Source organism: Tachysurus fulvidraco, chromosome 3 (genome assembly GCF_022655615.1).
Source record: "Tachysurus fulvidraco isolate hzauxx_2018 chromosome 3, HZAU_PFXX_2.0, whole genome shotgun sequence".
NCBI lineage: Eukaryota > Metazoa > Chordata > Actinopteri > Siluriformes > Bagridae > Tachysurus > Tachysurus fulvidraco.
The window spans coordinates 11,947,085-12,019,173 of record NC_062520.1 but is presented as its reverse complement, the minus strand read 5'-3'; the positions used below and the strand labels follow the sequence as shown (position 1 = coordinate 12,019,173).

Below are 72,089 nucleotides of genomic sequence, written 5' to 3'. Positions count from 1 at the left end.
ACACACACACACACACACACACACACACACACACACACACACACACACACACACACACACTTCTTTGCTCTTCTGTACCCTGTTTAGTAAATGCATTTGTGAATGTTGTGGGATTCGTCGTAGTCCGCTTAATGAAAACTCCATATTTTTAATTATACTTTAAGGAACACACTTTACATCTTGAAGTAAAGCAAGGTTACTTTTACCAAATGTTTTCTTTCTCTTACTCCACAATAATTTGTTTATAATTTACTTTTTAATTAATGATCAGCAGGCCATGCTTTTTTTATCCATTTAGTGCTACATCAAATAAAAAGCTCTTAGTCCTGAAGCCTTTCCCTAGTCAGAATATTCCAAGAACACAGAACACTTCTCCTTATCAACAAGTACATTCTTAATCAAATTATGTGGACATCTGTCATACAATCACTGGGTGAGATGTTACTATAGAATTACATAAATAAATTAATATAAAACAATTAAACTACTGTAGAACTATTGTAGGAGCTTACCAATTGGTTAAAAGGTGTTTATTAATTTTCTATAACAGCAGCTCTGATTACAATGGAGAATTTAACAGAATTAAGCATTTGAGTAGTATATGTGGGATTTTCTTTCATGTTAAATCCTTAAAAAAAAAACCATACACTCATATTTTACCTCTCAGTAGAAGCCAAGTGAATGGACTTTTTTGAATACTAGAGCAATGATGCATTCTTAAGCCATTGGAGCATTTGATTGTGATGCAGTAGGTCGCAGTGTGAACTATGCTTGGGGCAGTCACTCTCTAAATACACTTCCACACTCAGCTAAATGTCTGAGATTAGCTGACGAGTTCATGAGATAAGTGTAGCTCTTAGATTCTCAGACATCTTTTTGGGAGGTCAGTGAAGATCAGTGCTGACTGCGCAGTGCAATCACTGGGGGAATACGATTAGCACATTTTAGTGTGAATTGAGTTGTCTGGCTGATGGCAGAGGGAGGTGTGATTAGGGATTGATTGTCCAGGGTAGAGAGGCTATGAGATGGAGAATGAGTTGAATGGTGAAATGTTAATGAAAGCAGAGCTGGTGCGTGCCCCCACCCCTTCCAGCACCCTTAATTACCTAAGCCTATCTGCATACCCAACGGCCTCAGCCTGTGTCTTATGAACAGGTGTCTGTGTGTGTGTGTGTGTGTGTGTGTGTGTGTGTGTGTGTGTGTGTGTGTGTGTGTGTGTGTGTGTGTGTGTGTGTGTGTGTGTGTGTGTGTGTGTGTGTGTGTGATTTCTCAAACTGTGATTATAGACATTAGTCTTACACTTTTCTTTCTTTTGTAACCCCCTCACTCCCTCGCTCTCTCCCCCTCTCTCTCTCCCTCTCTCTCCCTCTCTCTCTCTCACTCTCTCTCTCTCTCTCTCTCTCTCTCTCTCTCTCTCTCTCTCACAAAATGATTTGTAGAGATCTGTGAAGCTCTGATAGTGCTACGCAATCCCCTTTACAGTACTAGCATGTGACTGCTTGGACCTCTGGCAGTACTTTCCAGAGTGCTCCTGAGGGACAAGCATTTTTTCTACCTCCATTCAGGAAATGAGCCTTACAGACAGCCACGCTGTATGTGCACAAACCCCGGCTCACTCCCATTTGCACTACTCCTGTGACTCATAAATATTTATCAATTCTCAGTGTGATATGATCTGTGACAGAGCTGAAGACAATAGCTTAATGCACTCTCCTTTCAGACATCCACAGAAATAAAAGGCAATAAATATTGGCAAATGACTTTAAATTTCATTAAGGGGATTTGGCACTTGGATAGAAAGAGGAGCGTGATGGCCCTCTTTTGTAATATATCTTAATTTATTACTGTAATTCTAAACCTTTTTATACACACATTGGCTAGACTAGAAAAATTTGATTTGGTGTGGCTCATCAGGGTGTGACTGACAGACGTCAGGTGTGATTAGATTCATCAGTGTGGATGAAGATGGCTCAGCTTGGTACAGTAAGTACCTCTTAAGTTTAAACTGGCAGCCATGAAATGGAACAGACATCCCAAATGAGACAGCCACAAAAGCTAATATCCTCTTACATGTACAACTCACTTTGGACATGTGGACTTACTCTTGCTGTCAACCAGACTATGGACAACCAGGACAGAAGCAGTGCCCACTACAATAATGGGCAAACCACACACCTCTTTGCTCACACATTTACAAACCCAGACTGATGGTTTTGGATATCTTTCATGCCTTTTCCTATCAAATTCCACTGTATTACATGGTTATGGATATCTACTTCATTTTAGTTTTGTCCAAATATAGTTAAATATCCTTTGATAATCCACTCATAACACTCACACCAGGTGAAGTGAATAACATTCAAAGAGGAAAAATAGCCATATATAAGGATCTGAACAACTTTGACAATAGCAAAATTGTGATGGCTAGATGACATAGTCAGAACAACATATCCTGTTGAGTGTTCCTACAATGCAGTGGCAGATACATACTGTACCAAAAGTAGTCCAAGAAATGACAACTGGTGACAGAACTGGACAATGGATCAAAGAAAGAAGGTCCCTGGTCTGATAAAACATGATTTCTTTCACATCATGTAGATGGTCATGGTTCAAGTGTATCTCTTACCAGGATGGGAAGAAGGTAAGCCAGTGGAGGCTATGTAATGCTCCAATCAGTGTTCTGCTTGAAAAACCTGAAAATGGAATTCGTGTAGATGTTTGAGATGAATCAATCACCTACAGAAAACATTGCTGCAGAGCAAGAACATTCCTTCATGGCAACAGTATTAATGTAGTAGTGTCATTGAGCAGGATAATGTACATTGCTACACATCTGAAATGGTATAAGAAATATGACAACGAGTTCAAGGAGTTGACCAGGCATCCAAATTCTCCATATCTAAATCTGAAACAGCATCTGTTCTGCATCACAAGTCCAATCAATGAAGATGTCACCTCACACCTTACAGGGTTCAAAGAATTTGGCTGCCAACCTCTGACCTTCAGAGGTCTTGTGGAGTCAGGTCTCAGATGGTCAGAGATTTGGTAGCATGATTCACATCTACACAATATCAGGCAGGTGGTTTTAATGTTATGTCTGATTAGGTAGTTCTTCACACTGATATGTTGAATATGTGATAAAAAAAATTGTACATGACTGTTTTTGTCCTAAGGGCTTAATATAAACTCAAGTTTTACATTTACAGTACATTTACGGCATTTGGCAGACCTCCTTATCCAGAGCGACATACAGAAGTGATTTTAAATTTCTATCAATGAATACATAGGTTACAGACTTACTGTAGGATACCATTAACCTAAAACTCTGTTCAGGATTTTTTTTAATATACACACAACAAATGGGGAAAAAGTGCTAGTTCAAGTGTTTCAGGAAGAGATAGGTCACCTGTCGTTTGAAGATAGTCAATGACTCAGCTGTTAGGACATCTAGGGGAAGTTCATTCCACCACCTCTTTACCAGATTTTTTTTTTGCACTGTGCATATTGAATCTGGTGCCGATTTGTCAGTTGATGCTGTACACAGAGACATTTCTAGTGCAATTGCAGTGGCATTTAATAGAACAAAAATATTTAGCCATAATAGGAACACCTCAATCTTAAGTGGATGATACTTGGATGGTCAGATGTTGCTGTAAGTAAGCATTATACTCAAAGTTTTCAAATGTAGCATGTTGCAGTAGTGACTTGGCTCAGCTAGTTAACGATGTACGATATGACAAGCAGGATTGTATTGATGCATTGGGGCCTGATTTTTTGAGTAGAGCAAATACAGTTGAGGAATTCAGAGAACTGAACAGAGTACGGGACTCAAGCACTGCTGCATCAATCTCTTTAGGTAGAGATGAAGCAAGGGCTAAATCTCGCTAACGTCTATATCAGCAGATAGTTGCCATTGTGGGAATAATTCTGAAGACTAATATGCAAGTCATTCAGAGCAAATTATGCTATTAAATGTTATCCTTATTCTATTTTAACCCATGGCTATATCAGCTCTTTGTTTTGCTGTGCTGGAGATGTGCAAGACAGACACAGTACTGTGGATGGATTACGCACTAACGGTCTCTGTTCTAAAGCTGTAATATCCCTGAGACAGGCTCATTCCCTGGCAGAATTGAGACTGTTTGTCTAGCTGACCAAGTCTGTCAGGGCCACAGCTATTTCTCATTCATAACCCAACTGAAACATTGAGCCACACTGCCCATGGCATTGGCCTCACTGTGCAGTTTTCCCTCTCTCTCTCTCTCTCTCTCTCTCTCTCTCTCTCTCTCTCTCTCTCTCTCTCTCTCTCTCTCTCTCTGTGTGTGTGTGTCAGATAATGATTGGTGTTGGGTATTGCTTATTGCTGAATTTTTCAAAATTTCTATTAAAAGTCCCTTTTATCTGAATGTGTGTAAACAGGGAGGGTAAAAAGACAAATGTTCTACTCCGTTCCTTTTAGAGTTAGCACATACCAGTTCTCTGACATTCTCACAACACACACAGACACATCACTTTAATGCAGGCACTCATAAAGTTATATGCCCCATTCACATTGACAGTTATTCACATAATTTTTTCTTTTTTTTTTTTGCAGTCATTTTTTGTAGTGTTTACTTGTACTCACACTTCAGACAGCCAAAGAGAAGGACATGTGTGACTTTTTTTAAAGTAATTTTGAAGAAATTACCATAAAAAAAACCAGCAAGCTAGCCAATATGCCCGTTAACACACATACATGACAAATGTACTATGTTTGTGTGGACCTTTCATTATCTTAATTATGTGGATAAAATTATTCATAGCCCTAAGCACAATTGAACATGACTAACAAAAAAAAACTTTTTCTCTTTTTAAACAACTCTGTTTGTTGCGTTGTTGTGTTGTTGTTTTACCTAAAATATACCTTATATATGTATATGTAATATAATTAAATAGAAAATACATAATACAGATATTACAGAAAATGTCAGTAAATGCAGTAGTGTAGCATTGTAGTACACACTGTAGTGAATAAATGAATCATTTTTTACTTGCAAGTAATGTCAAACAGCCACATCTCAACCTCAGAGCTCAAGTCACTTGTGAATCTCATGAGCTCAGGCACCAAAAGAAACTATTTTTCACATCACCTGACAGCTGCTGCTGAGAACAGAACTGGGAATCTTTTACCAGGGTTTTTATAATGTTTCCTGAGTCACTCAAATGCTCTATAAACAGGTTAAAGGGCTTGAAATAGTATTCATGAATAATTCACAATACACTCTCTGGCCAAATGTATGTTTGTAGACACCTTACCATCACACCCATTTGTTTTATTGAACATCCAACATCATGAGCATTAATATAGATATGGTCCCACCTATAACAGCCTCCACTGTTCTTGAAAGGCTTTTCACTAGATTTTGGATTGTGATGTGTGGGGCATTAGTCAGGTCAGGCACACATATGAGCTTGGGCAGAGTTGGCGTTCCAGTTCACGCCAAAGGTGTTCAGTGGGGCTTAGGTCAGTAGTTTTTCTCACACCAGCTTTTGCAAACCATGTCTTTAAGTTTCTGTCATACAGAACTCTACAGCATAAAAATTGTGTTCCTGGGAGCTATTTTGCAGATGGCCCACACGTACTGTAGGTGTCCACATACATTTATTCATGTAGTGTAACATTATAAAGTATTGGAAATATCAATTCTAAGCAGAAAAGAAGCATATAAATACTCAATTTCCAATCATGTTTTAATCCCGTTCTTAGCGTAAAAAAAGAGCCAGTGCTTTTTTTTTTTTCTTTAATTGAGATGTAGAAAGAGATGTGCAGCATGATAACATAGATTTAAATTACTGATTTGCTGATTGTGCTATTTGATTGTGCTTGTATTGAGTACCGATCATTTATAGACTTTCACATGTGCAGTAGTAAAAAGATATGTTAACAGAAGACATACAAATATTGTATGTAAAGCATTATATGCTATGATCCTCTTTTCCAGTCAGCATGTGGTAATTAATTAAGGAGTTGATTTTGGCTCTTCATGGTAATGAAAGGCAGAAACCCTTTCTATTTATTGACAGGCAACACTGACTCTAGAAATCAAAGTATTCCTTCTCCCTCCCCATCACCCAGTGAGTAGCTGTGAGGAACTTCAAAGCGCATGAAAGGGGCACTTTTTTTAATTTCAGATAAGCCCCCCTAAGCTGAATGTGGACTGCTGGAAAAGTTCACATCTTAATCTACGTGAGCAGGTGAATTGTGAAGTGAAGAACTCATCTACAGGGACCTCACCTCCTACACTCTTTTTCCTCTAATCATATAATCGAAATTTGACTCATAATTCCAACCAGGTTTAAAAAAAATATGCTACCCACATTGCAGATCTTCCGCTGGGAACCTACACAGTTTGTATTGAGACACATTTTTAACTTAAACTAAATGTACTGTCTTCTTCATTGATTTATTTGTGAGAACATTGTTATCGTGTTTGTAGCTTGTAGTTGCATGTGTGCAGGGTACATTTGATCTTGAACAAAGCATTAAATATTATCTTTTCCACTTTCTGCATAATTAATTCATAGCCAAAAACTCCCACGATAACAAAGAATAAGTTGGTGCTATTTTGTACACATTACTCAGAACATCCTGTTTGGCTTTCTCATTCTTTAACGTTAAGAAAACCGCCTCTGCATGTGCCTACACATTTCAGTCTGTTAAGTAATTGAAAGCTGTTGTCTGTAGTTTTAACTTTACCAATAGCGTTGATGAAACAGATTTAAAAAGTATATAGCTTACAGGTATGATATTAAAACTGTTCGGAATTAGCCTTACTGTATAATGCAAAGTCTTTTCAAAGGCATTTTCCAACTCTGCTGATGGGATGGTAATGCAGACCAGAAACAGATGCTCATCAAAAAATGTTTAATTCAAAGGTCTGGTGATTTCATCACATTTTTGGCACCAGAGCACAAAGAACAAAAAGGAAAATTTAAACTAAGATTTTCTCATGTCCTCTCAATGGCTTGACTTATGAATGACTCTCTGAGATTTGACAATTTGTGACCATTTTTATTTCAAGCCACATTTTAGATTGCATTTATTATCATGGAAATAAATAAACGATTTTCAGTTGCATTGATAGAATGAGCAGGTGATCCCATTAAAGTGGCCAGTGAGTGTACAGTAGGTATTGATTGCTCCTGTATGTGTGTCAGAGATTCTATATTTATTACTAGAGATTACTGTCTTTTTTACATGTTAAAAAAATAAATGAATGATGAACACAATGTGATCATAAGAACATTTTAATGTTGCACAGCTACAGTCTGCTGGCGTAAATGGTGGCAGGACACTTACACATGTCTTAAAATAGCAACTGCTCTGTGTGGATCTTGTCCAGGACACAGAGGACACAGAGAAGGGATTAGATAAAACACTTTTCTGTTGAGCACAAAACCCTTTCACTTCCTGGAGGTACTGCAAAATCAGTTCAGAGTCCCTGATCTCCACCATCAATTATTGCTACCTGTTCTCTACTAACTATATCTGTTTATCATTCTTCTTTATCTGTTTTATAGAATGTGCTCGGTATGTGTTCTTTTGTACAAACGACATCACTCTGGACATTTCAGCATATTTGCTGAGTATAACTAGAGATGCTACAGATATAATTGGATTCTTATCTGGAAAAGAGTCTCTGCCAGCAGTTACAAGTCATTTTTAACACCAAATACAATATATTGTAGATGAGACAGTAGATACTGCAAATTAGCCAGGTATATTTTAGTAGGAGTATATTAGAAGGTTATATTACTGTAGTATATTGAAGTACAAGTAGTAGGACTAGTATTAACAATAGTAGTGTACATATTAACTTATTGACCTGTATATTACTGTAGTATATTGAAGTAATAAAATAAAAGTAATAAAAGTGATGTAAAATTTGTACATATTAAAGGGTATATTAGTCTAGTATGTTGAGGCAGTACAAGTAGTTGGACTAGTAGTTGTACATATAGACGTGTATATTACTGTAGTATTTTGAAGTAATAGTAATAAAGTAGTGTAAACGTTGTACATATTGACCTGTATATTACTGTAGTATATTGAGGCAGTAATAGTAGTAGCATTAGTAGTATACATCTAGGTATTAGTAGTAGTGGTAATAACATAATAATATATGTTATTATATAATAATATATATATAATAATATAATATAATAATATATTTTGTATAATAACAAAATAATAAATGTTGTACACATTGTTGTACACATTCTGACTAAATTGTGATTAAATGTGAAATTGTTTAGCCATTGTTTCGATCATAAAAAATGTATATAACATGAAATAAACATTGTGTGCAAACCGAACACAGCAAACTGTCAATGTCCCGATGCTCTTTATTAAAGGCTGTTTAAATGCTATAATATTAACAAAGCATAAAAATAATCAGTAGGACTTTATTTATAGCAGAAAAGACAGAACCCGATATAAACAAAGCTAAATAACATGTTCCATGATGCCCCTGACTGCTACACTAAAAAGGTTGCTTATTTCAATATCAGTATCCTTGTGTGGGGAAAACCAAATCACACATCCCTATTAATTATTGTATTTGGAACAAGACCCTACTCTGATCCTGTAATTTAATAATGACTCTTCTTGTGTTTCATGTCAGGAAGTAAGCAAGAAGTAATTGTTTTCATGGGAATTTCATATGTTTGATTTTGTGTTTCAAATCCATGTGTAATACTGCACAAATCATTTCTTACCATGGATGAGACTGCACAGAGAAAGCTGATAGCAAATATATTACACAATACGTACTACACGCTACAAGATAAACATTAGAGGGACAAAATACAATAAGGACAACACTGGCATTTTGATTCAAAGAAGGTGAAATGAATAAAAAATTCCAAGGCAGTGGCTGGGTATTTATTCACTTTCTGTTTCATTGTGGTGCTTATCAAAAGCAATAAAGTACAACAAGCTGCTGTTTGCCTCCAACTCATTTCCTTTCTGTGCTTCTTGATAAAGCACTGAAGCGAAGAGACATTGTCCTTGTGCAACTGTGAATGTGTAAATGTTTGCATTCAGGGAAAAATGAGTAAACAAATGAAAAAAGTTCTGCCTTAAGAAACTAACGGCCAAAGGATGAACAAATTCTTTTGTCACAAACACTTACACCCATGTTATCTATAATGGAATGTTTTATTCCATTTATAATTGTTTAAAAAATAGTAATAAAAAATATGGCAGTTGAAATTATGGCTTTGTTCTGCCTAAATGAATGTTTTGGGTAGGTTTTACTTTGGATAAAATTCATTCTTGCATTAATTTACCTCACAGCCCAAAGCAGTGTCACTCATTTTGTATTCATTTTATTGCCTGTACCAGTCAGAATATTTCAAATTAGGTGAGTTGAAAAATACACAACGAATTGTTTTGATTTCATTTGGTCCTTCACATCAAATAACTGTTTTAGAAACTGCTTTGTACAAACACAAAAATACGTGTTCAGTAGTTTACTATAACTTGGGCAGAGAGGATAAAATATCAAAATATTATAATATTACAATATATATTATACACTTTTTTACTTAACTATCAATTTATGTCAGTGTGAATTAAAAGGCATCTGTGTGTTTTGTTCTTGATCCATTTATTATCTTGCTACTTAATAGTAACATTAAATAAAGAAAACACAAAAGAGTATGTCAATAAATTGCATAATATCTGTGGTTCAGAGAGGAAATCTTTGTTTTCCCCCTTAGTATTTTTACTTTCAAAGTGTGAGGAAACACGCCAATAGCAGTCAGAACTACAGTAATTCTTTCGTCACCTTTCAGACTTCACACTTCAGAGAAGTTAGATGCTTGAGGCTTCATGTATTGGAAGTCTTCAGTGTTTACAAGCATGAAAATATTGCAATATACAAAGGACCTGAAAATTCTACAATTGACAATATTGTTCAATTTTGTGAATACCCCCCCCCCTTTTTTTAAAGAAAACTATCAGCCAGGTATGAATAACATTTCTGAACCTTGACAATTGTGCAATTTACAGCATTCCCTTATGATTATTTGTTACCGTTATATGTGGCTTGGAATTTTGAACAAAGACATATATCTAGGCTAAAAATTTTAATTCTCAGTTTTTGTTCTCATATTTCCTGTTTCTTTGTATTTATATTCACAGATCTCTTATTTCATTTACTTTGTTTATATCAGAAGTCATTTTAAGTCATTTTACACAGACAATAAGACCCATTCGTTTAATATATCAGAATTGCAGTCAGTCAAGTGTTTACTTAGATCATGCTCAATGTGTCTTTAAACAACGTAGAAGATTCCAGAAGTTAATGAAATGATTTTTAGAAGCATCTGATTGGCAAACTGTTATAATTAGGAGTTAATTATGAGTGCACCTGTGGCTGCATACAAATGAAGAAATTAATGAACCTTTCAAAATCCTTTTCCTCAAGGAATAAATATTAACATTGAGAGTTGTGATTTATCCTGGTTCTACTTTCACTAGAAGACTATACAGCAGTAACAGCAAAACATATTACATACCAGAATCTTAATTACAATGTGTTAAATGATTTTTTTTTGGTCGCATTAAAAGAGTAATATGAATTATGAAGAATATGGGTTCTTAAATGGTCCATTTGTTTGTTTCCGTAATACCCGAAAAGCAATTAGGATTATATCCTCTGTTGACTAAGATTTTGTCTTGAATTTGTCACTTGCAATTAATAATGGCACAACAGGAGAATGAAAACTCCGTGTTTGTGATTTTTTAGGCAACTGAAAGATCCTTGTCATAGTCCATAGCAGGGGTCAAATTGCAGGCACACAAAATAGATATTGAGCAACAAATTTGCAAACATGGAAACATGGAATACAAAAAAAGGAGCACTATAGAAACAAGGGGTAATGAGACAAAAAGCACAATAAGATTATGTCATGAAACAAAGGGTATAAATAGACAAATTCATCAAAGGCTTAACACAGAAAAGGTGAACACAAATGGACAGGGTCAGAGAAAAAAATATATAACTAAAACGAAAGCATAACAAAACAAACAAAAGTCTAATAATTGAACTCAGACCAAACACCACAAGCAGCAGTCATTTTTCTGGGAAATGTGAGGGGAATTTGTGGCAGACTGTACATTATAACATACACTTACATGATTTATGAAGTTAGAACACAGTAACACTAAAGAAATTGGGTTAAAATGTTAATATTATAATGTTATCTAGCTTGTAATTTCCACTATAAAACTATTAGTGCTGATGAAGTAAACATAATAGCATTATGAAACGACATAATAGCATATGTAGGCATAATAATGATGTGTGACAAACTATTATGCAAAACACTTATTAACAGGCTTTCTTTCATGTTATTTTTATAAGTCTGTAATGCTCTGTTGGGCCCCTGCAAATGGCACAATGAAACCATGGGAAATTAATTCTTGGCTGTAGTTTCAAGTTAAAAGTCATTTCAAAACTTCATCACAAAACATAGTCATATCTGTAATTTCTATATTGACTGAACAGTTTGTACTATGTACCTTTAATTATTCCAGCAAAGACTTTTGGAAAATGGATGATCAAATAAGAATCAGGTATTTTTTGTATTTTTGTACTGTATTTCACATGGCCCTGATCACTGCTGATGTGTTTTGAATGTGAGAAAACATGACTCTAAGTAAAATGCTATACAAATCTACAGTCTAGAAGGAACTCGGGCCTTCATTGAAGCTATATACCGTTGTAATCAGCTTCAGATGATTAACAGTAAATAAGCTGATCTGAAAGCAAAAACTGAAACAAATTTTGATGCTTTTTCTGTGAAAAAGATTTGTCCCTGCACAGTTTATTTACACCAGTCATCCCAGCTAGTATGCAATCAATCTATTCTTTACCCTACATCGGACCAATGTTTTTGTTTTGTTGTTAATTTATATGGGGGAATATGATAGTTAGTGGTTAAGGTGTTGGACTACTGGTCAGAAGGTTGTGAGGTCCAATCCCAGGACCACCAAGCTGCCACAGATGGGCCCCTGAGAAAGCCCCTCAACTCTTAGTTATAAAAAATTTGATTAAATGAGATTAAATTAGATTAAATAACTAGACAACGATGACCTTACAGATGAACATTTTAAGACATACTCTAACGGCAAATAAAAATATTTAAGGCTTTGCTGTCTTGTCATATAGTATGGCTATATGACTATATAATTGTGAAATTTCTTTCACAATTTCCCACAAGCAATTTATATGATGTATTACTAAGATATCCAAAAATGCTCTGTGGCAACCAAGTAAACACATTAATACTACAAAACCCCAAGATACTTTTCTAGTAGAAGAAAGCAGTTTCTTTGTAAGTGAGCCAGTATATGTAATGAAATATTGATCAGGGCACAAATAATTCATTAATTTTAGTGCCAGATAGAACTAATACTAGTATATAGGATCTTTTACACACATACACACATACACACATACGAACTTCTTGGACCTTTACAGAAGTTGCCTGTCTGTTGCTTGCTATAAGCATTTGTCATTGTCAGTTGACGATGCTTTTTTGCCTTGTTCCTTCTGCTGTGTATGTCTCACTTCAGTAACTCAAAGGCTATAAAAATGGAGCAGCTGCTCTGATTGATGACTAGACTCTCACAAAATGTAAATTAAAGATGAGAATAATTGGCTCTTAAGTGTGTGGACTTCAGACTGCCACAATGAGAAGGGTGGGCATTGGTCTGTCACACAGCCTGCATTCCTGACTCATTTCCTGCTAGTAAATACAAGAACTGAGTGAAAGCTTCTCTTATGGGTTTACATGTGACAAAGTGAATATTAAATATAAAGGCACTTTAGAGTTTAGCATCTGTATTGGGAAAAAACTTTGACATTTCTCTCGTGCTTTTAGAAATATGTCATTTCAGCCAGGAGTGGTCCAATTTCCAAGATCTACAAGCAGTTTTAGTCTGTAAAACCACCTTTTTAAAAGAATATATAATGTTTAATAGATTTTCGCTAAAATTATATGCTGAATACTTTCATTTGAAGATGTTAAATGCACGGTGTGTCTCTGCATGATCCACCTTTCACCTGAAAACGTCCAACCATTGTACTGTCTCATCTAACACATGACTATAATATCCTGTTTTACTCTGTAGAGACTACTCTGCAGCCACAACCAAATGTCCCACACAATTGTTACAATTCGTTATGGCTTCACCCTGAGTCTAGAGGATTGGGCCATCTGTTCACATTCATTTATTCTTTGCATCCAGGTTGGCCTTTATAGTGGAACCTGCTGTGGAGCACTAAATCTGTATCATTTTAATGAACATCCCCACTCTCAAAATCTCCCTCCTCCTTATGCATCATGAAGTGCAAGTTCCAGGGAATGTTTTCATTAAGGCAATGTGTGTGACCATGGCAGACCACCCAGATTTAGTGGAACTCATAAATAGAATCTGAACTTGAGCGAAGCTGCAGTGAATGGAACAGGTGCAGTAAATGAAATCATTGGGGAAAGAAGTTGGTAATAAGGCAAATTTTGTTTGCACTTTGTTCTATTCTTTAAGCAATACTCTAGTTATTGGTTATGCTTTGGTGATGTTTTATTTACAGTAGATCTCTTTAGATCTCTTTTTTCTTTAGAACAAGGTCTGTGTTATACAAGGGAATGTCTTATAATAGACTTTGTTGTCAAAGAAGATGCACAAGGATGCTTTATGAAGGACATTATAATGATCAAGAAAAACAAACCTAATTTAATTACTGTCATGACGTGGACAGTACTTCTAAGCAGTGTGGTTTTACTTAAACAAGGCAAATGGTCACATGTTCAACAATAAGCATAAACTAGAAAAGAATCAGAATCAGTAAACATAAATCAGGTTATGGTCAAAACAATCAAAACTGACAAATTATGAAGGTTAGGAATTGACTCAGACACAGTGCTAGAATGAGACTTTGCAAAGTAACACAGTATATATTCATTCATTCATTCATTTTCTACCGCATATTCGAACTTCTTGGGTCATGGAGAGACTCATCTCCGGCGTCATCGGGCATCAAGGCAGGATACACCCTGGACGGAGTGCCAGTCCTTTGCAGGTCACATACACACTCTCATTCACTCACGCAGTCCCACACTACGGACAATTTTCCAGAGATGCCAGTCATCCTACCATACACGTCTTTGGACCGGGGGAAGAAACCGGAGTACCCAGAGGAAACCCCCGAGGCACGGGGAGAACATGCAAACTCCACACACACAAGGCGGAGGCAGGAATCAAACCCCCAACTCTGGAGGTGTGAGGCAAACGTGCTAACCACATGCCCCCCACAGTATATATGTGTTATTTAATTTGCAATCAGTAGACATTAGTTTTAGATTAGGTTCTTAATAGTTTATATCATGGTTAAATGAGGAACAACTACCGGTTGCCCATCTGTTTCTTTCTGTGGGTGGGTGTTAAATGAGATTTATGCTTTCAAATAATTCTAAGCTATAGTTCCTTGGGTGTAAAATGTCTCCCACCGCATCTTCAGATATAATGAAATGCTGTTTAGGCTTTTTTAGATCAGGAATTGAACCAAATCCTTTGTTGTTGTTGTTGTTGTTGTTGTTGTTGTTGTTGTATTTACAGTAGAAGCCTGATCTACTTCTATTATCCAGAGTATTTTATTTGATCCACCCATAAGGAGTGTTGTGAGAAGAACTGAATAAGGATGAAGTTTTGAAGTAAGTTGAGTTGAGGATAGTGAAGAAAGTTTGTGAAACACAGTGGCATTTACAGCAGGTATTTAGCAGGTATTGCTACAGAGCTGAGATTGTATGATAGGCTGTCTTCCATTCACCATTGTTTTAGATTCAAGCTAGGTTATAAGCTTTTCAAAAACTGAGCTTACCTCTTAGTTCAAATCAGAGAAAATAGGCTTAGAATAGTCACAGACCAAATGAAGGCATGAGACTTTGTAAAGTAACACATAGAGTCTGGAGTATTTAAAGAAAGCAGTTTTCTTCTAAACATTTGACCTCGATTAGTCAGGTGTCTTTAATAAGGTACCACATTAATCAGGTGTCTCAGAGTGGATATAGGTGCTTAACTCTTTATGTGATAGACATCTGAGGAACAGCTCTGTTGCTGACATTGTAATTTTATTTCATGGGTTGGTGTTTCTTTGAGAAATATGCTATGGGATACATTTTATCTAGAGTTAAGATGTCTCCAACTCTGTGTCTGAGGACATTAACGAGTTCATATTATAAGGTATTCATAGAGATTGTCTTCCATTCATCACCCTCTCAGATTCGAATGAGGTTGTAAGTACTTTTAAAGTTTGAGCTTGAAGAAAATTGTGGTAGTTTGATGTATGATCTGTGATTCACACTTCAGGGACATTGCAGGGCACATTATGTATAAATACACTTAAGCTGTTCTCACTGGCATGTACACTGCCTATCCTCACCTGGCCTTAAACGATTTTCAATTGCCATTACTTTATATATATATCAACACAGTCCTAGTCAAAAAACTGTAACTTTTGGCCAGGAAATGTCATTTTGGTAAGCTTAGATTCCTGCAAAGGTATTGTTGGGGAAAAAATAGAATGGCAGTAGTGTTAAACAGGGAAATGTCAACACCAAATAAATGTCAAGGTTTATAACAGAATGAAGAGCCACACTTTTCTTTTATTCAGGTCCAGTAATACACATAATACATCAATCTTTTTTTTTTTTTTTTTTGCTTGGGAAAGCCTATTAATCATTCCTTTTTCATGTCATTAAGTATGTAAGTGCTAAGTGCTAATGTAAAAAAAAATGCTGATAATAACGTTTACGTCTGTCTTACATTTGTAAGGCTACGCGGTCAATTCCAGAAAGCCCTACCTTCCTTCAGAAAAGTAATTGCTCTCCTTCCCAGGATTTGGTATATTCCCACACCTTGATTTTCCAACATCTAAACCATCACACTGATGAACATTTTCAGATCTTGATACTCTTTTAATATGTAAGTTAATTATAGTTGTTTTAATGAGATATAATTTAAGCTTTTAAATGCATAGTGTGCTTCTGAATAGCAATTCTATCAAAAACATTCTCCATCTATATATCAACCCTCTACAAATCCTCCTTTCTTTCAATATTATTTATGCGTATTGAAGCTTTAATAATAGGTTTCAGATAACCAGGTGTGTTCCTACATTATATCAGAGAAGGCTTTTCTAGAACTTCGATAATGGGATCCTAACTCACAAAACAGTCACTGCGAAACTTATATTTAGTAACTTAAATATGTTACACTAAGAGACAATGGAGATTAAGGACCTCTCAAGGTACACAATATCCAATGTAGAATGTGATGCATATAAATAGGACCTTTTAAGAGATAGTAGAGAGAAATATATCTAATTTGACACAGTGTAAGTTCTAGTACATTCATAATTTGTTGACGCTTGCACTGTAAGCTGCCTCTAAGGTGCATATTACCAGTCTCTTGAGAATGTTTTTTATGAGGAGAGTAAATTGACCACAATAAAATCTGTACATTATTTTATTGGCCTGGAGCCCATACGACCTTGGTTTTTGTTGAGGAGCTGAGTAAGAAATGAAGGATGAAGAGAAATGTCTGTATCACAGGGCTGTACTTTGTTCCTTTTGTTCAGAATCAAAATGGATAAAACATTAATATCATTTTATTTTCAAGTGCTTGTAGGGTCTTAAAGAACACTATACAGATACATCACAGCACATGTGAAGCTGGTTATAGCAATAAAATCTATTACAATAAAGGAAAATGACAAAAAAATTACATAATAAATTAGTAAAAGTAATATTTCTTCACTAATATTAATTATAAACTATTAAATCTACATCTAACAACAGCAATAATAATGACTGGTTGGCATAATAATAATAATAATAATAATAATAATAATAATAATAATAATAATAATAATAATAATAATAATAATAAGCTAGAATTTGAAAAATATTTTATATTTATGTATCTATGCAAAAAATAGGTAAGAAAACTAAAACGAAAAGGACATAGCAAAACAGATGCATATGGAGTCATTATGCTAGTAGATAAGATTTTAAGAGTTATTAGTCACGATAAAAGTAGAGATGGAAAATGTGACCACAGAAAAGAAGAGTTCACATTGTTTTGGGCCAGCCACACATCTCATCTGGCGTGTGAAGCTGAGGAGAAAAGAAACAGCAGATGGGAATCAGAAGAACAGAGCGTGTGTGCAAGCAGGTATGAATGCAGAGAGCTAGAAAAGTAAGTAGGGGCCAGAACATGCAGCACTTAGAAACCAAAATAAGTGTTTTGTACTTTATTTGGGAACAAACAGGCAGTCAGTAAAACTTTTTTTAAGTGTAAACGTGGCATATTTATGGGCTGTGTGAGTAAGAATGCTAGCAGCTGAGTTTTATCAGTCTCTGGCACATACAGGAACTGTTATGAAAGGTAAAGTCTGGCAATGTTGATTAAGTGAAATAAACAGTCGTTTCAACGTGTTTTTAGTGTTTTAACGTAAAAATAAAATGGAATGTGGAGTCTAAAGTGATGCCAGGTCTATTAACTTGAGTTGAAGATGATGTAATAAAGTCAGCAAATAATCAGTGAGTGGTGCTTTAGGGTGGCTGGGGATGCAATTAGTATGGCTTCAGATTAGTTATTATTGCACTTCAGAAGGTTTGCACATATTCAGGACTTTAGGTCAGTCAGGCAGTCAACCACTACAGAAGAAGGTTGTGTGTGCGATAGTAGGAGTGTGTGTAAATCTGAATATCATCAGCATAATAATAGAACTCCAGAATTTGCTGCCTGATGATATTGCCAAGGGGAAGCATGTATAAATTGAATAACAGCAGACCAAGGAGTGAGCACTGGGAAACTCCATGAGAAAGGTGAGACAAATCTGACCTTAACCTATCATAAAACCCACTGTGTGTTAGAGGTACAGGTATGACTAAAATAATGATGGAACCAGAGTATGTTGTAAAATGCTATGTCAGCAGTCAGGTCCAGCAAAACACATACAGTATGGTCAGCTGCAACCAACCAGTCAGTTGTAATCCTGACAAGTTGTAGATATACTGCTATGGTTCTGTCCTAAACCCAGCCTAAAATTCCCCAAACGGGTCATTGGAGGCGAAATTCCTCAAACAGGTCATCAAGTGTTCTTTGAGCTGAGCTGCTACCACATGCTTGAGTAGCTTAACCAGAAAACGCAGGTTAGAATTGGGTCTGTAATTACTGAGCTCTTCAGGGTCAAGCTCTGGCTTTTGTAAGAACTAGAGTGACTGCAGCCAGTTTGAAGTTGGGGGGAATCAGAGCCAAGACTATAAGAGACATTGTTAGCATTTGTTTATAAAAGAGTATAGTATAGATATACACATTTTGGCTAAAGAAGAAGACACAGAATCTTGGTGGCATGTGGTAGCTTTAGGATGCTCCTCTATAGGTATTAAAGTAAGTATAAAAGACAACTGCCCTGCAATAGGAAGGATGAGGTGTGCTGGGAAGAAAAACTTCTGACTGTGTCAACTGATAGTTTCTAGGTATATTTACATTTACTTTTATAGATGCCCTTATCCAGAGTGACGTACAAAAGTACTTTGAAGACTTCATAAATGAATACATCAGTACTGGTTCACTAGGATGCAAACTCTCTGCTCCAAAATCTCTGCTGGAGGAAACATAGCATATATATATATATATATATATATATATATATATATATATATATATATATATATATATATATATATATATATATGAAAAAATAAGTAAGCGGTCATTTAAATATTTCAGGAAGAGGTAGCTCTTCACCCATAGTATGAAGACAGTAAGTGACTCAGCTGTTTGTACAGTATGTCTAGGGGAAGTTCTTTCTCCACCTACAGTAGGTGCCAAAACAGAGAAGAGACTTGATGAGTGTCTTCCTTGTATCGTAAGAGATGGTGGGACCAGTCAAGCAGTGCTGGTAGATCTGAGGGTGCAGTGCAGTGCAAGGACTGACAAGAGCAAAAGGTAAGAGAAAACTGTTCCATTTTTTCCTTTGTAGGCAAGCATCAATGTTTTGAATCGATGCATGCCGGAAGTGAGTTGAGAGGAGAACATAGGCAAGTTGAAAGCAAGTCACACAACTGCAAATTGATTCATTTGCAGAGGTCAAATTACATTCAGAGGTAGACCTGTCAGCAGAGAGTTGCAGTAGTTAGTGGAACTTAAACAAGCACCTGAGAGACCTGTGTGGATAAAAATGACTGAATACTTTCGATGTTGTAACGAATAAACTGACATGACTTTGTCAAACGGCAATATGTTTTAGAAAGCATCAGACAGCAAAGTTCTGGTGGATGATTAAGGATACAACTCTTACAAGTCATAACGATTCATACGTAGTTTATAATGTCACTTTATTAAATTTATTTTAATTTATTTTCAGTAACCACCTTATCAACGTCCAGGAAACATTTGATTAGGAGTAGAGGACCACGAATCTGGAAACACTGCGTGTCATGTAGGAATGCACCCTGAATATCATTGAACAAAAAAAAACCTAATCTTTACTAAATAAGCTTCCTGAATAGAAAATAATTTGATCAGTTTAATCATTTTCATCAGTGCTTTAACATAAAGCTGTTCCTTTATTTTTCTTGCCACAGTGAGGTCTTTTCAGAGAGGGCTTTCTGCTCTACCGTTTATTTTGTGAGAAGAGTTAAAAAAAAAAAAAGCGAAATCCCGATGAGAAAATAATCATGTTTTCTTGATGTTCCATAACTTTAAATGTAAAGAAGTAATACATAAACAAAATAAGGTTGTGTGTTATTTAATCTTTTTTTTTTTTTAAACTTGCTTTATGTAGAAAAGGAATAAAACATATTATTCAACTCCATACTGAAAAATCATGCATCATACTACACATAATTCTTTGTCATGTTTTATTCCTTATTTTGGTGAAACATTTTGAGGTAGGAATGCATCACTGTCGTCAGAAGGTAATCACCACATTCTGAAAAATGTCCTCAGGTTGTGAAATACTGTACCTGTAATTCTCAGTGCTAAATACAACAACTCAGTTTGAGGTGTATCTTTGTCTTCATTTGAGCATTATTATTTGGAGTTTTTGTTTGTTATAGTGTTGGATTGTGTACATATTATATGTTATCATAAAGTCACCTTATTATAGCAATGAACTGATTACTCCAACCCTCATCCCTTATAAAACTTATTTCATAACTGCCTTCCAGAGTGCTGTTTGTCTTTGTCCTCCTTTTCTTCTTTGTTTTTTTTCTTGTTGTTGGTTTATTTGCATAATTTATTTCAAGGTCACCTCTGCCTGAAGGCTAAATAATACGGGTAATTGGCAGAGAAGGAACAAAGTATAGTGAATTTGTTTTGAATTTGTTTTTCTTCCACACCCTCCAAAAAGCCCCCAGCCCCACCCTCACATGCTTGCAAGTTTCCATATCATACCTGTTTCCATATCATATCTTTTATTTTTACCTTTCTTTTACTTAAAAAGTCCTCATCTATGGCATTTGTATAACCTGCATCCTGCACACATCCTTTCTATGACTGTTCAAAATGAATTCAAGATCAAAGTTTGTTGTTTCTGTGACAAACAAGTTGTATCTCATGTCGGTTAGTACAATCAGATACTTTGCAAATAGCTATCTAATATTAAAACATATGAGGAAAATGTTGAAACAGATGTGGGTGGATGAAAACAACAAATCTTGATGGTATTTAAGGATCATTAGATGTTCAGAGCCTGATTGATCTGATCTCTTATCCGTTTCCATGCTTTGTGTAGATATGAAATGTCTTTAGATATTTGAATGTTTAGGGATTTAAAGTATTCATGTGCAAATTATATTTAATTACGTACCTAAAACTTTTTTCTGTCCATCCTTTGAGCTAGTCATACACAATATACGCAACTAATGCTACACAGTTTGGCAATTAATTACAAATAATATACTTTATACAAAATAGGCAGTTAATATTAGCAATTTATTGAAATCTTAATAACATGTTCACAGCAAATCGACAACACTTCTTTAGAAATGTTTGCTATATTGATGAACTTCATTGGGTGCTTAAAGCTGAAATGTTTATTAAATATGTAGAGCACATTCACATGATGTATAGTGTACAGTCATGGGTCCAAAGAGTTAAGAAGAGACAGTCAAGATTTGACAAATGTGTACTTAAGAGCTTGAAATAAAAATGTACGTTTAATTAAGGATTTTCTTTTCTGGTAAGAGTAGATATAATTCATATAAAGAATATTTAATAACATATCAATACCCCAAAATAACAGTTGTGTATTGTGACATTAATTGCAATTAGCCAAGTACTTTCCACCCCTGTTATGCAAATAAAATTAAACTGATTTGGAAAAAAAGCCCCAGTGAGCTAGCCAACTTTTATGCTTCACTAGATTTTTTTGGAAACAAAAATAAAAATGCTCAGTAATGTATTACTAGTAATCAACAACAAAGAAACTATTTAAATAATCTTTGAACTCTGGTCCAGTAATAAGCCCTGTCAACTACATAATAAACACAGCCCATAAAAAATGCATTGCCAATAGTAGTGCCAATACCAATCTGCTATTTCCTGCACTAGCTTGACCTTACATATAACCTCATTACAAGTTGTAATATAATCTAGATCCAGACTGACTTGCTTTATGCCAGAGGCCAATGTACATGAGCTGACAGCAGTTCACAGAATAAATAACTGCTATGTTTCCACTGATCTACTGAGTGAACACTGAGCATACTGCATACATCTGTATGACCAGCATGATCAGCCGATGAAGATATGCAATATGTTTAATTTGGTTTTAGGTTTAGGAAGTGAGGATGCATTAACCCAGCCACCTTCAGTCGTTATGCTCCACAAAATAGGAGTGAAGTCTCATTCCCGGAAAAATTGCCAAACTCTTTACTTAAAGCATCGTTTACATACACCTGCTAATTTGTGTCCAAAATGAAAAACAAGTGAGAGTGATTATGAGATTATATGGCATTGCCTTAGAGTTGAAGCAAGAAACCGACCAATCAGAACTAAAGAATTTGATGCAGATTACATTAGCCACTATGAGAATTTCAACCTTGCTTGAAAATAGCATAGAAAGTCTTCTTTGTGTTCTTTCTGGTCCTGTAGTACCACATTTGCTTAATATTTTAATGTTTTTCTTATGGCCATGAAGGGGGAGGAGAAAACATTACAATGTGAAAGAGAGGGGTTCCTTCAGGACCTGGGTTAAGAAGCAAAAACTAACACTAATGAAAAAGTAACACAAACATCACATGTAAATAATCACATGATTCAGGTGAAATTTAGAAATGTGTTTTATGACTTTTCACATATTTTATTACACTTTCTTCACATTTCACATTTTTATCCACATTTTATAGTTGATTTTTTTTTTTTTATTTAAACATTATTACTTTTTTTAATGAAGATCTGTCAGGGACAAAAGAAGAATTCATATGCAATATGAATGCTTAAATGAAATGCTTAAGAGACGGAGGTAGATGAGGGATGCTACCAAAATAGACAGAGAGCAAATATTTCATTAACAAACAAACAAACAAACAAACAAACATAAATAAATAGATAGATAGATAAATAAATAAATAAAGCACCTTCTAAACTGTAATCAAACTGTTTGGCCTTAAGAATATTGAAAGTCCATGTGTTTTAAAAGTACAAGAAATGAACATGATAACCAAAGAAGAATTTGAAAATTCCCTTTGGCTGTCTGGAAGGGGAAAGTCCAGCCTGATATTACAGTTAATTTCACACATTAATTTCTCACATATTTTTCACAAGATATCACTTGCAATTTTAAGGAGCAACATGTTGAAATGCACTTTCACTCTGTTATTCACATTTAATTACACGTTGGATTTGGATAGGAAATTCTTGCATAAAAGAAAACAGTGAAGCCTATAGTACATTTGTATCACAATTTCTTTGGTACTTTAGATTTTGATAAGATATCACACTTTTTGAATTCCTAACAAATTTCACTGAAACTCACAGTGTGTCACAGTCGAAGGTTAAGTCAGATCCAGGGTCTGCTTGCACACGTTTTCAGCATAGTCATTCACAAGAATAATGTACAAATGTAAAGTAAGTTGCACTTCGGCATGTACATACTCCACTCTTTATGGGTACCTGCCACTTTTATTTCATGTAATAAAGTTTCTCTTAGAGCAAAATGAAAATGACAGGCACATTAAGGACCTCTGCTCTAGTCATCAACACAAAGTGCCCAGAAAGCCCCAGTATTTAATTAGCCTTTAAAGTGCCTTCCAATTTAAAGTGCCCTTACTTGTGGAGAGAAAGCGAGTATGGATGATATCATTTCAGCACCTCACCTAACTTCCTCATCTAAGGCACCAAGAAAACCCTTTAAAATGTATGAAATGTAAAGCAACAGTACAGTTCTTATATTTTACCATAATTCTTGTTTATTTTATGAATAGTTGTCTGTTTCTGTGGACCAGATATATGATATTCTACAATTAATTCTAAAATATTAAGGACTTGTTATTTCATGTTCATTCATGTTCAAGTGGTAAATTTAGTCTGTATCTGCAATTCTTTGGAGTGTGACTATGCTTTGCAAGCCATTAAGACTTCCATTTCATTAGTGAGCTTGGGTCCATAAATCCGTTCAGTATGATCCAGCTAAAATGTTCTCACTTAAAACTAATGAATTTGTCCTTTTTGTTAGATTTAATATAGTATAAAGATAACATCAGTGAGGGCAGAATCAGAGAAAACAGAAGTGAGGTCACTTGTAGTGCAATGTAGTGATTAGTGTCCTATTTCTTCCTTCAATCATTTTTAATAGAGCTTTATGAGAGCATCATCTTCTCATCCATCTATCTATCTATCTATCTATCTATCTATCTATCTATCTATCTATCTATCTATCTATCTATCTATCTATCTATCTATCTCACAGTATTTGTTTGTTCACTTTTTCAAAAAACAATAGAACTTCAAGTTCATAAGATGTTTATGAATTGATAAACTATAATGCGTGTAAATTGTCAATTAATGCAGGTATATTTCCATTCATTCATCTTTAGTAACAGCTACATATTCGTTCCATGGACAAAAGCTTGAGGAAATTTTAGCAATCCACCAGCCATTATGTTTTTTGAATGTAGGAGAAAATCTGAGGACCGAGAGGTAACTGAGGTGTAGACAGGTAGAACATGTCGGTCAGGTGTTCTCAAATCAAGTCAAGTCAAGTCAAGTCAAGTCAAGTCAAGAAGCTTTTACCTTCCAAGAAAACTTCTTTTTATTACTAGGAACACTGTAGGAGTAGTGAGAACCCAGACAAGATAACATTAATTAACTAAATTAATTTAATTAAATTTATAGCATCTGGATTTTTGTTTTTGGTAAGTGTTAAAAATAATTATTATTATTTTCATTATTGTAGATCCAGTTCAAATAACAATGGCATGTGTTATGCCTATTAATTAAATTCAGCATTTAAGCTATACAATTTATAAGCTTTTATTTCCTTTGTTGGCCATTTTAACTTTGTGAAAGGCGTTTCAGCTGACCTTTACTTTAAACTTCAGAGAAACTTTATATCAAAGACTTCTGTGTGTTTTTTTGAATTGTGGCTTAGCTTTTTGAGAATGATCAGGGAACTCACCAAACTATGGTCTCCAGCCATGCAGGACATAGTAGATTAATGCAATAAGCCACTCGGGGCATGAGTTATATTGATTTTGTAGTGGATAAGGGTTTTCAAACTCACAATAATAAACAGAATGGCTTATTCTTTTTATAAAATGCTCAGAAAAACAGTATGATAAAATCCAATGTTCAATAATATTTGAATTTCATTATTTTAATCATTTAATTTTTACATTATATATAGACACAATTCTTCCCTCATGAAATGCAGTTTTGCTAGTAAGCCTTTATCTGGAAAGCAACATAGCATGCAGAATTGTGTTTTATATATAAATAAAAATCTCTGCATAAAATTCCCTAGGGCTTAGGAAAGATGAGCTAACAGCATGTGACACTGTAGCACTGTTTGCATATGCCAGCAAAATTAAAGAAACTACAAAGCAGTGGTGATGGAGCTTTAACCATGCCAAGACAACGTAAGCTCTGAGATGAGGAAATAAATAAATAATGACTGCAAAATCAAGCTGAATAATTTGACATAAAATTTTTGCAAATGAAATGCTAATGCCTGCCTGTGTTTCTGTCTCTCCCGTTCCACCTTCCCCCGCCTCAGTGTCTAGCTGTTTGCAGCACAGGGATCATTTAAAAGTCTAATTCATTTTGTAATGAAGTAGCAAGGCTTTGATATGATGTTGAGAGTTGGAATGAGCTGACAGCAGAGAGAAAAGCCATGTTCATGTGTTTAGAGAATCGACGTGCAGGGACTGAACAGATGCTCTTTCTCTTGCCCTCAGTACATGTCCCTATGCACTAGAGCATGAGAAAAGAGGAATGGGAGCTGGATATTTTATTCATTACAAAAAAATTAGTACTACGTACATAAGGCGATAATATGACATGATCCACAGAGTATCCACAATTAGATTTGGTTATATGCAAATGATGTATAATAAAAATGTGGTTCAGTCTGTCACTAATCATTGCTGTGTTGTGCAGTTTAACAGCTGCAGTGCCTCCAGCAGTAGCAGTTCTGCTGGGATTTAACCCTTGTGCAGCCCTCTGGTCAAATTGAACCGTTAATCATTTTTAATATATTGTCGAAGAAAATATAGAGTAACTTATATTTGTCTACCTGAAACTGCCTTATTTATATGCAGAATATTTACACAATATGAAATTTAAACAGATCCGACACTCAACACCTACACGTTTATATCCCTTGGTTCAAACTGACCCAAGAGTAATACATGACTGAAAAAAGGATTTGAAATCCGACAGGTCCTAATAAAGGCAAATCTAAAACATGAGTTCTTGAGCTTAAAGACACAAGGTAAGGCACTTCTGACTCCTCATATCCAGAGATGAGCACAAGTCCCAAGGTCCTGAGCATCTGCAATCAGCAGCTGAAGGATTCAGGATTTTCTTGGTGTTTGGTCAGTTTTTTCAGCATGGTACACTCAGCAAAGTTTATAATACGTAACTCAATGAACATCCTAATATTAAAATACAGCACATTTAGCATAAAAATTGTAGATGCAGTTGTAATTTTGTATATATTAATAATATACATCAGAAATCATTAAAAAGAAGTGCAGTGATATAAAGCAATGACAATATGTAATAAATATACTTATATTGAATATTCATAGTAGTAGTAATAATAATACAATAAAGTAGTAGTAGTAGTAGTAGTAGTAGTAGTAGTAATAATAATACAATAAAGTAGTAGTAGTAGTAGTAGTAGTAGTAGTAGTAGTAGTAGTAGTAGTAGTAGTAGTAAGAAGAAGAAGAACAATAGTAGTAGCAGTAGTATAATTTCCAACCAGTTATAGAAGAAACACACGATTTAATGTGCTAATTATGTGGATTGTTTGATTATATCTTAAAAGCGGATGACTTTCATTGTTAAAAAATGATCTAGCCCTTACACATACCCCTCATCAGCTTGAGAAGCAAACTAGCAACATGGCCAACATTACACAGCATGATGCCAACAGTTCCACCATGTACTGTAGGCTGCTTTTTTAAAGAGGGCTATATTCTTTATTTGGGTGAGGTATCATGGCAGCATCTCATGCAGTGACTACAGAGCAAAAGCCCTTTTTAAAAATTTTATAACAATAATAATAATAATAATAATAATAATAATAATAATAATAATAATAATAATAATAATAATAATAATAATAAAATGTATACATTAATTAAATGTATGATTTACTTTGTATGACCCTGCCAACCCATGAACTCAGTAAAATGGCATGAAAAGGAATGAAGAAAACATGACTTGAGCAATATGTTTTATTTGTAAAGCACTTTTACCCATGGACATTTTCTCAATGTAGCTTTACAGGACATACAATGTTTATGGAAATGTATTTGAATTTATAACTATTTGAGCAAATGACCATTTGATATTTGTCCATAATGAGCAACCCTGCATCATTGTGGTGAGGAAAAAGTCCCTTAGATGATATGAAGAACCCTTGAGAGGAACACCCTCATTTGGGTGACACCAGAGAGTGTATGTATAAATGATTACAAACACTAGAGAGTATGATTATAAATTATGCTAAACACTATAGAGTGTGATTATAAATTATTATAAACACAGGAGAGTGTGATTATAAACAATGTCCTTTCTACAGTCATATACTGTATAGTAAATTTGGAGTTGTGTAACCAGGAGCTCATCATCTAAGTTCATTAAAAATTCAACACCATCTCCTCCATGCTGAAGCCTTCAAATGCTCAATGAAGGAGATATATAGCATATGCAGAATGTTATTTTGTCTATTGATCAAGAGGTTGTTCTCCTCAAAGTCCTCATGGGGTTAGCAACTTCTCTTCAAATGTCCAAAATCATCATGAAGCGGAATCTAACCGGAGTTGGTACATCTCTAGATGCTTCAGAATCCGCATGGGGTTGGCCTCTTCTCTTTGAGGTCCGAAATTTTCACAAATTGGAACACAACTGGAGCTGGCACAATCTCTGCATGCTTCAGGATGGGCAGAAAAAGATAAGCAAGAGGAGAGGAATTAGACTAGCTGCTGTTCATAATAATGGCAAGCATTTGATGATAATGTGCATGTGATCAGATGTACTAGAGCACAAGGTTATAGGATGTATTATGTGTATGCCTGGCTAAAGAGATATGTATTTAATCTACATTAACTGAGCCCTGAACACTTTTAGGAAGGCTATTTCAAATTTTAGGAACTAAATATAAAAACTCTCTACTGCCTTTAGCAGACTTTAATATTCTGGGAACTACCAGAGTTTTGTGATCTTAAAGAACGTGACGAATTGTAGCGAGTTATAAAACTGGTTAGGTACATGGAACCTAAACCTTTTGAGCCTTATACATAAGTAGCACCAGTTTGTATTCAATTCTAAACGATTATATTAGATCATATTAGAGGAGGATTTACTCTCACTTCTTGGAAGAAGATTGACGTTTCAACAAGACAACAATTCCAAACATAGAGCCAAAATAATTAAAGAAGTGGTCTAGCCAATCTCCTGATTTGAATCCTACTTAGGATTTATGAAGCATTTTCATATTTGGAGTTCATCATATGGACCCTCGTAACCTTGTGAGAATTAAAGATGATTTGCCAAGAGGAATGTGCCAAAATTTAACCACAATTCTGCAAAAACCTAATTACTTAGCATAAATATCTCGAGGCAGAAATTGCCAACAACAGCTCAGCCAAACAGTGTTAATGTTGTTCATTTTTGGTGTCTAGTTTTCCAGTTTCATTTTTAAGTACATCTTTGTTATTCAAATATGTACTTGTTATGATATATATATCATAACACTATATATATATATATATATATATATATATATATATATATATATATATATATATATACGTATATATATACGTATATATACGTATATATATACGTATATATATATATACGTATATATATACGTATATATACGTATATATATACGTATATATATACGTATATATAGAGCAAAATATATATATACACAGCAAAATTTTCAAATATATATATATATATATATATATATATATATATATATATATATATATATATATATATATATATATTTGAAAATTTTGCTGTGAACCTTTGACATATGAACCTTTATTTAAAATGTTAGACAAATATCTCATTGATTGATTATATATTTATCATACCCAGTTTCATTTTAAAAATGTTTTTCATTCATGAAATTGATGTTGCAGTGTCAAAGCCTCTTTGTATTTATTAAGCAGATATTTGTCTGCCTTTTACTGTTTAACTTCAAAGCAAGCCTTTTTATTTACTTGTCAGAGGTTTCATTTCAACTTGCAAGTAATTGCCTTTTATATCAAAGATATAATTCAAACTTGGTCTAGCATACCAATACTTTAATCTACTCAAAATGTTCATCATACATAGTGTTCATTATTCTTTGGGCACTCATGCAAATTTTTAAAGTAGAATTGAGTGCTACAAAAATAACATAATTAGACAAGTTCATTATCCCAAAAACAAAAAGAAAAAAGTAAAGCTTAAGTAACAATGGAGTCAATTAAGTGAGTAGACAGTGTGGGTCAGGGGATATAAAGGTACTGTAACTGACTGCAAAGGTGCATGGGCTGCTGAAGTCTAGAGACTCTGCTTTCAGAACAGGGGACAAGACAGCAAGGGCTAAACCACTTCTTAGACAGCAGAGATACCTGGCGCATGTGGCAGGGCATCCACACAATAACAAACTACAGGACGATATCCCCTGCCTGTGACAGTGATGCCTCCCTACCAGATGCGCTAAACTACATCTACGCTACATTACAACCATCCCTCCCCCCAAGGACCAGGTACTCTGTCTAACCACGGCGGCTATGAGGAGAACTCTAAGTAGAGTTAACCCACGGAAATCTGCTGGACCAGACAACATCCCTGGTAGAGTGTAAACTACAACAATCGCTCACTCGGTTGCTGTTTTTGCACACCACATTGCTCTAATTGCACAATGTAATTTATAATACAGTATGCAGACTGGTCAGTGTTATTTTGTGTATTTTGTGTATTTGTCTTGTAGAGTTTTGTATTTCTGTCTTTTTGTTGCACTATATGTGGCTAGGACTTAAGTCCCTAGCTCTGTGTCATTTTATGTAGCACCATGGTCATGGAGAAACATTGATTTATTTCACTGTGTAACTGCACAGCTATATATGGTTGAAATGACAATAAAAGCTTCATGACTCTTCTAACTACACCAGATAACATAGGAGTGACCACCATTTTACCACCAGAGCATAGATTGAAGTCTCTGTGTTATTGTGACTGTAGTTGGTCAAGCAACTAAATGTGAACCTGGCCTTCAACAGGATCTTTTAAACAAGATGATAAGATAAGGACTTAAGAATTAAAATGTTTATTAGAATTAACATGAATAATGTGTTTCTGTGATTTGTGCTGTTTTAAGTGGTATAATAATGATATCTTGTGGAGCCAGTGAATATGTATGAATATGAACATGTGTTGGGTATCACAACTATCGGTATGAAAATCTATAGTTTTTGAAGACCAACAGCAGAGTGCATCCACTAGAAAATTTCTACAAAAAGAGAAATGAAGAAATGCTATCATTGCTGTAGTGTTTAGTCAATATTGTCATTTCAACAACATCAACAAGTGATAATATTAATAGAAATAAAGTTTTGGAATAAATAGATAAGCTCTGCCACAAATATGAGCTGGTATATCTTTGTATGCTTCCTGCGTTGTGAATCCATCCTCTTCAGGTTAGCACTCTATCCAGGAACTGTTTGTCTGGCACAGCAAGCATCTGAGTAGATGCCACAGTTGAGGCAGAATCAATTCCATCAATAACTCTCTCAACCGAAGACAGTAGAGTAGATTCCTCCCTTTTCTGACATTCTTGTGGCTACTCAAAAGCTTACTTTTGTTCCCTTTCTTTTTCTGTCTGGCTCACATGGAACTCTCCTCCCCTTCAACTGCATTTCCAACCATGTCCACTAACTGACAGCCTGTCTCTCTGATCATTTACTTTTTCATCGTCATTTCCACACTGTCTATTCCATCTCTCACTTCCTATCTTCTATGTCTTTATTCCCTCATACTTTCTTAGTCCATTTCTGTTACCATTGTTCTTCATCTGTCCTCCTTCCATTCATTTGTCTTCGTTCCTCCTTCATATTTCCAGTCATGGTCAGTGTGATGTGATAAAGGGAATAAGAAAATACATAATATGATAAAATCACTATTCCTAGTTATTGTGTGACAGCTGATCCACCTTTTTCCTTTCCCTTATATATATACCTTTTCAATATTTTTAAAATAACAGCATTTCTCATAGAATTCTATGTTTTCACACACTATTTCTACCTTTTTATATAACATTTAATGTTGTGGAACATCCATAAGACAAATGAGTTGTTATCATTTACATTATATATATATATATATATATATATATATATATATATATATATATATATATATATATATATATATATATATATATATATATATATTTAAGTCTATATATGTATATATATATATATACATATATATATATAAAATTAACTTAAAAAAATCTTGACTTAAAAAAATCAGTTTCTTTGAAATATGAAAAGCAGCATATTCGTTGAAATTTCCCGCACGTTTATTCTGACCAATCGAGAAGCAGTTTAGGAAATACGTTCAAAGACATGTGGCCAATGAGTGATGTGGATGTTATCACATGACTGCATTTTGGTTCATTTCAACTGGTGCGGAACAGAACGATCAGTGTGGTGTGAAAAGGAACCAAAACTGCTAAAAAGCTACAATGTATCATTTTTTGCTTCTGGTCCGGACCAAATGAACCGAACTATAGGTGTGTAAGCACCCTCGGTTTTATTCCACAAGCCATCAGACTAAATACATCCCACGAAACATCATAATTTTCTTATTTATGTTCTTGTATGCTTCCATATATTATATACTGTAGTGCTGGATGCTCTGACTAATGTCAGCCACTCGCCTATGTTCCTCCAGGACTGCTGACATTATTTTATGAAGAATAAAATATAAACAGAATAGGACAGCCACTTGGGGGATGGATTTTGTCTACTGTATAGTGAAGTTTTGTGAAGTTGAAGGGCAGTACAAGACAGTGAGACCAGCTGTGCTGTATGGGTTCGAGACTGTAGCAGTGAGGAAAAGACATGAGGCAGAGATGGAGGTAGCAGAGATGAGGATGTTGAGGTTCTCTTTAGGAGTGATGAGGATGGACAGGATTAGGAATAAGCAGATCAGCGGGACAGCTCAGGTTGGCTGTTTTGGGGACAAAGTCGGAGAGGTTATATTGAGATGGTTTGGACATGTACAGAGGAGGGAGATGGTTATATTGGTAGAAGGATGCTGGAGATGGAGCTGCCAGGTAAGAGGTCAAGAGGAAGGCCAAAAAGGAGATATATGGATTTGTTAAATGAGGACATGAAGTTTGGTGCGAGAGTGGGCGATGCTGAGGATAGAGTGTGGAAACAGATGATTAGCTTTTGAGACCCCTGACAGGAAAAGCCGAAAGTGGAAGAAGAAGAAGAAGTGAGAAATGGAAGGGCATTTGATCTAATAGTTGCTGCTAAATGTGTTTTGCTGTGAAACAAATATCATTTTGTTAGACTTTTTTAAGGACGTAGCCTAATGGACTTCCAATACCAAATTCAAATTCTTTCAGTTTAGTCTGGTTGGTTTAAACAGTGGTTTGGGTGGATGTTTAGGATTGAAGTCAAATAGTGGACAAGAAGTAAAATGGACTTTAGGAAGTGATCAAAGTGTACTTCTGTCTGAGCACGTTCTGTTTCAGTCCATGACTAACCTTGCTGTAAATGCTTTTTAATGTATTTATTGTAATTTTTAGTAATTTTTTTGTAAGTATGCAAATTAGAGATATTAGAGATATTTTTTTAAATAAAAAAGATAATATTTGAAATAACAAATTCAACTAAATATGTCTTAGCCACAATTGTTTATATTGTATTAACTGAAAAGAAAAGAAAGTACACAAACAGGACAAAAAGAGAAGAAAAACCTCACAGTTAACACCACATCCTGTAGTAGTGAGAAAATACATGTGGAGGGAACGTGACTGTTTGACTAATGTACAGTCCATGCTAGCACATCCAACAGATCTTGCAGGGCACACAGACAGATCCTAAAGCGCTCATTTAACAGTCTTTTCTACTAACCTGCCAAATCACTCAGGTAAGACACACAAAACATCTATGCACAATAGTCTGCTATTACATGCTAATTTTCATAATTTATTGAATTCAATTTAGTTCTTCGATGTAAAACGTCAACAGTGTTTGAAGACAGCTAATGACATGCAAGTACTGTAGCTTAATATCACAGAGACACTAGTTAATTACATTAGTTTAATGTGCCAGCAATGTGCCAACATTTAAATATCATACTTGTATAAAACTGGTATATATGTTAGAAGAAAATATATTCCTTATACTTGAAGCTAGTTAGTTTCAAATCTGAGGTTTTTAATGTAATTTGTTATTTATATGTTATTTCTTTCTAAATAGACTGACATGATGGCACATTGTAACTTCTTTGGATATGTCCTGTTAATGGCAGCAGTGATTTTTTCCTCCCTGAGAACATTAAACTCTGTGGAGGAGCTGCATCAGACAGGTTTTGGTACACCACCTCCAAGACATGGACTCGCACTGCTTGTGTGGTATGTTCAAAACTGTATTGACAACAACATGGTGTCTCTCTGCAACCCCATGGAAGGTGATTACGGTTTCCATGAGTTCAAGAATGCTGGACCGTTTTTTCTCCTACCCAAGCTGAAGGATAAGAAGACATATGGCTACTTCACCATAGGAAACCTTAATTACAAACATGCCAAAGATCTACCCTATGAAGTCAGAAAATATTATAATCCACATGACCTAAAGAGCAATATGGACAGAGTCATTGTGAAGTATAATAAAAACAAGAACAAAATCGAGGAGATATTCATTTCAGAGCACTATAAGAAGGTAAAGACATATATTGTCGGTTTGCCTCTTATCACTGAGTTAAGACAACAGTGTTAGTCACAAAGAAATGGGCATAATAAAAATTGCTGGAATGTTTCATACAAAATATATTTTAAAAACTGTTTTATTTGCTTGTCTGTATAGTATCTTAAAAAAAAATTAATAAACCTACCTTTTTTTAATCTGAATCTTTATCTTCTATCATTCTGATCATTTTGGCAATTTTTCTAGAAAAAATATTTCATTCAAAATCAAATCAAGTCTGATTAAGTCTTAGAAAGATTATTTTAATTCACCATAATTAATCATTAATTGTGTTTCAAAGTCTGACATGTAAGCTGTTGGTTTCTATTTATAAGTATTATGAGTGAGACAACTTTCAGTTCTCAATATAACATCTGTTTCTCTATATTTAGTCACTTCTCATTTTCACTCCCACTATCATTCAGCACAAACTACAGTACAAACAATACCTGAATACATGTAGAACAAAATCTTAAAACTTCCCAGTAAAGCTCCAGAGAAGATCCAGGAGGAACTGCAGCTAATAATGGTGATGGGTTGTACATTGTACAAGCTAGACTGACTTACAAACATATAATTGAAGATGATACAGATAAATACATATGAAGTACTGTACTGTAAAGGAATAATGATAACTAACTGGACAACGATATCCTATGTTTAAATCCTTTGTTTAAATGTTACGCTTTAAAACATTGAATCTTGTTTATGTAGTATTAGTTCAATAGGTAGTTTGATTTGCCATTTAAATGAGGTTGTTATTACTAGATTATTACTATTTCTTTTACTACTAAAACATGTTTGCAGTAAATTCTAAAGTGCTTCATCTGTGTAATTATGTCTATTACAACCTGAAAATGTTATCAGTAATTAAAACAGTTCATACTTGTTCTAAGAATGTAATGATATAATCTCAGTGAAATAAGAATTTCCAGCACATGTAAGCAAAATAAAACTGTAATGTAGGAAAAAGGGATTACCGAAAGCAGATACTGCTCAAGCACCGACAAACATAATTCACATAATTCAAAACAGTTAGCAGTATACAGAAAGCCTTGGTGTATTGTGTAAACACCAGTACAAGCCTTAGATACAACTAACAGTGTCACAAAGAGGTATAAGAACAATAAAACACACCCTATGGGGATCCCAGGTAGTGCAACAAAAAAGATTTTCCCCAATCGCTGATAAATTGAGAGTTCATTTACAGACAGCCTTCTGTAACCCGGAACCTGGGGAGCATAATAGGCCATACTGTCTGGGTGGGAGGGATGATATTCTCTCTCACCTCTCAATCACTATATCATTAGGCAATTGTTGGTGTGTCCGCTCATGTACGTGGAAGAGAACAGAAGCATGTGTTAGTCTTCTCCCTCCCTGGGTGGTTGATGCTGTATGATGTGCAGAGCTGGTTTCTGGATGGAAATCAGCATATGACCAAAATGAAGGTGGGGGGTGGAAATAAAATAACAATAAAACACAATTTGGTATAAAAAAAATGGCAACACTATTTTTAAAAGGATATATTAAGTGCACATTAAAATATGAGTGGGGATTATATGGGGAGAATTTGAATAATACCAGTACATACGGAAATAGGATCATTATTCCACTGATTAATATTACTCTTGTATGACAATGACAATGACAATGACAATGGCAATGAATATTAGTATAGTATTTTCCTGTCACATTGCAATAGCTGGCTTTTCAGTACCTGTGTTTTATTTGTGTTGTCTCTAGCTGATGACAGTCACTTTCTTTTCTTTACTCACCTTTTTTCTCCTTGCATGGAGCTACACAGGCAAGTCAAGAGAGCTTTGACAGAGCTGTAAAGCAGCATATGAACAGATGTCTCTGGATGATTAATGTGCTTCTCTTCCTCTCGTCTAAAGAGAAGTGTGCCAGCAGCCCTCCTCCTCCTTTTCCTAAACCTCCTCTTCTCTCTTCTTCAGAGTTACTGTGCAGACCTGGAGTCTCCCTCCTCCTGTGAACATGTAGCCCCCTAGTCTGCTCATGCTGTCTGTCTCTGAGCTGTGATAGGAAGTCTGCAACTAGAATATCTGTCGAGCAATGTACTAGTGCCCCCTTGTGGTGAAAACTATTAGCTGTAGTAAATAAAACGTACAGTAATAAGTAGAATGCATATATTCTGTGTCTGGCATCATTTAACTATCCAAATCCAAAATAAATTCTGAATAAATTAGCATAACCCTAAATATGTAGTGATATTTATATTATATTATATTATATTATATTATATTATATTATTTATAATTATTATATTATAATTATTATTATCATGTATTTATATCACAAGATCTGACATATGACAGTGATATTATGTGTTCATCATCTCAGCCAGCTGGGATTTATAACTTCTTAATAATTAAAGCACAAGGAAGGATAAAGCATCTTCATAGCCATTTAGATCAACTTAAAAGATACTGAGGATTAATTTGTCCTCTCTAGGTTTCAAGTAGTGTGTTTTATCTAATAACACTAATTTGCCACCATATGAACCATCACTAATAGGTCAGAGGTCTGAAATATAATTGCCAATGCCATTTTTAATGTATAGCTTTGCAGAGATTCGTGTGGTCTGTTTCAGGACACATTCAGCTCTCAGCTCAGATTTAAAAGCAATGTTCACTTTCCACTTCGGTTTGCTCACTTACCAGCACAAAAACTGTAGATTTATATCACATGGCATTGATGGAGAGTGATTCAGTGGGAGGCTGTAAGTTTATAGAATAGATTTTGCCCTCCATACTATCTGTGGTGTGGTACTAGATAAAAGTCCATTACAATCTGTGCTGTATGCTAATAAATATCTGTCTGCATTAAAGGGCTTGTATTAAATATTTATATTATTTTAATATTTTATGTAGCTAATTTGTATTCAAATTGGATTAATACTTTACACAAAGTTCTAAGTGAAGTCTAATGCTCTTGGACATTAATTCAAGCTGAGGCCTTAGGTTCATTACGTTATTCTGACCCTGCGCACTCCCTCTGGATTTTAATAATAGGCCTCTAATACTGCTAAGTAGTTACATTAAATTGTGTGTTAGCAGATCAGGACTGTTAGGCGATCAGAGTTAATTCATATATTCACATAATCGTGATTGATCTAACCCAAATTTTGTTTTCTATTTAAAGAATACTTCTCTCCTTATCTCGCCTGAAATGTTATAGTTTCCTGGCTCCACAACATTATTAATGACCTCAATGCACCCAAATAAAAAAACAGATAACTCGAGCATGATCATTATGATCATGTAAAATCCAAACTGGGGAGATTAGAGACTGAATAGACACAGAAGGTTTTGTTCCTGGCTCATTATCATTTCCTTTCTTTGAGAGCTTCATTTCCTTTGCTTTCATTGCGCAGCCAGCTTTACTTTTAATAGTGACAGAGGGTTAGGTTTAGATAGGGTCAGATCTATTCATTTAAGACCAATATAATAAAGGTGAACATTTACTGTTGTAAAAATAATAATCATAATCAGATTGTTTTGAAAATAGAAACACAAATTATTTTACATGTATAAGGATCCTACTAATAGCAGGTAAATGCTCAGGTGAGTTACATTAGATAGGGAGAGTAGACGGGCATCTCAGTCAGCTCTATAGTTCAGTATTCAGTGCAGGAAGTCTGAGATTTTAAGGGCTGTCTCAATTGCTAAATCCTTCTAGTGCACTTGGACAATGCACCACAAAACCAGAGCGCATTAATGCTCACTATCTTCCCTATATTTTCTTAGCTAAAAAAACTACTGGCAGACACACTCTCAGTCAACCAGTCAAATGCTTATTTTTGCTATCATTGCTTTTCTATATAGTCCAATATATTTTAATTGTAGCAACTCTTTAAATGCATTAACTTGCCTACGATGCTGGTTGAAAGTAAGCATGTAAAATATAGTGAACATGTTCCCGTTATGTTCATTAAATGTTATTATATTTGCTACCATCTTTTAGCATAGTCAGTTACAAGGCAACCAGAATATAGCACTGGGTAACAACACTGGAGCATTTACTTGCCTAGTGGGCTAGCTACAGAATTTATTATTTGCTCACTCTGTCCAGATTTATAAACAACAACCAATGGTCTTTAATTTACTTTTAAGACTCAAATGTGAAATCGACCTATGAGTGAACTATAATTTATGCAATATATTTTCCTATTTCGTTTAAATAAAAAAAATTAGCTTTACTGTACAAATACAATTTTATGTGGACAACAAAATTTGTGTAGACTAATATCACATGGCAGGGACACTAACGTGCAAGTACTACAGGTGCATGTGATTTATCTTTGTAAAGTGAGAGATAGGCATACCAGAGTGGCTTACAGATGGGTTTTCTTCTCATAAATAGCCCCGTCTGGTCCTCAGTGTGTCAGTGGCAGGCCTGTGGCAACAAGCCCAGGGAGAAGGTGATGGATGGGGCTTTTAGTGTCATCTACCAAAGCATTTCAGCACAGAGGTAACTGATCAGAAGAGTGTGAGTAAAAGTGAAGACTTCCAGAATCATAGCCAGACACTGTCTGCTAGATCTCATTTCTTCTCACATTTGTCACTTCGTTTTTCATCTTAATATGTCTCTAGCCTGAGCAAAATGTATTCATTCAACTCAATTAATAATGGGTTATATTGACGAATATGCTAACATGATATGGATTTATCATCATAAGCTATACTCGTGGATCCCAGTATCCTATCATATATATATATATATATATATATATATATATATATATATATATATATATATATATATATATATATATATATATATATATATATATACAGTATATATAGCCCATATTGTGCCATGCTATTATGACTAATATATAATTTCACTGAAACTGGTCTCATCCAAAACAGTCAACATTCAGATCTTCAGGGTAAAGATAGTGACATTTATTTGGCATAAACATTTCGCTTATGGTCATTAAGCAAACATACATTTTGTCATTTTGCATCCAAAAATATAATTTGATAATATGATGGTTACAGGCAATAACATCTACACATAAACCCAATCAATGCTGAGGCACAATGCTAGAGATTCAGTAGATAAAACTATAGTTAAAGGATGTTATTCTGAGGCAGCCATCCATTTCATAACACCGGCCAAGTTATCAAACCACAAAGTTCAGTGTGCTGTGTCTGGTGTATTAAAATAGATCCTCATGAAATGTAATCACCCCATGAGGGCTTTAAATCTAAATTATGCAGCTTAGAACAGAAAGCTCTTTGGCAGTGCAGTGTAAGCACATATAGCTTTAATAGAAGTAACCTATTGCCTCTAATAATATCACCCCCACACATGAAGGGAAAAAAATATGAACAGGGACGTGCACAAATATGATTCCAAAGGGACACAGGGTCACACAGGGTCACATGAAGCTGTCACACTATCACTGGCAACACCCAGCATCCCAAAGTTAAGACAATCAAAGAGGACGTGCTTTATTGGGTAGAAAGGAAGGGAGAACCATATCCTTATTCCACCTGAAATTACGGAACTATTTATTTTGTGTAGAGTCGGATGGAACAACGAAATGTCTAATATCATTGTTGGAAGGACCAGAGACATGAGATAAGCATAACTGGCTATAAAAGCATATCAGGATATTAACCCTCCATCCAACACATACAACATTCTCCTGTATTGTACCGCTAACCTCTACATCCAATTTCCTGTTTACGTACCCAGTCCGTGTATATAAACTCATTCAGTACTACCTTAAAAAGCCATGCAAATTCTCGAGCTGCATATGTTTTGTTTGTTTGTCCATGATTCTGAATATCTTATATCTTATCGATTGTCTTTTGGTTCTGTTGTTTGATAATTGCCTGCTCTTGTTTTAAATGTGTTTTGTACTGCCAGTAAAGCATTCCAGCATGTAGATGATAAATCTGAAGCTAAACCTAGTGTATTAAACATATATTGTGATATTTTCCCAGGTTATGATATAATGATCAAACTAATGTGATGAACATTAAGACAGAGTTAGACGCTCTTCCTTTTGGTTTCCTTGCAGCTGCAAACCTTTTCAGTTCATGTGCTGACACTAACAGCTATGTAAGATATTGTATTTGGGGATGTGGTTGCCTAGTAGTTAAGGTGTTGGATTACCAAACAAATGCTTGTGTGTTTGATTCACAATTCAACTAAGCTACCAGTGTTGGGCCCCTGAGCCAGGCCCTTAACCATCAGTTATATGATAAAAATGTAAGTCACTCTGGATGAGGGTGTCTTCCAAATGCTGCAAATGGAATAAACACAAACCAATAAAATTTTTGCTTTTACCAAATGCTATGTGATCCACATCTTCTACTTCTTTTTAAGGCTACTTGCTGTTCGTACTTGGCAAGAAAATAAGAAAAAAGGCATTTGAGGCAAATATTACAAGGCATTTATGTTATAAACAGCAATTTCCACAAGATGAAAGCCCTAAAAATATATATTTAAAATATATTAAATTAATAAATGTTAATCCTTTTTTAAATTATTTAATATAGCTGTGTCAGTAGATCTTCCTGACAGACAGACCACAAGCTGTACGGGTGGACAAACACACATCATCCACCCTCACACTCAGCACTGGAGTCCCCCAGGGTTGTGTTCTGAGCCCCCTACTGTACTCACTGTACACTTATGGCCACTTCCAACTCCACCACCATCATCAAGTTTGCTGATGACACTGTTGTGGTGGGCCTGATCTCCAACAACGACGAGATGGCCTACCTAAAGGAGACTAAAATCCTGGAGAGATGGTGTCAGGAGAACAATCTTCTCCTGAACATCAGCAAGACTAAAGAGTTGATAGTGAACTTCAGCACAAAGCAGGAGCGGTCATACCAACCTCTAACCATCCGCAGGACCCCAGTAGAGAGAGTGGACAGTTTCCGGTACCTAGGTTTTTACGTACCTACTGTAAATAAACCTAATAACAAATGTAAAGGCAAGCAAGGAGATCAACTCAAAAACTATGGAGAACTGTCATGGTAATTTGCATATTATTTGGTTGTATCTTCTTTGCCATCTCAGTAATTTCTACATGAAGCCTTTTTGAGTGGAAAACACAGTGTTCTGTATAGACTGAAAAAGGAAGGTCCAAGGAGGAAGTTTAGGAAAAACAGCTCGCTAGAAGGATGACATAATGGCTGTCTTTAGATGTGACTTTTGTTTCTCAGCAAAATTATTAATAAATTATTAATTTAAGTTATATATAAATTATATATTTACATTCATTGTCAATCGGTTAAAGATAAAAATCTGCAGGGTTGTTGTTGTTGTTTGATTGATTGTTTGTTTGTTTTGCCTGTTGCATATATCTATTTGAAGCTGTTTGCCTGGGCGATAAGTACTCTAAGCATGTGGAGTTGACAGAGTAAACAGAAGACTGTGCTGTGAGAACATGCTTTCATGTTGGAAAATTACCGCCATAGAGCCTGTAATTAGCCATACTGTTTAATGACTGTACTGAGCCTTGTATACCAAACAATCTGGCTATTTGCACTAATCCCTCTGAATATAATGAGAAAGACAGACGTGGTAGTTTTTCAGAATGTAACGAACCTCTAAACATTGATAGAATCTATTCCAGTAAGTGTAGCAAATGTAAAGAAACTCCTAAGAGATATATTTGCATGAGTAATTGTCTTTGATTTAGCTCAGTATAGTTTAGAAGACAATGCTGCTTTATTTAACAATTTTGATGGTTCACTCATGAGGACAAACAGCAAAACTGCTACACTTACAGAGGCATCTGTCACTTCAGCTGCAACAGTGAAGAACATACAGTATCAGAAGGATCAAAATGGTTTTGGAATGAAATAGCAAATTTACAGCTTGCTAAACCATTACAATATTTAAAACGCAGACAGTGTTTGAAAATCCCAAACCACAAATATTACATCTATCATCTACAAATACTTTCCTGGCAGTGTTTAACAGTTTAGCTTATTGTGAATGAATATGAATATGGTGTTTTCTTGTACCACTTTCCTCTGACAGATGAAAAAGTGCAAAAATATAACCAGAATCATGAGTACAGTATATTGTAAGGGCTGTTATATTACAGCCTGGTGTAATGCTACAAAGCTTTAATTTAGAGATTTGTGTGGAAGACCTCTCTGTCACAAAACTTTTGTACTGCTTATACAAAATGCATTGGCTAAAGGAAGGTGTAATTTTGAGCAAGCTCAAAGTGTTGTAAATTTTGTCAAACTTCAACAAATTCTGTCAAATCTGTACAAATGGAAAAAAGATCTGTTGTTGTTGTTGTTGTTGTTGTTGTTGTTGTTGTTGTTTTGGTTTGTTTTTGTGGCTGCCCAAGTTCCATAAATGCTATAAAAATAACTGAAGCAGACCACAAACATGAGGTTAAATCCAGCTTGTCTGTCAATCACATTGCTTGTCTGTTCAAAATAAACTGGGGGCTTATTATCAATTATTATATTATTTATTCAGATATTAAAAAACACCCACGTATTGTTGTTGTTAATTTCCCACTTTAGTTTTATTATTTATTTATTTATTTATTTGCTTGCTTGCTTGCTTACTTACTTATTTATTTATACTTCTGTTTGCTTACTCATTAAAATACTATGTGCGTTAGTCCCATCAGAGGCTTGACCGCTAATGACACAGACGGCCGCTAGGTGGCGACGTGCGACTGAGTTTGCAGAGAAGCAGAAAAGAAGAAGAACCAACGAGCTTAAAAGTGATTACGCGGTTACTGTAACAACACAACAAAAGCAATAATGTGTTAAACCTGCAGTCACATGTGTGTATTGTGGAGCGTTTGGTTTTAACAAGCGATAATAACGTGATAGTTAAAAAGCGCGCGGTTTGAGCGTCCTGTTTGTTGTATGAGGAGGTAACTATGTCTAACATCCTAACTGACAGCTGCTAGTGTGTGTGTGTGTGTGTGAGAGAGAGAGAGAGAGAGAGAGAGAGAGAGAGTGTGTGTGTGAGAGAGAGAGAGTGTGTGTGTGTGTGTGTGTGTGTGAGAGAGAGAGAGAGAGAGTGTGTGTGTGAGAGAGAGAGAGAGTGTGTGTGTGTGAGAGAGAGAGAGAGTGTGTGTGTGTGAGAGAGAGAGAGAGAGAGTGTGTGTGTGTGTGAGAGAGAGAGAGAGAGTGTGTGTGTGTGAGAGAGAGAGAGAGAGAGTGTGTGTGTGTGAGAGAGAGAGAGAGAGAGTGTGTGTGTGTGAGAGAGAGAGAGAGTGTGTGTGTGTGTGAGAGAGCGAGTCGATAGCGCGCTGTTGTGGTGTAGCTGCGTGATTTGTGTTGTGTTATAGAGATAGAGAGGAGATAGTGTGTTGTGTGTGTTATCTATTTTGATAGTGTTTTTTATTTTTTTTGTTTGTTATATATATCTCGCGCTATATAGATAGATTTTTGTGTTTTTGTGATTCTTCTCTCTCTATCTCTCCTCTTATTTTTTTATCATATATATTGTTGTTTTATATATATTTTTGTTTTTTTTTTTTTTTAATATATTTTTTTTTTGTTTATCTCTCTTTTTTTTTTTTTTTATATCTTTTTTTTTTTTTTTATATATTTTTTTTTTTTTTTTTTTTTTTTTTCTATATCTTTTTTTGTTTTTTTTTTTCCTATATCTCTTTTTTTTTTTTTTCTCTCTCTTTCTTTCTTTTTTTTTTTTTTTCTCTCTATCTTTCTTTTTTTTTGTTTTCTCTCTCTCTCTCTCTTTCTTTTTTGTTTTTTTTTTTATTTATCTCTATCTTTCTTTTTTTGTTTTTTCTCTCTCTTTCTTTTTTTTTTTTTTTTTCTCTCTCTCTTTCTTTTTTTTTTGTGAGAGAAGAGAGGAGTGTTTTTGTGTGGAGAGAGCGAGAGTGAGTGTGTGGTGTGGTGTGAGAGAGAGAGGATTGTGTGTTTGTGTGAGAGAGAGAGAGAGAGTGTGTGTTGTGTGTGTGTGAGAGAGAAGTGTGTGTTGAGAGAGAGAGAAGAGAGCGAGAGGTGTGTGTGTGTGTGTGGGTGTGAGAAGCGAGAGAAGAGAGTGGTGTGTGTGTGTTTTGGAGAGAAGAGAGAGTTGAGTTTTTTTGTTTGTGGAAAGTGGTGTGTATAGATAGAGTGAGTTTTTTTTTGTGTTATAGACGATCTATTTGTTTTTTTTTTGAGAGAGAGACAATATATTTATTTTTTTTTTTTTTTTTTTTTGAGATAGAGATCTATATTTTTTGTGTCGTGTGTGTGGTGTCTGCGCAGCGCTCGCGCGCCGCCGCGCGTGTGTGGGTGCGCGCGCGCGCGCGCGTGGGTGTCGTGTGCGCGCGCGCGCGTGGGTGTGGTGGTGTGTGCGCGCGCTCGCGCGCGTGTGTGTGGGTGCGCGGCGCGCGCGCGCGCGCGCGTGCCGTGTGTGTGTGTGTGCTCGCGCGTGTGTGTGCGCCGCTCTCGCGCGCTCGCGGGCGTTCTTGCTTTCCGTTTTTGTGTGTGTGTGCGCTCGTTCGTTTCTTTTGTGTGTTGTTTCGCTCTTTGCGTGCGTGTTTTTTTTTGTTTTCTCTCTCTCTCTTTGTTTTTTTTTCTCTCTCGCTCGTTGTTGTGTTTTCGCTCGCTCGCGAGATCGTGTGTTTTTTTTGCTCGCGCTCTCCTCGCGCTAGCTTTTTTTTTCTCTCTCTCTCTCTTGTTTTTTTTTTTTCTCTCTCTACGTTTTTTCTCCTCTCTCTCTTTTTTTTTTTCTCTTTCTTTCCTTGTTTTTTTTTTTTTTTTGTTTGTTTTTTTGGTTTCTCTCTTTCTTTCATTTTTATTTTTTTTTTTTTGTGTTTTTTTTTTGTTTTTTTTTGTTTTTTTTTTTTTTTTTTTTTTTTTTGTTTCTCTCTATTTCTTTCTTGTTTTTCTCTCTTTCTTTGAGTGTGTGTGTGTGTGTGAGTGAGTCAGCTTTCTGGGCTGCATGTACATCATATTTCATCTTGTAAGAATGTTTAATTTAAATTATTACTAACTCACTACCAGACAGTTTGTTATGAGCAACAGGCGACTGTCATATACACCTGTCTGCACTGTTTATGCTAGTTGTTACTATGTTAACTAGCGCTTCTGCTCAGGGAGGGAATGTTATCAGCCTGATCTACAAATGGCTTATCGACTCACACAGGAGGAGCTGGATCAACAGTTTGAACAGTTCTTGAAAGAGGTAAGGTGTGTGAGACTGCGTGTGTGTGTGAGACTGCGTGTGTGTGTGTGAGACTGCGTGTGTGTGTGTGAGACTGCGTGTGTGTGTGTGAGACTGCGTGTGTGTGTGTGAGACTGCGTGTGTGTGTGTGAGACTGCGTGTGTGTGTGTGAGACTGCGTGTGTGTGTGTGAGACTGCGTGTGTGTGTGTGAGACTGCGTGTGTGTGTGAGACTGCGTGTGTGTGTGTGAGACTGCGTGTGTGTGTGTGAGACTGCGTGTGTGTGTGTGAGACTGCGTGTGTGTGTGTGAGACTGCGTGTGTGTGTGTGAGACTGCGTGTGTGTGTGTGAGACTGCGTGTGTGTGTGTGAGACTGCGTGTGTGTGTGTGAGACTGCGTGTGTGTGTGTGAGACTGCGTGTGTGTGTGTGAGACTGCGTGTGTGTGTGTGAGACTGCGTGTGTGTGTGTGAGACTGCGTGTGTGTGTGTGAGACTGCGTGTGTGTGTGTGAGACTGCGTGTGTGTGTGAGACTGAGTGTGTGTGTGAGAGAGAGAGTGTGTGTGTGAGTGAGAGACAGCGTGTGTGAGAGTGTGTGAGACTGCGTGTGTGTGTGTGTGTGAGACTGCGTGTGTGTGTGTGTGTGAGACTGCGTGTGTGTGTGTGTGAGAGACTGCGTGTGTGTGTGTGTGAGAGACTGCGTGTGTGTGTGTGTGAGAGACTGCGTGTGTGTGTGTGTGAGAGACTGCGCGTGTGTGAGAGAGAGAGAGACTGTGTGTGTGTGACTGTGCAGGCGAGTGTGTGTGCACAAGTGTGAGACAGAGAGAGAGAATACTTGACTTTTTTAATGAACACAACTAACCAACTATTATGGGAATATTATTTTATTTTGAACATGTATGATGTCTCTTGCTTCTGTTTCTATCAACAATAAAAAAAACAATTAGGAAGTTATATCATTTTTCAAGCTTGTTTCTCATTTCGTGATTTTATCCCATTTCCATTAAAACATGCCGTGTCTGCTTCTGCATACTGTATAATTTAATTTATAGAAAACTGCATTTTAAAGAATGAAAGGTTTTAATGGTAAATGAGTTCTCACTGTGATGCACATGGCACCGTCTAATACAGACACACTGACCAAACAGCGATAGTGTATATATTCATAGTTGTTGTTGTTTTTTTAATATTTATGTTCTGTTGTCTTTACAGTCAGTGTCTGATGACTCGGTTGATTTGGGCAGCAGCTCCAAGTGTCCCAGCGTTTTGGATAACCTTGGTAAGGCATCTCATCAGCATCAGGAGAAGCAAAGACAGACTTCAGTGCCTTGGTGGCAGGAAGACGAAGACAGTGAGACTCAGGGAAAAGGTAGGTTCAGCAATGTTGTCTAGATATAAATCAGACTGGAGATCTAAACATCCAATCTGAAATTTCTATTGTAATAAATGTCAAGCTTGATTGGCATTAAACTCACATACTGAGGCACATGTAGGCTGCTAACTGATTTTATTTATTTTCAGCATTCAGTAGTTGTCAGAAATTAAGCAAGGAATCCAAATAAAAATAGGGGTAGGTAGCAAAAAGCTATAGTTTTTAACATTTTACTGTTGAGATGAAATTGATATAGCGCACGATATAACCTTAGACCCATGACCATTCTATAATGCTTAAAGACATGTAGAAATGTTTGTGGTTAGAATCTCTGACAAAAATGGATAAGAAGAAGAATTTGCTGACTGGTACATGCCATAAACCCAGGCCGTAGAGTTTTTACAGTCATCGAAAGACAAACACCAAATTGTTTAAGTGCTTAGAGCCTCGCTTTATAAATTCCCATGAGCATTTTTATAAATCAATACAAATAGATTGTATAAAGCTTTTTTTTTGTTTGTTTGTTTGTTTGTTTTTATAAATCCATGGAATTTATTTGTCGATTGACTGTAAAGGCTAGGACAGGATTTTTTATTTATTTTTATTTTTTATTTTTTTTAAAGGCATTTAAAAAGATATTAAAGCAGATTTCCTAAATTGCTCCCTAGTTCAGTTTTGTAGTCATAACAAAACCACACATTAATTAGAGGTGATCTGGAAATGAAACACTGAAATACTTTATTAGAATTCATTCTGATTAGCAAACACATTATATCGATGTTTGCAACAAGAGCGTGTTTGGCGGTTGCATGTCATTTGTATACAACACGTGCCAGAGTTTCCTCACATGCGTGTCTAATAGAATCTTATATTCTCACTCACTCACTCATTTTCTACCGCTTATCCGAACTACCTCGGGTCACGGGGAGCCTGTGCATATCTCAGGCGTCATCGGGCATCAAGGCAGGATACACCCTGGATGGAGTGCCAACCCATCGCAGGGCACACACACACACTCTCATTCACTATCTTATGTTGCATATGAATAATAGAAATAACAAAGACTAGATCTGTTTTACTATACATGCACTCACTCGCTATCTAATTATCTGATCACTGACCTCTTGGTACAGTTAATAAGTAACATGTATTTACAGTATATGTGTATTCTATTTATAGTTAATGGGACTATTGTCAACATGTGTGAATCACTGCATCTCCTTTAAAGCCCAGCCAACTTGATATGCTTTGTAATTGCTGCCAGTTAGTTCACAGGTCATCTCTGAAAAAGGAAGATGTATTTGCCCATTGTCCAAATTATTTGGAACAAAACCTAGATATACTTGAATTTTGAGAAGACTTTTCCAAAACTGGATAAAAGGGAATTCTCAACGAACCAGAAGCATGAAATGACGACTAAACGTTGAAAGTTAAAGAATTTTTTCAGAGTCAAAGGTGAAAAGTATTTTGTCTCACCTCTATCCTTTTAAAAATCGTATCAGTGCAATGGCAGATGAAAGGGAATTCAGAGCCAAATTACAGGAAAGGTGAATTAGGTATGAATTACGGTGAGGTGAAAAGATGGAGGAGAGAAAATATGATGTTTGTAGAAATCACAGTGCTTGTCCTTGTCTCTGTGACTTTCAGCAAAAAGTCTCTTGGGCTTCTTGTGCAGCGATGCAAATCCAGTTTGTCCCCAAAATTTCATCCTGGGGGGGCAACATCATCCCAACATTTGATATATTTACATATTTAAATTTTAAGCAGCATCTGCCTTTTAAAATTGTGTAACTGTCTGTTGTAGTAATTCGTGCCAGGTTTTTTATTTGAAGACGATCAATGGAAGTTCACATACGTACATAGAAAGTTCACAGAAATAAGTATACACATGCCTATGATCTCTCAATAAGACACTTTTTTTTCTAAACATAGCGAATGTTCCTATGAACGGTTTATAGATGAATTATTTCACATCCAGTCTGAAAAATGATAATGCTTCATTTTATGCTTCCCTCTGCTCCTGTGATTCTAGGGAACCGGGTTCAGTTGTATTTGCATCAAATATGTCATTTTTCATTATTTTATCATTATTATTTCAGGACATCATCTATGAAATCATTTTCCCTACCTTTTGTGTCTTTGGTGTTTGCTAACAGATCAGTTTGTTATTCACTTTTTTCAGTGAACTTTGGTTTTTTTTAGCAAATTTCTTGTGATTTCTCATGTCTCCTATTTGCTAACCCATGTGAAGGTGGTAAGTCTAAATATATCAAGAATAAAAACACCCACATTGTGGACACTCATGCCATGGACAGCAGAGAGAGATCTTTTCATGGTACAAGATTTTTTTTTATTTGTTATTAACCCTCAGTATTTCACTTAAGCATCACCTGGAACTCCCCTTGCTGCATAGGTTTCCTCATAAATATACCTCTATTGTTAGATGTTTGCTTCCTGGCTTTGTTCCCTGCAGCTTCCCTGTAAAATAACATCATCCCCTTTATAAAATTCTTGACATTTCATTTTGCTCTGTAACTTTTGTTATTTCCTGTCCTGTGTCTTGACCATTAGTCCCCTCTAAGCCCATCCCTAAACCCCGCAGCAAGACACTCGACAACGTTAGACATCAATGCAAGCTCCATCTGCCTAATCAAGAGCCTTCTCATAGCACCGATAGGCTGCAAAGCTCTGAACACATTTCATCAAAGTCAAAGCCTCAGTCGTCCAAAATATCCAGTGCTTCAGAAGGAAGAAGTGCTTCAGATGATGAGGCTCTCACTGGGTCAAGTGGTACAAAACCAGATCTGGCTGAAAATTCCCACAGTTCTGCTGAGACTGCCTCTGAAAATACTCCTATAGAGAACACGGAGAGTGATGCATGGAACAGCAGCAACGGTAATATCAGAGATAGGACTCCAAGGATTCAAAGGAGTTATTTGTCCCATGTAAAGGGTACAATGTGTAGTGAAATGCAGAGATGGTGGCACTAGGACCGTACAGATCAGGAAGCATCAAGTTATAAAAAGTATCAAATAAAATAGCCGTAGACAGAAGGTGAAAAAAGTAGAGAAAATGTAAAGAATGCAATAAATAAGGAAAGTCATAGAATGTGATGAGGCTGTAACACTAAGAGAGGAAGGATCATGTGAATATCATGTGAAAATAGAAGCAATGATGTGATGTGCATTGACCCGAGTGTATAAATAGGCTTTTGCAGTTTAATGGAGTTTAGCATTCAGGCGTTTCTTCCATCATTCATTATGTTACAGGTGTTGTATTATGTCAGCTTCTCAACAGTATAGATTTCTCTTGTGCAGTTTGACTCGATCATATATTCTCTTAATCATGAAGGTTTCAGCTCTAAACGGATTGCTCTAATTGTTGCTGCCAGGTCAAACAAAATAATTACATGTTGTCTGATTTCATGTGGATGGAACAACCTATAATACAACCAGAGCCATTTGATCTCAGGAAAATTATAGATAATAAGATCATGCTACCATGTAGATGACCTGTACAGGTAGAACAGTTCTGAGCAGAGGATAACCTGCAGTGGCATTTGGTTTCAATCTATGTTCGTTTTGTTTTGTTTTTGGTTTTTTACACATTACTCTTGCTGAAAAAAAATGAAATTCTAGTATGTTTAACTTTGGTTATGGTTTTTATAATGTGGTATAAGCAAACAGGGGTGAATACTATTTTAGTCATAATCTGACTAAAATTGAGCCTCTCTACAATTGTCTCTTCGTGGTGAATAATAAAACGTGTCTGCATAAACTTTTTCATTAAAATGTAAGGAAAATGTGTGTTTTTTTTAATCATGTCCTTAAAGTAATTCTCATACCCACTTTAAGTAGAGAAAACAAAATAGAAATGTTGCTTTCATTTTTAATGCCTGTAATTACAGTATTTGATTTAATTGTTTTTTTCTATCTAAAGAATATATATTTAATAATTACTTGCTAATGCACCAGGTGGTTCTGTAAACACTGGCTCTAATTAAACATGGCTGAGTAATACCATGTATGAGGAGGCACTGAATGACTCGAATGTAAGTGTGCTTTTGCAAGGCAAATGTAAAATGCAGTGCTGGAGTGCAGCTAATGAACCTATTCATGTTCCAGTCTTCATTTTCAATGAGGGTTCTTTCAGTTTGTTTCTTTATGTTCCTTTATGATCCTGTTGGAAATGTTAGCTCTTGGGAAGACCTTCCGCAAATCCTTAAGGAAGTCCCAAACCATCCAAGAGGTTGATGAAGATCAGGCAAAAGTGCGATGCTTTCATGATGAGCACAGAGGAGAGGCGGACATGTTCAGCCGAGACAGTCTAGAGCCAGAGGGTTGGTCATTCACTTTTAATCACTGTTCTATTGGAAGCATTGGATCATTTGCTCATTTTTTTCATTTTTTGTCCTTTTTTTGTCCTTTTTTTATGCAGATTCACTAAAGATATATGGCTCTGCACAGAGTGCTGCTGCTTTGGGCTTGCAAACTCTGAATGAGGAAATGGAGCAAGCAATTGTTTTAGCTAGCGAGTCTGTACCTGATGAGTCAAGACTGAACAAAGACCAGGATGTCTCTTTGACAAAGCGGAATCAAAGTGTAGACGAAGAAAGAGATTTGGGTTCTGTGAAAGACACTTCAGGTGAGGATAAGCTGCACAAGATATTATTTTATAACAATATGGAGATTTTTTTTTTCCCCCCAGAGCATCCAGCATCTTGGAGAAATTTTACCCCATCACATATACGCATACATGCATCTTACAAATAATGCTGCTTTCTTAGAGCAAAGTTATGTACACGCACCTTGATACTGCCTTCATTAAATAGCCATGTTGACTTTGCACACCCTGAGGAATGCAAGTGTATTTTTAATGCAAAACAAATCAAATCAGGCTTGTTGTGATTAGTGGCCCTTTACTGGAAGAATACTCCCCCACTAAATACTGGAAGGTATACTGTATTTTAAGTCTCCATTAAATGTAAATGCTCAGTTTTGTGTTTCCACACCAGCATCCCTTGCTTACAGCGATGATTTTGAAGATGAGGCAAGTGATAAGGAACCTGAAGAGAAGGTAGGGACATCATTTAGTGTTCACACCTTTACATATTGTTATGGAACTACCACTTTTGCACATTGACTTTTTGCTAGTTTTTTCCCTTAGATGCTGTAAATAAGACACTTCTGCTTAATTCTATTATATATATGTGTGTGTGTGTGTGTGTGTGTGTGTATTTATATACGTATGTAATGGAATTTTATTGTTTTTTTTCCTCCTGTTGCAGAAGCCAGAAAGACGTGGGATGCTGGCAAAAGGTGATTAAATGCATTGCTTTCAAATGATTGTAATTACCTATGGCTAATCACATTCATTTTATAGCTAAAGACTGTCTGTCTGTGGATCTATTCATCTGTCCACTTTAACCTCGCTGCTGTGGTAGTTGTTCTGTGTCATTCGGTGAACTGTTATTTCTTTCAATTTCTAGCAATTCACTGTGACAATAACAGACTGTACATGCTGCAGAGCACGTAGTCAAAAGCCAGCTGTGTGGAAGCTGCAATAAATTCCTTGGATTATCTGTACAATATGTTCAAAAATCAATGAAATGGTTGCCACATGGCTCAGCATTGTGATGCTTCTGTTTTTTTTCTACGGACCACAGCCTGTAAATCATGTTTATTGGTTTCAGCAATATAATGTGCTTTTACATCAGGGTAATTAAGGTTACTCACCAACATCCAGTAAGCTTTTAAAGGGTTATAGCTTGTTCCATCATTCAGTCAGGAGAAGAAATTAATCTAGGTTGGACTGCAGACTGCAAAAATGAGTGGTGTTTATATTATTTACCTGATAACTTTGGCAGCCCTAATACATGGTGTGTGTGTCTGTGTGTGTCACATTTAAACCTCTTGTTTGCTAGTGTCCCTGCACGATTCTCTGAACTCCACGGATGGCGCTCTAGTGCCTCTATTGTGCAACGATGCAGGAGAGAAAACCGAATACCCTGACTCCAGAATGGCACAGGCATCAGGACCAGGCACCACAGGTCTGTTTACATTTCTACTGGGTAGGAAAATATGCCCTCTTGCAAGCGTGACAAGCTAATGCTAGTCATTTTAATTAGCTGCCTATTTTGCTTTCTTTTTGTTCTTTTCATGGTTTTTTTTATGTTTTTGGTGTTTTTTTTTGCTGTCACTTTCTGTAGGACTGTCATATGGTCAAAGTGGAGCGAGTGACATGGAGGCTCTGCAGGAGGCCTACATGCAGATCACTCACTCAGCGGGCAAGTGTGAGGAGCAGGAGGCGGAGCGTAGTAGGAGTCCCTCCTCTCTCTCCAATCCAGAATGTTTGAAAAGAACCACACAGCATGGGTCCACTACAGAATCAGGTCAGTAAGAGTGTCTGCAGGGATCTGAGCATTATAATGAGCATGTGAGTGAAAGAGTCATGTTTATACTGGGAACTGAAGTGCTTTAACTGCCTGTCACTTCGATTACTCGGGTTATTGAGGTTTGAAATTGGCTTCCTTGGGAGAGTGTGATGCTGGCTGAATTTTGAACGGTGGTCTTTTGGTTCAGCAGTTTGCATAGTAGCAGTATAAATTACGATACACATTGATTGTCTGATCTCTATAAGTGAACATAAGTTCACAAAAATTGCAAAAGGCTTTCACATAAATAAGGCATCACACACAAAGAATTTGTTTTGTTTTTTTTATTAAAACTTCAAAGAAACAAACAGGAGAATAAATTCACAAAAAAATGTGAGAAATTCAAGAGAAATAGCAATTTCTGCACATTTTAACAAAATAATAATCGCTCCAAACCGAATATTCTCAGGCCTGCTGTTTCTCTGCATCTTTTCTGTAATGTGGAATTGAGAAATGCAAAGCTGATAAATTAAATTTGTGCTAGATACATTTAATGGATAATTATTTAACGATTTCACACTTAAAAAAGGATGTGTGCTCAAAATCATGGTAATTGTAGCCAGACTCTACATTTCTCTATCCATATTTTCCTGCGACTTTGTCATGCAAAACTTACTACAAATGGTTTGGAGAAATATCTACCAGCTAGGAAATGTTTACTGTTTGCTTACTTCTACCATTAATCCGGCCACCACTAGGCTTCTCTAACATGGTCACTTATAGTCGTGTTTGTGTTGAAGATTTACCCACTGCTGAAGAACTGATGCGTGCTATTGGACCAGATTCAGGAATCACTATCGGCTTGTGTTTTGATGCCCTAAGGTAAGCTCTCTGGAGCGTTTCACCTTTCTGTGGTGTCGGAGAGTATTAGGAATAGATAGGTTGACTCTGTTTTTCTGTTTTAGAGAATCAGCTGTAGACAAGAAGGATGAAAGTTTGGATTCAGGCAGCCACATTACAAGAGCTAATGCTAAGCACGCTCCTCTGGCTCTCAGAGAAGCAGATAATGAGGACCCTGAAGCAATGGAGCCATATCAAACATCATCCCATCACAGACACTGGAGCATTACAGAGCAGGTGAAAAGGCTCATGCAGGAGCAGGATTACTTCCCTGAGGTCCCTCCTGTTGCCTCTGGCAGAGCCAAGAAGTCTCAGGTGAGGCCACAGGCTGTCTGTCTGTAAACATTTATAACGAATATAGTCTCAGCACCATGGCTTAATAGTGTTGATTATCATTAATGCAAATAAGATTCCCTCTGTTTACCTCTTCATATTTTAAAATATACCCGTGATTGCAATAATTATGATCATTATGGCTGCTTTTTTATAAACTTTTCATGCAGGTTCCATGCAGGTCCATTCCCACAGCCTCTGGAAAAGCTTCAGTCCCATCTGTGAAAAATAAGAAAGCTGACATCAAGCCATTACTCAAAGCCTCTACACCAACCAGACCCAACAGTTTAGCTAAACCTCCATCTCCACTGACTCAAAGAAAGCATCAAAACCAGACCTCAAAAAAGATGTCTTCTCTTAGTCAAACACATATTGTCAAAGGTATTAAATCCTCTGCTCAATATGCAAATCATTTATCTACAGATTATTTACTTTATTATTTACCTACAGTTCTCTCCAAATGTATTGTATGGCATTGCAAATGTATATAATATGTATAATATTACGTTATACATTTTTTTGAGGGGCTAATCACATTTGAGTTACATTTATATGTAGATGTTTAAAACCACACAGACCACTCACACAATTTTTTTAGGTCAGCTAACATAGTAAAATGAATTAAAGTAGCTAACATACAGTAGCAATACTATTTGGTGGTTACATATCCTTTGCTTGCAATAACTGCATCAAACTGATGACCTACGGTAGTATTTTGTTTTTCTAGGCTTGTAGCTTCTTTAAGGTGGTGTTTGTTTTAGGAGGTTTCTTCATTCAGTCTTCTCTGTGGGCCGCGAAATGCTGCTCAGTTGGCTTACGGTCTGTTGATTGACTTGGCCAATTTAAAACCTTCCACTTTTTCTCCTGATGAAGTCTTTTGGCTTTATTTTGGGTCATTTTCTGCCTCATTTCTTTGTAAATTGGCAGGCAGAATGTTTCTGTAAATTTCTGGACACATTCTGCTGCTACTATCATGAGTTACATAATCAATAATGTTTGTCTGTTCCAGAAGCAGCCATTCAATCCCAAGTCATGACACTGCCTCCACAGTACTTTACCAATAATCTCATGTTTTGGATTATGAGCAGGTCCTTTCTATTACTTTGGTAGACATTAATTTTGGTTCTAGAACTCTTGAGGCAAATCTTTTTGAATTCCTGGCATCCTGATTCTTGTCATTGATTAGTGGTTTGCATCTTGTTCCAATCTATATTTCTGCTCTCAAAAGCTTCAGCAAGAAGTGGATTGTGATAACTTCACTCCTGCCCTTTGGAGGTTGCTCATGTCATCAAGTGTTGTTTTTGATTTTCTCCACAGGTCTCTCCATGTTTCTGTCATTAACTGTTGTTGTTTTCCTGGGCAAACCTGTGGGAGTTGTAACTGCTGGTATATCCATGAGTGGTTACTTTTTCTTTTCTTTTTTTCTGCCGGAAATTGACATTCCAGTCTGTGGTGTTGATCATTATGGCACTGTTGATCCATTTTCTCTTCTCAAATTGGCCTGCTTTTCCTCTATAGACAGCTCTCTGGTTTGGTCTATAGGAGTAAAGCATGGGCCTAATAAACTCTAACATGTACAGTATGTTACAGCTCCTCAGTCTCCCACCTGTTGTCTTTGCTCTCAGGGTTGTTGGTTTTCCCCCTCAACATTTTCTACCTTGTGTTATTGCATTTGGATTTATGTATATTATATATGCACGTCCCTTTGGAGTTCTTTATTGTGTCAGCATGTAAATGTCAAAATGTCAATTTCTGTTCTTGTACCTGTAGATGCAATTGCTTGTAAACAACACCAAAAAAATCACTTTTCAAAAATATATTTATTCTACTAAGGACACCCTGTGTCCTAAAAGCTAGTATTTCCCCCTTTGGCTGAAATAATCTTAAGAAATTTCTTGTAGCTGTCTACCAGTTTCTCACATCAACTGGAAGAATTGATGTGAGAAACACATTGCTCTTCAATGCAGTATTTGTTCAGCTGTATGATGATTGAGGGGTTTCTTGCATGCACAGTCCATTTTAAATCACCCCACAGGATCTGGGCTTTGACTTGGTTATTTCAGGGTTTTTTTTACTTTCTGCCAGTACTTGGTGGATCTTCTGGTATGTTTTAGGTCATTGGCATGTTTCAAGGTCCAGTTCCACTACAGGTTAAATCTTTTGACAGATGTTCTCACATGTTTCTCAAGAACCTTCTGATACTATGTAGAATTCATGGTAGATTCTGAGATGATGATCTGGCCAGGTCCTGCTGCACCAAAGCATCCCCAAACCATAACACTTCCACCTCCTTTCACAGATGGTATGAGGTTCTTTTGCTGTAATGCTGTATTTGGTTTACATCGAACATGCCCTGTTATAGCCTCCAAATATTTAAGTTTTAGACTCCTCTGTCCAAAGCACATTATTCCAGAAGTCTTGGCCTTTGTCTCTGTGTTCTTTGGCAAACTTCAATCTTGCCCTAATGATTTTCTTAGACAGCATAAATTTCCTCCTTAAACACCTCCCATGATCATTAAAGTTGTGCTTAAAGTCTCTTTCTGACTGTAGATTCATGCACTCTGACATCAACAGAAGCAAAGGTCTTGTGATGATATTTTAGAGCTTTTGGAGACTTTATTAAGCATATTGCAGTCTTCTCTTTTCTGTCTGTCTGTGTCTATCTGTCCGTGTGAGAGAAGTCTTGTAAACGTCTTCAGATTGTGCAAATTGTTCAAAATGAGCCAGAGCCAAATTGATAAATTAGAGAAAACCCTATTTTGCTCTTATGCAGTTTTTTAAACATACTCTTTATGTCTCTGTGTAGGTCCAGAATCCAGTTTTAAGGTAAGCAATGAACTTGTTGCTTCAATACAGTCCATTGCCACCTTTTTACAACACAGAATAGAAGCAGATAGTCCCAACTCTGGCTGTACGGAGCAGTCAATACAACAGGCAAAACAGAGCAAAGTGAGTAAATGTTTGCTGTATTACTCTGCTTTTGTATCTTTTTATCAAATCTTTGTTCCATCAGTGTGCTTATTTCTTCTTCTGTCTGTTTTCCCCTTTCTATCACTCATGCTATAGAGGGAGATGGAGGAAGGAGGAGCTGAAGCCAGAGGCCATGGCCTTCCATTGGAGTACTCCTCATTGGAGCGTATACATCTGCAGCTGGCTGAGAAAGAGAGCGAATTTCTCCTCAGAGAGAAGCAGCTCCAGCAGATTCACAGCGAGGAGATCAGTGCTCTCAAACAGGAGAATTACATGTTGCAGAGCAAGGTTAATGATTCTTTTATGGATATTGTGTTCTCAGTTCGAATCAGTTATTTACAGGCAACTAGTAAAATATTTTCAGACATGTCTTGATTGTACATTATGCTTTTGTCTGCATATAAAAGAGATAATAACTGTTATGTCTGTACACTGGAGAAACACTCTGTTACTTTTTCTTACTTTTGTCATTTTAGCTGTCACAGGCAAAAAAAATCCTCTAGAGATCGATTGTAAAAGAAAAGCAAAAAATTCAATTCCTTTTTTTTCCTAAATACAGTATAAACGGCCATTACGTCCAGTCCCATATTAATCAGCAGGAATTACATATACTATGTTTAGCAAAAACAGAAAGAATAGTGAAGTAACATCAACTTGGAGTAGATCAAATATGGTCTCACTCTTTACACAGTTTCAGAAGACCTTTTTCTTTTCTCTGATGAATTTGCTTTAAAAGTCACAATAAGAGCGGGATTTGAGGTTGCCATGGTGCTTGTTTTAATCACTGGGGGTTGTAATTCTGAGTGAATAAGCTGTCTTCTCTTTATGAGTGGGTTTTCAAAAATGGCCATCCATAATGAACACAAGGCTTTTAGTGGGTATGTTCATCTAGATCACAACCTCTCTACAACACAGCCTCAGCTGCAGCATATGATTGGGTGACAAAGCCCAGAAGAATTTCTTTTTTTATTAACCCTCAGGTTTCATTACTCAGCTCTTCCTTTTTCAATTTTCAAAACGTGTTCCTGTCACTTAGGTTTTAACAGCTATAAACATTTGTTCACTCTTTAGCCTATTCTCTTTAAGTTAATGAGCTTGTCAATGCTTCAGACACATTGCAAATGTCTGGAAAGTCTCATGTGCTACAAAGAAATACATCTTTCCATAAATGGCTTGTAAATGTCACTTCACAGGAACCTTCGCTATAATGATTTTATATATATATAATATAAAATACTGTGTGTGTGTGTGTGTGTGTATGTATATAGCCATTTATAAGCTTAGATTATTTGCCGTGTCTGGTTTAGTCCTTGTGAATTAGTTGTTACAATACAAACAATAACATACCAAAACAGACACATTATTATAAACCTGTGAATTGCCTTGCCATGTTGTTGAAAACAATACCCTATAACCAGACAGACTCAAGAATTCAATAGTGCTACAATTCGATAGATAACTTTGGAGGTTGGGGTCAGTGCGCAGCCATGATGCAGCCCCCCTAAAGCACAGAGGGTTAAGGGCCTTGCTCAAGGGCCTGGCAGTTTGCAATTGGCCCAACATGTGTATTAGGGCCCTGTCCCTCAACCCAGAGCCCTAACTGCATGAGCCATAACTGTGTTTTGTAAGTATTAGTGGTTTAAGCACCGATGTTTATAACTGTCCCTGTTTCTAAAACCCAAGAGAAGTTATATACTTACAGTAATAAAAATAAGTTAGTATTCGCATGTGGCACCTGAAACAGAAATGAATTTTCTTTCAAGTAAAAGGATGCATCTGTGGAGCGTGTTGTGAAATTTTACAAAAGGGTTGTTTTTAAAGATTGTTTTATAAGTACAGTATGTCTCATAAAATGTTTGCCCTTCAGTTGCACAGTGCAGAAGAGACAATCAAGAAGCAGCGATGGAGTTTTGTCGAGGCCTCAGACTCGGGTAAAGATGAGAAACTGAGACTGATTGAGAGAGAGTTGAAGGAGCAGGAGACTCTAATTCAAGGCTACCATGTGGTAAGCTTATCTCTCTGCCAGGACTCATAATATTTTTGCTGTACATATTTAGCTGTTAAAATAATAGATAAAGAATATTGGGGTTTTTTTTGTTTGTTTTTTGTTTTTTTTGGGGGGTGCAATTTAATTCACTTTTGAATTTTAACTTGCAGGAGAATGAAAAATTGTACCTGCAGATGAAGGCCCTTCAGGCACAAAGTAAGCAAAATGAAGAGGCTATGTTTGCAGAGAATCAGAAGTTGCTCACTGAATTAGCCATCACTAAGTAAGTCATGCCTTCAGGCACACTGTAGCCTGACTTATTTCTGCATGGTTGAATTTAAGGCTAGATTTCTGCAACACACGTGGGCAACATTGGTGTCACAGTTTGTGTGATGTAAATAGAGATTTGTGTTCATCTGAACTTGCAGAGTGAAATATTTATTGCAACTCTAGGGTGGCTAGTTTTTAAGGCATATAAAAGGTATATCATGCTAGTACTGTTTTTTTTTTTTTATTTTGTTTCTTATTTTAGTTTTAGGATTTCAGGAGTTTAATCTATTTCATATTTTGCCTTTTTGCATGCAGAAAGTGTTCTACGGGAATACAAGACTGAATCTTTCCATGCAGTGTATAATTAATAAGAACTCATTTAACTATAATCTACCTTAACATATTTAATATCTTATAGGGAACAGTTAAATAAGAGCAGTAAGGAGAAGACAATGGGAAATATAGGCAATGGATGCAATTTCCATGGATGCAATGTTGCTGAACTATTGGCTGAGCTACAGACCGCACAGGTAATTTGTTCAGATGTCATTTTTAGCTCTTTAAAAAAAAAAAAAAAAAAGTCTGGTTTTGTTATTGCATGTGTTTATATGTGCAGAAAAGGGAATCACAGCTACAGGAAGAAAGCCGCAGATTGAAACAAGAGAAACAGTCTCTGCATGTGGACTTGCAGATGGTGAAAAAAGAGAGAGACTTGGCAAAAGCCCAATTGATCTCTAATTCAGGTACAGCAGGCTGGTGTGGGTGTTTCAAACCGCATGTTTATCCTCTGAATTATGTGGCATTTTTCAGCATGGGTTTACGGTTGTCTGTTTTAGGTGATAAAGGTTTTGAGTTGAAGCTGCTAGAGGACAGGCATAAGGAAGAGGTGGCTGCACTAAAGAAGAGACTGCAGTGGTATGCTGAGAATCAGGAGCTGCTGGACAAAGATGCAGCCAGACTCAGATCAGCTAATGCAGAGACACAGAGACTAACTGAGCAGGTCAGCTGGTAATCTACCAATAATCATGTTGACCTTTTTTCCCAGTTATCTGAGGGAATACATTAGTTTACCTGATGTGTAATTAAGAAATTACAACCTTTCTGTGACCTTGCTAAGCTCACATGACATTCAATAACAATGGCAATAAAATTTCAATGTGTGAGCTAAATACATCCCCTAAGCAGCAATTGACCAATGGTAGTTAGATTAAATGTCTTCCTTAATTGCTTCTAATCAAATCTATCTACATCATGTAGCTGTAACAGTCTCTGTTATTTCCATGTCATCTGTATAGATAATTAGTTAATGAGGCTGTTGTTGGTAGTGTTGGCCCTATAAGATTTGCCCTTAGCCATTATACTAGGGGTGTTGATGTCAAATCTTGCCTAAAATACATAATCAATAGAACAGATTTTATGTTAAAAATGAATAGCCTTTGATTAAGGTCCTCGAAAGACTTACCATTATTTATATCGATTAAAGTGTCTTTTTTTAATGATTTTCCAAGTGAGCTTTATTTCCCGTTCCTTTTTACCACTGTGTCTTAAGAACAAAATGTGGTATCAAGCAACAGCAATTAAATGACAACATACAGCATTGAAATACTGAACACAAGAAAATATTATACTATAAAATGTGCAATATTCTGTGACAAGCAGTAAGAGCATCCAAGCTGCATCACTGCCTAGCAATGTTCTGCTGGAAAAAAAAATTGGTTCAAGAAATTCATGTGGATGTTAGTGACGCGTACCATTTACCGAAGCGTTGCTGCAGACCAAGTACGCCCCTTCATGGCAACCGTATTCTGTAATGCCAGTGGCTTTTTTTTACACTGCAATTGTTGTGCAGGACTGGTTGGGGCAACATGACAGTGTTCCAGTTGTAGACTTGGCCTCTAGATTTCACAGGTCTCGATTCGATCGGCCATTTGTCGGATGTGCTGTGCAAACAGGTCTGATTCATGGTTTTAAGGGATCTGCTGATAATTTGTCTTGGTGTAAAACACCACAGCACACCTACAGATGTCTTGTGGAATCCATGCTGTTGTGATGGTACAAGGGAGACCTACACGATGTTACACATGTAGTTTTAATGTTCTGGCTGCTCAGTGTACACGTTATATTAAACAGTTTTCCGAAAAGATTCAAACCCATTCTTGTTGATCTACTTAAATTTCTCTGACGGGTCTTACTGAATACACACGCTACCCCAGAGCCTTTACGAATCATTAGTCAGCAGACATCTGTTCGTTTCACAAGGATTAGACCAGGGACTTCTGATGTAAGCTGTCTGATGTTCTTGTGTGGGAGGCATGTTTTTTTTTTTTTTTTGCTGCCTTTATCATTTGAACTCGCTACTAAAGCTTTAAAAACGTGTTCTACCACTGATGTTTAAATCAAGCTCTTTCTAAGAAGGTATATAAAAGCCTGGATATATAAAAGCATTCTGCAAATAGAAAAAGCTACAAATGTAGTCATGATGTTGCTCAGTGAGATATAGTGCCCATATTTGTGGGGTTGTAATGTCTGGGTGGAAAAATAGAATTCTTTCAGAAATATGTTTCCAAAGTGTATTTTTTTTACTAAAATATCATTTTTAGTCAAATATAAAATAAAATATGCCACTGATTAATATTTCCTACACATTTCTTTTTGTAGACAAACAGAAAAATTACTTTAAGCCAGCAAGTGGGTGCTTTGGTTTTCCATGCATATTCATGTCCTTTTATTAAGTTTGCCCACGTATCTATTTCCGATGTGTATACTTTATGTAGTAGTCTTTTAAATTTCTATTTTTCATTTGTGTAAGATGCCTATTCTTTCATGCATTTAGTTCATATGTAGGTTAAGAAGTACACATAACATACACTTTGAAAACTGATGTGCAGTAAAATATGGTGGAATCTTTCTCTACAAATGAAAAACTAGGAGAGAATTAGGCTAGTTCTGTGACATGTTTTGTATGCAGGGTGCACTACCAAAATGACTCAAATAATTAAACACCACAGTGGCAATTTGTTGCCAGCAAAACATAAAAGGATTTTTTTGTGTAATATTTCAGCCTCAGTGTCAGCTGGTGATTGTGTCATTGTGATCATTATGTCCATCATGTTGTTGAGTCACTGGAGTGCGTGTGTGTGTTTCTTAAAGGTGGAGAAACTGAAGATGGAGGTAGCAAAGCAAGCTAACCAACAGCAGAAGAAAGTGAAGGAGAGGTCTGCAGAGGCCAGGAGAGTACAGGATCTTGAGCGGCAGGTATAGATGCACTAAGCAGAGTTTTACCTTGTGTCCTTTAAGCTTTTTCCCCTGAGGGCCAGCTGTCTCACCCCTATGGCATCTGTTTATTCAGTGCACATTGTACACCGGGGTTGTTTTCTTTACGCTTATAATTGCACATTATCCTTGAATTTCAGCATAAACATGCATGAGTAAAAAGGGAGCTTATTGTTTCATTTTTGTACATGAAAAGTATGGCATAATATTTTTTGAATACAGTGTTTATATCCTCACATCTGTCAGGTGAAAGAAATGGAGGAGGTTCTCCGCCGTAGGCACCCAAACTCTTTGCCTGCACTGATGTTTGCTGCAGCAGCTGCTGATGGAGAAAGCGGAGGCGAGAATCTTTCTGCAGCTCGTCAGCCCTCTTATTCTGCCGCCCTGCTGGAAAGACGCATCCACAGACTAGAGGCTGAGCTTGAGAACCGTGATGAGGAAGGCAAACGCTCACTCCGAGCCATGGAGCAGCACTTTCAGAGGATCAAGGTGTGAAAAACAGAGTAGACATCTTTTTTAATATTTTATTTGAAGTACTGAAATAGATTTAAATAGGTAATTGTTTTACTGTGGGTTTTTTTTCTTTCAAATTTAAAAACCATATATTTTATTTAAGCACTACATAAAAACCATACCACTAGAATACAAAACAAGCAGTGTGTGCATGGGCCTTATTAGTATTTTGCACTTTGTTAAACTGCAAAATTATGGCAATTCTCTTGTAAATCTATAATAGCCCAGGTATAGTCAGACTAGATATGCACAAAGATCTGTGTACAATCATTTGTGGCAGCTCAGTTGTCATTTGACTTTCGATCGTAAGGTTTTGAGTTCAAATCCTTAATCCTCCAATGCTCAGTTTTATAAATGAGAGAAATGCAAGTTGCTCTGGATAGAGATATCTGCCAAATGCCATTAACATAATGTTAATGCCGATTCACTTATAAGAAATAAATTTTGAAACACATTCATATTCATTCAATCTTATCAGCCAATCATGAGGTAGCAGTGCAATGCATAAAATCATGCTTCTACAGCCCGGCAGCTTCACGTAATGTCCACAATCGCTAGCATAAGGGGAAATGTTTAATGTGATTGTTGGTGCCAGACCAGTAAGTGACATTTCTGTGAATAGAAATGCCTTTTGGATGAGAGAGCTCACAGAGAATGGCCAGGATTTTTCGAGATGACAGGAAGTCTACAGTGACGCTTGCATGCTGTGTAATGCTGTATGGTGAGCAGAAAAGCATTTTGGAACACTTCCAGAATTTGTGACAACAGTCCCAAATGGTGGAGGTGGTGTAATGGTGTAGAGGATGTTTTCTTGTCAAACCTTGGCATTCATGCGATGATTGATATTAATGGGACTGCAGACTGTTTGAATAAGTTGCTGAATAATATTCTCTTCATGGCCACAATTTACTCATCAGCATGATTATATACAAAGCAAAATTCATCTCATACTGGTTTCCTGAACATGATAACGCATTCTTCAGTGGTCTTTAGTCAAAGGATCTGAATCGGAAGATTTGCACCTAAAAATAAAATCCACAGAAACTGCGTGATGAAAAACATCTTGCAGTGATGACTAAATGAAGGTCCTACTCTGTTACTATACTGTTCTAAATAAAGTGTTCAGTTAGTGTAAACGTTAGAATGTAGAATGAATAATGGATTTTGTTGTAAACACAACACAAACATTCACATCAAATGCATATGCTTTAAAAGGCTCCACTAATTATCCAGCAGCTTTCTGCTAAACATTGCTTCTGATTCTTTTATGCAAGAAGAAAAAAACATAAAACAAAAACAAAACATGCTGTTGGTCATTTAACATATTTAAAGTATTTAGGATCAACAGAACCATTGTTATAGGCGAACATATGAATGTATTGCATGCACTGTATAGGAAATCTGAAGCCATTTAAAATTCAACACCTACCTAAGTGGATTTTAAAATGGAGCTGTAAAGAACAGAACCAAAGTGACCAGAAACAAGAAAACAAGATTAATTCATGTATGATTAAAATGTATACCGAACCATTCATGCCAAATGCAAAAGACCAGCCTGCTTATGTTTTACTTCACACTTTGTTTCAGGCCACTGTGATGCTTTACAGAAGTGGTTGCCATAGAAACAAAAATTACCTTATGATTAATGACATTCTCCTAAACTATCTCACTTCTCCATGTACATTAATTTTCAAATGGTGTCCAGACACTTTAAACCACTAAACTGTATAAATGACTAGCTTGTTGATTGTTGTGGGGGTTTTTTTCTCCTAGATGCAAAAGATTTAATGTTCAACGCAGAACACCACCCACACTTATTCACACCTAGGGACGATTCAGACAAATTTAGCCGGTCCACATGTTTATGATGGTAGAAAACCAGAGAACCTGGAGGAATCACATGCAATGGAAGAACATGAGAAACTCCATAGCCAGTAATCTGTGTGTTTCTATAGCATTTATTTCTTCTGTCCATTGTTCTGGACACATGACTATTATTTTATCTTGCTCTGACCTGGGTTAAATGGCACCAATGTACCTAATGAACTGGAGTGAAACTTGTGCAAGACATGCAACAAAATATTTACACTGGTTCATGACCCAACCATGACTGCTGTAGTATTTGAACTCAAACGAAGACTAGAATTGTCAATTGCTTATATAGCTTTAGTAAATTCTCTAGACCATTGTGCATGGACCTTTTATTCACAGAGTTAAGATCATCTCCAAACAGAGAGCCAGACTTGTGCAAAGCCTTGCATGGACACTGATCCCAAGCAACCAGTAGGTCTAGTTTAGTTATATACCTCTAAAAGGTAGAAATGTCTTGAACATACTACAATACACAAAAGAAAGGATGGGCAAGCATGTTGTCTCTAGTCTTTAGTGGCATGAGGTGTTTTTTTGTAAAATTGTTCTGTCTGTCCTCATGTGTAGCTATTCTAACCCATTCTAAAGTAATGCAAATTCATCATAATAGTGATTTTTCTCTGGAACTGTGCTGTAACCACTTGCAGAACTGACTGCCCAACAGAAGAACAATAGCAGCACAGCAGGCTTACAGTGCTGCACCATCTCTAAAGTGCATAGACTGTGTAATGATCAAGGGTTTAAAAGGGATTAAATAAGGACTTGTTTAGTTGATACAGGGATGTAAATTGCTGTTCCACCAAAGAGCGTATGGAAAATATATTTTGCTTGCCAATTAACCAGTTTGACAGACATAAAGGTGCTTTTCGCTTCCTTGTGTTTTTTAAATATAATGAATTTGCTTAAAGGTCATGCAATTATTATTTGCAGTAAATTAGTGGATCAGATTAATTTGAACTAACCAGCACGGATGTTAAAAATGAAAATGTACTTCAAGCTCTTCGTGTCTTCTCATCCTGAAATTAAATCACTGTGAGCAGATTGAGATGCAGGAGACAGTGAAAACTATTTAAAGCTCTAAACCCCAGGGCACTTTAACCTTCTTTGCTTGCAGCTTGTTTTTTTTTAATAATTTTTTTCATTTGTTTGTTTCTATCAGTTGCTTATGTTTTGTGTTTTTTTTTTTTATTAATTTTTTTTATTGTGAACTGTAAACATTATTTATGAAATTGTAGCTCTGTTTGCCATTTTGTGGCTTATAATTTTTAATGCTTAATAATATAAATTGTGTTTCTCATGAAAATTGTGATAATATTGTATACACAGCTTACAGTCCAGACCTCAACAGTATTGGGTTCCTGCTCTGGTTTGCTATTTAACATTTTTCGAAGGACTTAAATATGTAGCCTCAGGCACTAATATGGGCTCTTAGAAAAACCTACCAACCTACAGTTAGTAGCTAACTCCACACGTAGAAGCTGCTATGTGATGGGGAAGAACTACAGTCAGTTCCATAAGTATTTGGAAAGTGGAATCATTTTTATCATTTTGCTTCTGTCAATCACCACAGTAGATTTGAAATAAAGCAATCAAGATGTGTTTGAAATGTAGACATTTAGCTTTAAATCAAGCAGATTAACAAAAATATCGCATTAGCCATTGAACTATTGCAAACTATTACATTGTCCATACATTTTCCATACCATGTAATCAAACCTAATAACATACTTATAAATATTTAAATAATAGATTAAATAAACAACTAGATTACAGAGGATACGCATCAATTTATTAAAATAGTCAATGACCCCAGACATCATCAATTTCTTTTTGGTTTCTTCCTTTGAGATGCTTTGCTTTACAGTAGCCATTATTTGCTGCTTGTTTTTGGTCTTTCTGCTTTCTGCTTTCATGCTCGATTGGTTTATGCCATTTAAGGATATTTCATTTCTTTGCCTTAAAAAAGCTCTTGGTTTGCTTTTACGGTATGACTTGGGTCATTATTTATGTGAAGTTCTGTCCTATCAGGGTTTCAACATTTACCTGAATATGAGCAGAATGTTTAGTGCATTATACATCACACTGCTACTTATTTCAGCAGTCACATCATCAGTGAATACAAGTGATACAGTTCCACTGGCAGCCATACAGTCACATGCCATAACGCTACTTTTGCCATGTTTGACAGATGATATGATATGGTATGCTTTGCTTCATATGCTCTTTTTCTTTCTATATTTTCTTCTCTTGCCATCATTCTGGTACAGCTTAATCTTGGTTTCATCAACCCAAAAGAATGTTGTAAAAGCACAGGCCTGCTTTTTGAGCTCTTTCTAATCAGACCTTTCTGTTCTTCACTGTTACTAGTGGTTTGCATCTTGAGATAAACTGTGTGTTGATGTTGAGGGCAACTTAAGAGTGGTGTTGATTTGGCTATGGGTTGTAAATGGGTTTTCTTAACTAAGGAAAGAATTCCACTTTTGTGGAAGTTCTGTGGTCTTCCAGGCATTTAGCTTCCACTTATCAAGCTCAACAGTGAATTCCTTCTCATTCACATTTTTAATTTTCATGCTTATGAAGCCAACTGTAACTATAAAATAAAATGCATGGTTAAAATGGAAAAGGTATATCTCAGTGTATTAGCTAAGGAATTTTTCGATTTTTTCACCCTTGCAATATTGATTTGTTCATTCTGGCTACATTCTATGTCTTGGTACTACATTTTTATTATATATTGCTAATTAATTAAATAACTTTTGCAGCCAGAAACACTTGCCTGTTACTTTTGGCTCAGGCTGATCTACACAATATTCCTTTTGTGTTGATTTCTATTATTTAGAATAACATAAGCATTTACTGACATTCCAATATTTTATGTTAATATTTAAATTATCAGCCTTGAGACATGCTAGTTGCAAATTTCTAATTCTTTTTCTAGCTCCAGTATGAGCAGCAGATCTCTGATTTGGAGCAGCAGATAGCTGAGCAAGGTTCAGGGTGTCATAAGTGCTCATCTAAGAAGTCAGAGACTCAGTCTTACACAGTGGAGGAGCTGGAACAACCTAAGGAACTGCCCCAGAGTGAAGTACACACTCTAACGTCCAATGTGGACACTTTAAAAGAGCAGCCCCAGCAGCTTCATTCCTCAGCAGAGCACGAAAAGCCCTCTCGACACCAGAAGCAAACAGAAGCAGCACACATCACCCGGATGGAGCGCCTGAACCTGGAGCTTGCTACCAAGAGTCGCACCATCCAGGAGCTGAAGCGTACTGTGGAGAGGCTGCAAAGAGAGAGGAAGAGCATGTTATTTAGCCCAAAATACCAAAGTTCCAGAGCTCTGTCCAAACAGACCGGCAAAGAGCAGTCCAATGTACTGGTTGAGACTTTCCCATCTACACAGGATGAGAGAGACTATCAGCCTGGAGTTTTTTCAGGCTCTCATATTTCCGAGGTACAGCAGGAGAATGAAAGGCTGAGGGTAAAACAGGAGCAGCTGGAGTATCAGTGGTTAGAAGAAAGAACCTCACTTCAGGCTGCTGCCACACAAGCACATGCGGAACTCCAGAGGTATGTAAACCACTGGTCATGAACTGGTCATAGTGGTAGTCTGGTAGTAAATCTGTTCTGTTTTTAGGGCTCAGGAACAAAACCTGGAACAGTTGAACTTGCTCAAAGCTGACCACCAAAGAGAAATAGAGCGTCTGGTGGCCAGCCATGCCCTGGAGCACTCCTCTTCCAAAGTAGCTGAACTCACAAATCAAGTGAAATCACAGGAGGTATGGCTTTATATAATACTCTTGTTTATTCATAATTCACAATTGCATATATATGACACATTACCGGTCATGGTCATGAAATTAGTTTCAGTTCTAATAATCCAATAACATAACAATAATTAATCATATTTACAATAAATCAGTTTTATTTATATAGTCAATTCAGTTTAATTATTGTTTAAAATGTATTCAAATATAATTTTCTTTGTGATTTTCAGGTCATGGTACTGCATTTGCGTGAGCAACTGAAGGAGCTACAAAGAAATAAAGAGGCACTTGCTTTGTCTAAACTCAGAGAGGAAACCTTACAAAACCAAGTAATTAAATTCTTTTAATCTCCATCACTGAATCATTTTAGTAGTGTTTCCACGTTACTCCTTTTTTTTCTATTTCTTTTCCCTCCTTCCTTGTTTCAAACTGAAGTACTTTCTAAGGTTGTTTATCATAATTTCTCTCAATTTTAAGGCTATGTATAAGCTTTCATTCTCTTTTACGCATATCGACTCAGTTGTATGTCTCTTCTGTCTGGTCAATTTGAGTGGTTGGTATAGATAGAGAATCATTGATTGGTTGCTGTTTATCTCTTAGCATATTGCAGCTTTTATCAAAAGGTCAAGGTCTATGTGCAACGACTCAGATAATATAGAGTTTAGCACATTTAACTTAAGGGAATTATTGATGTCCTGGTTCTGATGTTACTGTTTGTTTAGTAACAGGTAATTCACAAGGACTTGCATTCTGCATGCTGCACATAATACAGACTAATAAAGAAGTTTAAATTTTATTACATTCAGTAATTGGTAAATTGAGCCTGATTACCTGAAAGGAGAGTTTGATTTGTAACATTTTCGAATGATTTGCCAGTATTAAAATATGTCAACCAAAATTAAGTCTAATCTCACACTGCGTGCCTGTCTGCGTGCCTGTCTGCGTGCCTGTCTGCGTGCCTGTCTGCGTGCACCTGTGTCTGTCTGTGCGCCTGTGTCTGTCTCTGTAGCTGACCAAGCTTTTAGATGAGCTGAAGCAGGCAAAAGAGGCCCACAGTCCACAGCTGAGACACTTTGCTAGTTTGGAACACAAAATCCATAACATGGAGGTCCGATACAATCAACGTGAGCAGGAACTACAGCAGGTATGTGTGTCAAACCTAACTCCAACTAAACCAACCCAACATTCACACAGACACAAAGCATTAATTACTTTTCATGTTGCAGATGATCATTCAGACACGATTAGTCGTAGAGCAAGAGCAGCAGGCAGAAGTAACACGCTGGAAAAAACTGGCTCAGGGGAAGAGCAGCGAGCTGGAAGCCTTCAGACAGGAGCTGGACTCTATACTAGATGTGCTTCGAGAGCTGCAAAAGCAAGGTGTGGTGATTCCTGCCACTCAATACTCCTCTGCTGCTGGCTGTATATCCCGGACACTCAAATACTGATATAGGGTTCTCTGTATAACCAAGCATACTCTCAGGTTTGTCTGGGAGACACTGTTTACAATGCAAATCCACTTGAATACTCTGGACAGTTCCATCCATGCTAATATAAATAAAACATACAGTTTGGATGAACTGTAATAGTCCCCGTTAGGGCTAATTAATTGGTGCCACAGCAATATTTGTTGCAAATGTGTGTTTTCTTAAAGACATTGTTACCGGTTATTCATAAGCCGGTAGATATTACATTACAATTTACTTTCAACTGGAAATAACCACAGTGAACTATTAAAAGTTGCTTTTTCACACACTCACCATTTAGTTTAATAGAAACAACTTCATATCTCCATATTTATTTATACACTTATCCAACCAGCCAAAGCATAAAAGCATGCTAATGCAGATCATGATCTTTAGTTTATTTACATGAAACAAAATAATGAGGAAAAATGCAGTGATCTGAATTTAAATTATTGTTCATAGCAGTTTCTGGAATACCAGCTAATCTGGTACAATCACACACAACAGTCTGCACAGAATTGTACAAAAACCGCAGACTGAAAGAACATACATATTCAAATAAGCACAATTTTAGCATTAGTGAGCAGAAAAGCATTTCAGTATGCACAACACATCAAAACTTGTGGTGGATTGGTACTACAGCGACAGACCATACTGGGCTCCACCTCTCTCAGCCAAGAACGGTCATCTGAGGCACAGCACCATCCAAACTAGACATTCATTCATTCATTCATTCATTCATTTTCTACCGCTTATCTGAACTACTCGGGTCACAGGGAGCCAAGCTGAATTTCATTTTAGCCTGATGGGTCACTTCAGCAACTCACCTGCACTTACACTAGGATTTGAGTTCAGTCAGCATGTAATTTGAATAAATTTTACATTTAGAGCATTTATCATGCATCCTTAGCCCAAGTGACTTACATTTTATATACATTTATACAATAGAAGATTAAGGGCTTTGCTCAGGGGCCCAGCAGTGGCAGCTTCGTGGACCTGGGATTCAAACTTATGACTTTCTGATCAGTAGTCCAATGCCTTAACCACTAGGCAATCACGGCTCCATAGTGGATTGGTCTGCTACAAAACAAGAATCTGTGTGCAGTTCTTACTTATCATTTGTATTAAAGTGAAAAAATACATTTCATAAGTTTTAAATACTAGGAAAGTTTTGATGCACTCTCCCCGTTTGTTGTAATTTAAATAGTGGTAAGCTTAAAATAAAAGTTGAAAAACATGCAATTGTACAGAGCCACAGTTGAAATGTGATAATGCTGACATTTCTCATTGTTTTATTTATTTTGAATTAGCATTATTGTTGTAAAATATACTTAAACTTCTGTGTGTATTTGAGTTTTGTGACTGTAAAGCAACAGGTTTGCTGAATGTATTAAAGCTACTTCACATCATGCCTGGGTAATAATCAATACCACTGCATGCAATGGGTAGTATTTTCATCCTAATTTCCCCTGGACTTGTGCTCAATGCGGAGTAAGATCACGTTGACTTCAGTCATATTACCGAGTACACAGCGTTCCATAAATCTCTTTGAATCTGTTTTCAGTCTCCTGACTGATATTCCGATGACAGGCTTCAGATCCACTGTGACATTGTGAAGGAGCTTACAGAATGAATGATTAAGTTATACAATTCAAATGATTCATCAATATTACTTTACAATCATGTACAATATCACAACGTCTCAAAGTATTAAGAGGGGATCTGTTTATCTACACAGCTAAATTTGATCATTTGGGCTTTTGCTGTTTAAATTGAATCTTTGAGGTAAAATTTATTCTTAATCGATTAGATTAATAGGTTTGTTGTATGTGTTTTTTATATGGTCATATTTTGTGGGTTTACAATATACAACATGACTAAGCTGTTTTCAGTGAATTGTATCCTTCAGGTTGGAGGAGAGCAGAACTACAGTACAATAACCAAAGGGGGAAAATATCCATCCACATGCACAAAACATGAACCAGAACAAGATGTTTGTTTTCTTTACAAAAAGCATCTGAGCCTACAAAGTAATTTTCCATCCACCTGACAGGAGTTTGGCTTGAAAGGGACAAA

The 72,089-nt window shown here is 36.3% G+C and overlaps 2 protein-coding genes and 1 long non-coding RNA gene across 3 annotated transcripts; 2 read left to right on the top strand and 1 right to left on the bottom strand.

Annotated features, from left to right (window-relative positions):
• Positions 1-27,019: 27,019 nt before the first annotated feature.
• On the bottom strand, positions 27,020-35,804 carry LOC125140810. Its single transcript, XR_007140062.1, has 3 exons — positions 35,554-35,804; positions 33,927-35,193; positions 27,020-27,723 (listed from the first exon to the last, which is right to left on the bottom strand). It is a non-coding gene; the product is annotated as an uncharacterized LOC125140810 (long non-coding RNA).
• si:ch211-198c19.1 (uncharacterized protein LOC100151013 homolog) lies at positions 33,293-33,942 on the top strand. The gene has a single exon (XM_047810699.1). The coding sequence runs from the start codon at positions 33,299-33,301 to the stop codon at positions 33,809-33,811; it is 513 nt and encodes a 170-aa protein (XP_047666655.1). The 5' UTR covers positions 33,293-33,298; the 3' UTR covers positions 33,812-33,942.
• Positions 35,805-42,466: 6,662 nt separating the features above from the next.
• cep162 (centrosomal protein 162) lies at positions 42,467-71,422 on the top strand. The gene is made up of 26 exons (XM_047811596.1): positions 42,467-42,677; positions 44,859-44,947; positions 46,136-46,292; positions 50,491-50,634; positions 50,733-50,939; positions 51,310-51,371; positions 51,583-51,613; positions 52,219-52,344; positions 52,504-52,686; positions 53,469-53,550; positions 53,634-53,883; positions 54,072-54,282; positions 56,708-56,850; positions 56,968-57,159; positions 58,739-58,876; positions 59,029-59,141; positions 59,547-59,658; positions 59,745-59,871; positions 59,965-60,128; positions 62,279-62,383; positions 62,648-62,890; positions 67,722-68,350; positions 68,418-68,559; positions 68,778-68,876; positions 69,557-69,691; positions 69,774-71,422. The coding sequence occupies exons 2-26, from the start codon at positions 44,888-44,890 to the stop codon at positions 69,993-69,995; spliced, it is 4,077 nt and encodes a 1,358-aa protein (XP_047667552.1). The 5' UTR covers positions 42,467-42,677; positions 44,859-44,887; the 3' UTR covers positions 69,996-71,422.
• The last annotated feature ends 667 nt before the right edge of the window (positions 71,423-72,089 follow it).

Bases quoted from the DNA above. Each gene is read 5' to 3' on its own strand.
- si:ch211-198c19.1 (XM_047810699.1), top strand. From the start codon at position 33,299: ATGATGGCACATTGTAACTTCTTTGGATATGTCCTGTTAATGGCAGCA.
- cep162 (XM_047811596.1), top strand. From the start codon at position 44,888: ATGGCTTATCGACTCACACAGGAGGAGCTGGATCAACAGTTTGAACAG. The intron at 46,293-50,490 runs GTAGGTTCAGCA...TGGAAATGTTAG, and splicing joins CAGTGAGACTCAGGGAAAAG to CTCTTGGGAAGACCTTCCGC. The intron at 54,283-56,707 runs GTATTAAATCCT...GTCTCTGTGTAG, and splicing joins TCAAACACATATTGTCAAAG to GTCCAGAATCCAGTTTTAAG.